Source organism: Mus caroli, unplaced genomic scaffold (genome assembly GCF_978045245.1).
Source record: "Mus caroli unplaced genomic scaffold, Mus_caroli_1 scaffold_10, whole genome shotgun sequence".
In the NCBI taxonomy this organism is placed as follows: domain Eukaryota; kingdom Metazoa; phylum Chordata; class Mammalia; order Rodentia; family Muridae; genus Mus; species Mus caroli.
The window spans coordinates 87,064,061-87,136,149 of record NW_028227265.1 but is presented as its reverse complement, the minus strand read 5'-3'; the positions used below and the strand labels follow the sequence as shown (position 1 = coordinate 87,136,149).

The 72,089-nt window shown below is 39.0% G+C and overlaps 1 pseudogene; it reads left to right on the top strand.

The window, feature by feature from the left end:
* The first annotated feature begins 61,100 nt into the window (after positions 1-61,100).
* Positions 61,101-63,206, top strand: LOC147002458 (heat shock cognate 71 kDa protein pseudogene; annotated as a pseudogene).
* Positions 63,207-72,089: the final 8,883 nt, after the last annotated feature.

Genomic DNA, 72,089 nt, shown 5'->3' with positions numbered 1-72,089 from the left:
CTAATCTTGTACAAAGAAGATGGGAAACAAATATTTCTATTATATTTCTATGAATTCAAACCCATTTCATATGCAATGGCCCTCCCTCTTCATCCATACAACTATGACACTGAAATCAGACCAAAGTCACTCATTCTTGTGTCCAAGGAGTAAGTTACACCATGCATACATGCGTAAGTATGGAGGAAAGAACCAATCAATGGATGATGAGAGCAAATTTGGGGGAGAAAATGGAACCAAAGAGCAAGTGTTCAGTTCTGGGAAATTTTTGTTCACCCAACTGATAACTTTAAAATAGAAAAGAAAAAGTGATTAAAAGCAACTCTCCTTTTTCCAAAAATAACAGCGAAAGCCACACGAATCTGAAAGGCAGTCTCTGAAACTCATCCTGGAAACTACATCCTTAAATCGGCACCATCTTCCTCTGCAGTCCTTGTAAACTAACATTTAAGATTAAATACTTCATCAGAAAGAATAGGACCTTGGTTTTGTGCCCCCCGCATTTCAATGGTTAACAGATCTAAACAGTATTTCATGTTTGTAATGGAAAACAAGAAGGGATTATTAATGCCTCCTGTAGAGCTTTTGTCTACAATGGTGGAACTTTTCTTTTGGCACCAAGTAGACATTTACCCACAATGTACAGACACTGTGATTGTCTGGCATGACATCCAGGGGATAATGGATTTAGAAATAAATTCTACTCACTTTTTCTGTGACTTAGAGAAACATAGAAATCTTATGTACCACATATGGATAATGTTCTTGGAAACAAGGGGGAAATATCTTGACTATTTGGCTCAGAAGATATTTTCAAATCACTTCAAAGTTTATATTATAAATATGGATTCATCCTTCTGAAAAGTTCTGAGAGCTCTGTCATATGCAAATGAATGAAATGTGGACCTTCAGAATTGTATTTAAGAATCTGGAGATGTCTTTTGGATGTATACATATAAGCCCCAGGAGGTACTCAACAATTTTAATATTCAAAAGCGTATGATATGGCTCTCTCTCTTGGCTGGAAAACCAAGCTGTTTATTACTTTGCTGACAAAGCCCTTACAGACCTATTCGTAGAAATCAAAACCAAGAAAAATTTAAAAGGTGGAAATTAAAAATATGCAGTAATTTCAGAAATAAATTCAGGAAGAGGAACTCCATTTGTGAGCCAAAAGAATCACACATGCTGAAAAAAGCCAAATCAAGAAATTGTAATTCAAGTTCTGGTTTGTTTTTGTTGTAGGTTTCTTTTTGTTTATTTGTTTTGTTTTTGTTTGATTTGTTGTTGTTTAAATAAACATATTAGCCTAAAAGAAGAAAAACACACTATGAGAGTGGGAGCAGACAGGTAACTGGGAAAAGCATCTGTTAGAAGCTAGGAGGCCTATGCTAGAGGTAGGTCAGTGGCTAAGAGCACACACCCCTTTACTAGAGGCCCAGAATTTGGATTCCAGCATCCACAACTAGATGGCTCACAAAAGCCTGTAACTCTAGTTCCAAGAGATCTGAATACCTGGGTGATGGTTTGAATACACTTGGCTGGTGGGAAGTAGCATTCTTATTAGAGGAGGTAGGGCCTTGTTAGAGGAAGTGTGTCACTGCATAGGTGGGCTTTGAGGGCTCCTGGTACTCAAGCTCTGCTCAGTGAGGAAGACAACCCCCTCCTAGCTGCCTACAGAAATGAACCACTCCTGGTTGCCTTTGGGTCAAGATGTAGAACTCTCAGCTCCTCCAGCACCATGTCTGCCTGTACACTGCCATGTTTCCTATCATGATGATAATGGACTGAAGTTCTGAACCTGTAAGCCAGCCCCAATCAAATGTTTTCCTTTATAAGAGTTGCCTTGGTCAAGGTGTCTCTTCACACCAATGAAACTTTAAGTCACCCTCTCCTGGCCTTCTTGCCTCCACCACTCCCCACCCCTGTGCCCCTCACACACACACAATGACTCTCATAGACTTGGGTATTTAAGCAGTTGTTTCCTGGTTGGTGGCACTCTTTGGGGAGGTATAGCTCTGCGGGAACATGTATGTCACTGAAGGTGAGCTTTGGAAGTTTATAATCTTGATCCACTTCTAGTTCTCTGCTTGTGCCTGTGGTTTAAAGATGCGAGCTCTTGTCTTTCTGTTCCCACATGCCTCCTTGCCATAAGGGGCTTTTATTCCTCCAGGACCTTAAGCCAAAATAAACTTTCCTATAAATTTCCTTTGTCATAATGTTAGATAACAGCATCAGAAAAATAGTTAATACACAAAGACAAACACACACACAAAGACAATATAATAAGACTTGAAAAAAAAAAAAACCCTTACTATTATATGGCAACTCCCTTCCCAGGTTTAGCATTTGTCCTAAAAATGGTATTTTTTTTAAATGAATAATCTCTACTAATGGTGATAGGTTAGGATGGTTTTTCTTTTTTTCACTTGTATTTCCAGCTTCTGCATCGGTCTCTAAGCTGAAAGATGCATGTAAGGACAAAAGAGATCAATGGTAGTTATACTTCTCCTCTTACTTCTCACTCTTTCCCATGTGTGCCATAAAAAAAAAATTCTATTTTCAGAAACTATAAAGTCACCAAATGATGAAGGAGGACAAATCCCCAAATAGATATCTTTTGCCACCAAGTGGTAATTCCAGTGCAAGGAATGGGTTACATCCAATTGAGTTGTTTACTTAGAGTCCCCATGGAAAAACACCAAACAGCTTAGGTTATTGTCAAGGTTACTGATCACATTCTACAGACTGATGGTAGAACCCCATTGCTGAAATCAACACCTACACAACTCATTGAACACAGAGCAATTGAACATAGATTGGTGCCTCCCTAGAACCTTCATCCCTATGGACTAATGTTCACCATACTGGAAGGCAATCTGCAAGCTATCAAAGGAGAAAGGTAAATGCTGAACCCTTGCAGCCTTTCTTCCTACCTCATTCCCATTCCTTTGTGTAACCTGAGACCTGCAGAAGCACTCTACCACTGACCCATAGCCACCACACTTGGCTACGATTCAGAGGAGGCAACTATTACCAAAGAATGGAACAACCATATAACAAAGACAACACCTGATAGCAACATCAGGAAATACCTCAAAAATAAAAAAAAAATCTAGCTCAAAATCACAAATACGAAGAGCCATAACAGTATGCATCCTCTAGGAACCAGTAATAGTATTACAGTGGGCCCTGAGAAATGCAATTTAACTGAAGCACAAGATAAGAATTTCAACATAGCAATTGTTAATATGTTCTGTGACGTTAAAAGTGATATGAATTAATGAAGACAGGAAAAACACAAAAAGTTGAATGAAATAATGAAAACATTTCAAGACATAAGTGTAGAAATAAAATAACCAGAGAAACCCAAAGTGGGAATAAAACTGAAAGTGAAAAATTCTAGGGGTAAACAAAAACTCTAGGGGTAAAAGCCTCACCAGTAGATTATAAGCCATGAAAAAGAGCATTTCAAATCCTGAAGAGAAGGTGGAAGAAATAGATAGCTCAGTTAAAGAAATAGTAAATTAATAGGGAAAATCCAGGCACAAAACATCCAGAAAAACTGGGACACTATAAAAAAAATCAAACCTACTAATAATGAGGAATGAGATGAAATACAGGTCAAAGTCACAGAAATATATTTTAAACAAAGTGATAAAAGAAAATTTCCCCATTCTAAAGGATGTCCCTGTCAATGTAGAAGAAACATACAGAATAGCAAATAGAATCAAAAAAGAAATTCTCTATTACACATAGTAATCTGAACACTAAGTATACAGAACAACGAAAGAATATTAAAAGTTGCATGGTAAAATGACAAAGTACCATATGAAGGTAGGCCCACTGAAATAAATTGACTGGAAATTCTGAAGGCCAAAATGTCCTAGACCACAGATGCCATCCATATAACTATACACAAAAAACTATCACTCACAATCAATGAAGAAAAAATAATTCCATATAAAAACAAATTTAGGGGTCTATACAAAGAATCAACATAACCAGGAGCTAGTTCTTTGAGAAAATTAACGAGATAGATAAACCCTTAGCCAGACTAACCAGAGGGCACACATGAAGTATCCAAATTAACAAAATGAGAAATGAAAAGGGAGACATAACAACAGAAAGTGAAGAAATTAAAAAAAAATTCAGCAGGTACTAATACAAAAGCTTATACAAAACCAAATTGGAAAATCTGGATGAAATGGACAATTTTCTAGACAGATACCAGGTGCCAAAGTTAAATCAGGATCAGATAAACCATTTTAACAGTTCCACAACTTCTAACAAAATAGAAGCAGTAATTAAGAGTTTCCCAACCACCTCATAAAGTTGCAAAGCTTCTGCAAGGCAAAAGACACCATCAATAAGACAAAAAGACCACCAACAGATTGGGAAAGGATCTTTACCTATCCTAAATCAGATAGGGGACTAATATCCAATATATATATATATAAAGGACTAAAGAAGATGGACTCCAGAAAATCAAATAACCCCATTAAAAATTGGGGCTCAAAACTGAACAAAGAATTCTCACCTGAGGAATACCGAATGGCAGAGAAGCACCTGAAATAATGTTCAACATCCTTAATCATCAGGGAAATGCAACTCAAAACAACCCTGAGATTCCACCTCACACCAGTCAGAATGGCTAAGATCAAAAATTCAGGTGACAGCAGATGCTGGTGAGGATGTGGAGAAAGAGGAACACTCCTCCATTGTTGGTGGGATTGCAAGCTTGTATAGCCACTCTGAAAATCAGTCTGGTGGTTCCTCAGAAAATTGGACATAGTACTACAGGAGGATCCTGCAATACCTCTCCTGGGCATATACCCAGAAGATGTCCCAACCGGTAAGAAGGACACATGCTCCACTATGTTCATAGCAGCCTTATTTATAATAGCCAGAAGCTGGAAAGAACCCAGATGCCCCTCAACAGAGGAATGGATACAGAAAATGTGGTACATTTACACAATGGAGTACTACTCAGCTATTAAAAAGAATGAATTTATGAAATTCCTAGGCAAATGGATGGACCTGGAGGGCATCATCCTGAGTGAGGTAACACAATCACAAAGGAACTCACACAATATGTACTCACTGATAAGTGGATATTAGCCCAGAAACTCAGGATTCCCAAGATATAAGATACAATTTGCAAAACACATGAAACTCAAGGAGAACGGAGACCAAAGTGTGGATACTTTGCCCCTTCTTAGAATTGGGAACAAAACACCCATGGAAGGAGTTATAGAGGCAAAGTTTGGAGCTGTGACAAAAGGATGGACCGTCTAGTGACTGCCATATCTAGAGATCCATCTCATAATCAGCTTCCAAACGCTGACACCATTGCATACACTAGCAAGATTTTGCTAAAAGGACCCAGATAGAGCTGTCTCTTGTGAGACTATGCCGGGGCCTAGCAAACACAGAAGTGGATGCTCACAGTCAGCTATTGGATGGATCACAGGGCTCCCAATGGAGGAGCTAGAGAAAGTACCCAAGGAGTTAATGGGATCTGCAACCCTATAGGTGGAACAACATTATGAACTAACCAGTACCCTGGAGCTCTTGACTCTAGCTACATATGTATCAAAAGATGGCCTAGTAGGCCATCACTGGAAAGAGAGGCCCTTTGGACTTGCAAACTTTATATGCCCCAGTACAGGGGAACGCCAGGGCCAAAAAGTGGGAGTGAGTGGGTAGGGGAGTGGGGGGGAGGGTATGGGGGACTTTTGGGATAGCATTGGAAATGTAAATGAGGAAAATACCTAATAAAAATATTAAAAAAAAAGAGTTTCCCAACCAATAAAAGCCCAGGACCAGATGGTTTTAGTGCAGAATTCTATCAGACCTTCAAAGAAGACCCAATACTAATACTCTTCAAACAATTCCACAAAATAAAAACAGAAGGAACACTGTTCAATTCGTTCTATAAAGCTACATTTATACCTAAACCACACAAAGACCAAACAATGGAAGAGAGCTTCAGATCAACTTCCCTTATGAACATAGATGCAAAAATACTCAATAAAACTCTTGCCAGCTAAATCCAAGAACACATCAAAATGATCATCCATCATGATCAAGTAGGCTTCAACCCAGGGATGCAGGATGGTTCAATATACAGAAATCTATCAATAAAATCCACTACATAAACAAACTCAAAGAAAAAATTCATGATCATTTAATTAGATGCTGAAAACCCATTTGAAAAAATCCAACACCCATTCATGATAAAAGTCTTGAAAAGATCAGGATTTCAAGGCCCATACCTAAACATACTAAAAGCAGTATACAGCAAACCAGTAGCCATCATCAAACTAAATGGAGAGAAACTTGAAGCAAGCCCACTAAAATCAGGGATGAGACAGGGGTGCCCCCATCTCCCTATCTATGCAATATAGTACTTAAAGTTTTAGCTAGAGCAATTAGACAACAAAAGGAGGTCAAAAGGATACAAATTGGAAAGGAAGAAGTCAAAATATCACTATTTGCAGATGATATGATAGTATACTTAAGTGACCCCAAAAATACCACCAGAGAACTTCTAAACCTGATAAACAATTTCAGCAAAGTAACTGGATATAAAATTAACTCAAACAAATCAGTAGTCTCCCTATTCTCAAAGGATAAACAGACTGAGAAAGGAATTTAGGGAAATGACACCCTTCACAAGAGTCACAAATAATATAACATAGCTCAGTGTGACTCTAACCAAGCAAGTGAAATATCTATATGACAAGAACTTCAAGTCTCTGAGGAAAGAAATCAAGAAAGATCTCAGAGAATAGAAATATCTCCCATGCTCAATGGTTGGCAAGATTAATATAGTTAAAATGGCCATCTTGCTGAAATTAATCTACAGATTCAATGCAATCCCCATCAAAATTCCAACTCAGTTCTTTATAGAGTTAGAAAGAACAATTCTCAAATTTATTTGGAATAACAAAAAATCCAGGATAGTGAAAACTAATTTCTATAATAAAAGAATTTCTGGGGGAAGCAGCATCCCAGATTTCAAGCTGTATTACAGAACAATAGTGACATGGTATTGGTACAGTGATAGACAGGTAGGTCAATGGAATGGAAATAAAGACCCAGAAATTAACCCACACACTTACAATCACTTGATCACAAAGGAGCTAAAACTATCCAGTGCGGAAAAGACAGCATTTTCAATGGACTGTGCTGGTTAAACTGGAGGTCAACATGTAGAAGAATGCAAATTGATTTGCTCTTATCTCCTTGTACAAAGCTCAATTCCAAGTGGATCAAGGACTTCCACATAAAACCAGATACACTGAAACTAATAGAAGAGAAAGTGGACAAGAGCCTCAAGCACATGGGCACAGGGGAATTTTCCTGAACAGAAGATCCAATGGCTTATGGTCTAAGATCAAGAATCAACAAATTGAATCTCATAAAATTGCAAAGCTTCTAGAAGGCAAAGAATACTGTCAATAGGACAAAATGGAAACCAAGAGATTGTGAAAAGATATTTACCAACCCTACATCCTATAGAGGGCTAATATCAAATATATACAAAAAAAAAACCTCAAGAAGTTAGACTCTAGAGAATCAAATAAATCTGTTAAAAAGTGGGGTACAGAACTAAACAAAGAATTCTCAACTGAGGAATACCAAATGGTTGAGAAGCACCTGAAAAAATGTTCAACATCCTTAATTATCAGGGAAATGCAAATCAAAACAACCTTGAGATTCTACCTCACACCAGTCAGAATGGGTAAGATCAAAATTGCGGGTGACAGCAGATGCTGGCGAGGATGTGGAGAAAGAGGAACACTCCTCCATTACTGGTGGGATTGCGAGCTAGTACAACCACTCTGGAAATCAGTCTAGTGGTTCCTCAGAAAACTGGACATAGTACTACGAGAAGATCCAGCAATTCTTCTCCTGGGCATATACCCAGAAGTTTATCCAACTGATAATAAGCACATCTGCTCCACTATGTTCACATTGCTTTATTTATAATAGCCAGAAGCTGGAAAGAACCCAGATGTCCCTCAACAGAAGAATGGATACAGAAAATGTCGTACATTTACACAACAAAGTACTATAAGAACAATGGATTCATGAACTTATTAGGCAAATGGATGGAACTAGAAAATTTCATCCTGAGTGTGAAATATAAAAATAGAACACACATGCTATGCACTCATGAATAAGTGGATATTATTCCCAAAGCTCAGAATACCCAAGATACAATTCACAGACCACATGAAGATCAATATGAAGGAAAACCAAAGTGAGGGTGCTTTGGTCCTTCTCAGAAAGGGGAACAAAATACTCACAGGAGCAAATACAGAAAAAAAAGTATGGATCTGAGACTGAAGGAAAAGCCATCCAGAGAAAGCCCCACCTGGGGACTCATCCCATATACAGTCATCAAACCTAGACACTATTGTGAATGCCAAGAAGTGCTTGCTGACAGGAGCCTGATATATCTGTCTCTGAGAGGCTCTGCCAGAGCCTGACAAATACAGAGGCAAATGCTGGCAGTTAACCATTGGACTGAGCATGGGGTCCCCAATGGAGGAGTCAGAAAAAGGATTGAAGCAACTGAAGGGGTTTGAAACCCCATAGGAAGAACAGCGATATCAACCAACCAGACCCTCCAGAGCTCTCAGAGACTAAACCAAGGAGGGACACGTGGATCCAGCTACATATGTAGCAAAGGATGACTTTGTCAGGCATCAATGGGAGGAGAGGCTATTGATCCTGTGAAGGCTCTATTCCCCAGTGTAGGGGAATTCAAGGGCAGGAAGGCAGAAGTAGGTAGGGGAACACCCTCATAGAAGCAGGGGGAGGAAAATGGAATAGGGGAATTCTGGGCAGGGGGTACAGGAAAGAGGTTAACATTTGAAATGTAAATAAAGAAAATACCTAATTAAAAAATTAAATAATTTCTATCCAACATTCCAGGTCTATAGATAACACTATAAAACAAAACAAAACAAAACAAAACAAAACAAAACAAAACAAAACAAAACAAAACAAAAAACCCTTGTATATGAAGAAGTTAATTACACCCAAGAAAACAGAAATAAATAATCCCAAAACAGTACATCCAAAGAGGTGAGAAATCCACACAATAACAACAAAATAACAGCAAACAATAAATACTGCTCATTGAAAATTCTCAGTATCAATAATCTTAATACTCTAAGAAAAATGCACAGACTAACAGATTATACTGAAAAACAGGATCCTGCCCTCTGTTGTAACCAAGAAACATACCTTACCACCATGGATAGACATCATTGCAGGATAGAAGGTTTAAAAAGATATTCTAAGCAAATGGACTTAGAAACAAGCAGGTAAAGTCATTTAATGTCTGCCAAAATAGACTTCAAGCCGCAACTGATCAGGAAAGATAAGAAAGAACATTATACACTCATTAAAGGAAAAAAATCCACCCTGAAGATTTTGCAATTCTTAATATCTATGCATCAAACACAAGGATACACAGGTTCATATAAGAAAAACTACTGCAGCTAAAAACACCTACTGAACCTTGCAAAGTGATAGTGGATGACTTCAAAGCCACATTCTCACCAATAGACATGTCATACAGACAAAAGCTAAACAGAGATATACCAGAGTTAAATAAAATTATAAATCAAACAGACCTAGCTGACATCTACAGAAAATTTCACCCAAGTATAAAATAATATACCTTTTTCTCAGCACCTCATGGAACAATCTCCAAAACTGACCACATACTTGGACACAAAGCAAGTCTCAACAGATATAAAAAAAAATTGAAATAACACCTTGCATCCAATCTGAGCATCATGCATGAAAGCTGAATATCTGCAGCAAGAAAAATAACAGAAAGCCTACAAACTCATGGAGATTGAACAACTCAATTTTGAATGAAAAAGGTGTCAGCACAGAAATCAAGATAGAAATTAAAAACTTTAGAATTGAATGAAAATGAAAATACAACATATCCAAGCCTATGGGACACAATGGAACCCATTTAGAGGCAAGTGAATAGCACTACATGCCTATATCAAAAACAACCTGAAAAGTAATCATATCAGAAAATGAGAAACACACCTGAAAGTGTTTGAACAAAATGAATGAATAATAACCAAAAAGAGTATTTTACAAAATATAATCATACTCTGGACAGAAATCAATGAGAGAAACAAACAATAGCAACAATAAAAATACAAAGAATCAAAGAAATGAAGAATTTACTCTTGGAAGATATGAATAAGACTGACAAACCATTAGCCAAATGAACTAAACTATGGAGCGAAAAATTTCACATTAGTAAAATTAGATATGAAAGGGACACATTAAAAATAAACAGGGAAATTCAGAGAATCATAATGATATATTTCAAACATCTGTGTTCCATCAAATGGGAAAGCCTAAAGGGAATGGATGAAATTCTTGATAAATATAATTCACCAAAGGTAAAACAAGATAGGATAAGCAATTTAAATAGGCCCATAACCCCCCAGTGAAACAGTAGCAGTAATTAAAAGTCTCCCAACCAGAAAAGCTCGGGGCCAGATGGATCCAGTGCAGAATTCTTCCAGATTGCCAAAGAAGAAATAAAAATAGAAACAGAACGATCATTTTTAAAAATCTTTTTATGAAGCCACTACTAGCCTGATATCAAAACCAAGAACCAACAAAAAGAATATTATCTTCCAAACAAAGTAAGAGAATTGTAGGCACCCTCCCTTATGAACATAGATGCAAAGATTCTCAAGAAACTTGCAAACCAAATCCAAGAACACATCTAAAGTATTATTCACCACAATCAAGTAAGCATTTTTCTAGATGCAGGGACATTACAACATATGTAAATCAATAAATGTAATCTACCATATGAGTAAACTGAAATGCAAAAACACATGATCATTTCACTAGATGCAGAGAAGGTCCTTGATAAAAACCCAACACCCCTTCATGATAAAAGCTCTGGAGATAGTAAACAGGGATACACGGGACATACCGGTAGAGGGAAGTTCAGCTAAGCCACTTTGGCTCCTGGTAGGTCGCATGCAGGCACCAACCCAGGAGCTGTCTAGATTCCAGAAGGAAAAACCCATATACACACGTGTGCGTGCACACACACACACACACACACACACACACACACACACACACCACGTGTCAGTTAATTTTTGACATGCCTTGACTAGCTCAAAGATTGGGCACTCCTAAACCTTCTCCTGCTGGCAAACTCTCCCCTCCAGTTTCTCAACCTTTCCCTGCTACCCCAGAACCAATCAGGTGGCCACTTACCTGAATTCTTACATGGCTGATTGGCTTTCTCTTCTGCAGCTCTTATATCCCATCCTTCTCCACAGAGTCATAGCGATTCTTTGTCTTCCTTCCTCCCAGTTCCCAGCTTGCTAATATCTAAATGTCCCTCCTCATTCTACCTGCACAGTCATTGGTCATTGGCTCTTTAGTGATCTAACAAAAACCAATTGGGGACAAGGACTTTCAGCGTTTGTACATGCAGATTCCCAGTATAGGGGGGCCAGATTAATTCAAAGCATTGGAACCAATCTCCAACACATACCTTGACATAATAAGGTCCATAGCCAACATAACTTAAATGAAGCAGCTCAAACTAATTTCACTAAATCAGAAACATGACAACATTGCCCACTCTCTTCATACCTATTCAATATAGTTCTTGAAGTCTTAGCAAGAGCAATAAGACAACTAAACTGAGGAGAACCAAGGGGATACAAGTTAGAAAAGAAGAATTCAAAGTATCTTTATTTGAAGATATGATTGCATACATAAATGACCCTAATAACGCCACCAGGGAACTCCTATAGCTGTAAATACTTTCAGCAAAGCAGCAAGATACAAAATTGATTCACAAAAATCAGTAGCTTTCCTAGATACAAATGACAAATATTGAGAAAGAAATGAGGGGAACAGAATCTTTCACAAGAGCCTCAAAAAATATCTTGAGATGTCTTTAATCAAGCAACTAAAAGACCTGTATAATAAAAACTACAAGACATTGAAGACAGAAATTAAAGAATACATCAGAAGATGTGAAGATCTCCATGCTCATGGATGAGTAGAATTAATATTGCAAAAATGGTCATCCTACAGAAAGAAATATACAGATTCAATGTAATCCCCATCAAAATACCAACACAATTCTTCACTAAAATTGAAAAAGTTCAACATCATTAGCCATTAGGAAATTGCAAATCAAAACTGCTCTGAAATTTCATCATACACAAGTCAGAATGGCCAAGATCAATGAAAAAAAATGACACTACATGCTGGTGAGGAGGAAGAAAAACAGTAAAAATATACTGTATGAAAACCATTTCCCAATAGAAACCATAGGCAGTAGATAAAAGACAGGTTATTCTGCAAATGGTTTCGTAAGACTGAAAATCTGCCAGCAGAAGAATGAAATTAGATCCATATCGCTCTCTCTCTCTCTCTGGACAAATAAAGAAATTTGAAATGGATTAAAGATGCTAATTTAAAAAATGTTAGAAGGTGAAATTCCCAGAAGAAACCACAGATAAAACAGTCCAAGATAAAAGCATATACAAGAGCTGGGCATGGTGGCACATGTCTTCAGTCCCAGCCAGCACTTGGGAGGTGGAGGCAGGTGGATTTCTAAGTTCGAGGCCAGCCTGGTCTACAGAGTGAGTTCCAGGACAGCCAGGGCTACACAGAAAAACCCTGTCTCGAAAAACCAAAAAAAAAAAAAAAAAAAAAAAAAAAAAAGCATGCATAAGAACTTTCTGGATAGTGTACGTAATACTCTTGAGACTTGATCAGTGGGGTTGCATGAAATTAGAAGACATCTTACAGAAATTTTTGACAGCCATATTTCAGACAGAGAGCTAATACCTAAAGAGACTTGCAGAAAAACTCAACCTACCAATAAATAACAGTTTTTACAAGAACCACAGCTGAGGTGAAGTGTCTCAGCTTGCCATAAAGCTTCATATCTTGAGTTTGAATCTTGGGACCCACATGGTGAAGGAGAGAATTGGTTACAAGTTCTCTGACTTCTACACATGGGCCATGGCATGTATACCCATGCATGCTTATTCACGCATACATGTAGAAATAAATAAGTAAATGAAATAAAAATAATTTAAAGAACTATAAATGGTCAATAAATGTTTCAAAATATGGTCAAAATCATGAGTTATCTAAGAAATGAAAATTAAAACTTCTTTGAGATTCCATTTCATCCCAGTCAGAATGACAGAGAGAGAGAGAGAGAAAGAGAGAGAGAGAGAGAGAGAGAGAGAGAGAGAGAGAATGCCAACAAGCAAGTAGCAAGGATGTGGGGAAAGAGAAACCCTTTCTAACTTTAAGATACATAGAAATGATACTATATCTAACAAGCCCATGTTTATTGCTATTCTAGTAATGATACCAAGAAATGAAATCAGTCTAAATGTTTATCAACACATGAATAAATAATGAAAATTTAGTACAGATGCACAACATTTCTATTCAGCCGCAAAAAAATTAAATTTACAGGAAAATAAAAGAAATTATATCAAAGTAATATATAAACACTTTCCATTTTTACCTTATATATGTATTGTCTTAGTTAGCATTTTATTGCTGTGAAGAAATACCATGGCTAAAGCAACTCTTATAAAGGCAAATATTTAGTTGGGGCTGGCTTATAGTTTCATCATTACCATCATGGTGTGAAGCATGGCATCATGCAGGCATAATTAGTGCATGAGAAGCAGAGAGTTCTACATCTTGATCCAAAGGCAGCAGACGAATACTGTCAGATAGATAGATAGATAGATAGATAGATAGATAGATAGATAGATAGATAGATAGATAGATAGATATGACTTCAGGAGAAGCAGAGAGTTCTACATCTTGACCCAAAGGCAGCAGACAAATACTGTCAAATAGATAGATAGATAGATAGATAGATAGATAGATAGATAGATAGATAGATAGATAGATAGACAGACAGATAGAGATATGTGACTTCAAAACCAGTTCTCCACAGTGACACACTTCCTCTAACAAGGCTTTACTTCTTCCAATATGGCTACACCTCCTCTAATCCTAAGAGTGCCAAGCATAATTAAACCACCATGTGTGTACATATATATGTGTATATGTGTATATACACATACTACATATACACATATAGGTGTGTATTTATTGGCCATTTACGGCCCTTTAAAATATCTGTGTAATGGGATGGACATATGTTCTCAGCACTTATGTTATAGCTGTCTAGCTCGATCTTCATGTGGGACTCCTAACAGTGGAAACAGGAGCTGTATCTGACTCGGATCTCTGTCATTGGATCCCTTTCTCCTAACTGGGCTGACTTGCCTAGCCACAATAGGAAAAGATGGACCTAGTCTTACTGCAGCTTGATACACCAATGAGAGTTGATATCCATGGGAATCCTCCCCTTCTCTGAGGAGTAAGGGGGCACCTAGGAGGATAGAAGGGAGGGAAGATGAGATGGAAGGTTTGGGAGGAGAGGAAGGAGGGGAAGATGCAGTTAGGATGTAAAGTAAATAGCATAAAATAAAATAATATTTGTGTATATACTTGTTATGAGTGTAGAGGTAGATCATGAAACAAGAAAGGAATCATAAGAGACATAGAAGAGATTTTGAGAAAGGAAGGAGTTACTGAACATATGTAAATGATAGTAAAAGGAGGACTATGAGGGTCCAGGAGCACAAAGGAGTATGGCTAGAAAGGCAGAGAGGCAACTAGGAAGGCTGGACACATTAAGAGCATTTCTTGTTCTTGTTCTTGCAGAGAACTGGACTATGGATGTCAGTATAAGGTGGTGCCTGTAACTTCTACTACAAATTCTACTATGAGAGATCAGATGTCCTCTTCTGGCTTTCAAGGGCAGATCCACACAGATACACATTCTTAAGTGAATCCACACATAAATAAAAAAATGTAAAAAGGAAAAAATAGGACTAAGAAAACGGGAGAAAGCATGGACAGGAGGATCAATAAAAACCAATTATGTATGAAAATGGAATGACAAACATTACTTTGTAAGCTCATTTTGAAAATAAATAAAAGAAAAATGTGAAAATAACCTCTCTTGGTTTGAGCTCCATGTGTTTTGGGTTGTTCCCTCCCAGTTTAATGCCTTTATTCATATCTTTTCATTTCTTCACTGATTAATTAAATAAGACAGTACCAACTTCACAGGAATGGGTTAGAAGACCAATGAGTTAACTTGAGTAAACCATTAACAACTCTACTTAGAGCAAGTACTCCTATGGGGTTTTACATGTTACTGTCTATGAAGTACTTAATACATGTCCAACATCCCACATTACCTGAAGATAAAACCCTTCTATTCTAAATCATTCAAAATCTTACTTCTCACAGTTAGATTTGTTTGTGAGGCCTAAAAAAAGAGAAAACTAATTCAAAAGTTTCAGGAGAACCAACAGAAAAGCTTACTTTAGAAATTTATCTGTGTTAAACACAACTAACTGGTCTGCATTTTTATTGTATTGCTATATAGTTTCTAAGAAGCAACCACTGGTGATCATGTGGAACCTTTACCCAGGGAGAAGTAGAGAGGCAGAACCAACCTAAATACAGAAGATAATAGCTTCCATTTATTAAGTCTTGACTTGGTGCCAGGCACTGTTCTAAGCACTTTATGAACCTAAATCCATTCTCCGGACTCCAAAAGGTCCTCTTCAGGTTGGGCTAGAATCCAGATGGAAACCGGTGTCTTTGGCTTCAGTTGCTTCAACAGTCCACCGGGCAAACTGAATGTGGAGCAAAGAGCTGGAAGCAGATTCTGCTTCCAAAAATACCGCTGCTTTTATTACTTTTCTCCAAGTAGCTCAACAGCCACAGGGCAAGAGGGTGCCAGGGCAGCAGGGAAGTGGAGGGAAAATGGTAGAAGATAAAATTAATCAAAGAAAAGAAAATCTTTCATGAGGACAAAAACTACCTTATAAAACATAAGGGGAGGTGCTAATGAAATCTGTTCTTTGACAATTTCATACAGGTATTCAGCATATTCTGATTGCTGTTACTTCCTCTTTTCTCTTATGCCCCTTCTTCTTCTGTCTACCACCCTCTTCCCTACTGATATCTTCTCCACATTTGTATCTTTGTGTTTTCTTTGTGTCTTTACAAAACAAAGCAAAACAACAACAAACCATCTAGTTTGCTTACTGTTACTATGATAAATACAATAGCCAAAAGCAACTTGGGCAATGAAAACATTTGTTTGGCTTATACTTCCATATCACAGTTCATCTCTGAGAGAAGTCAGGGCAGGAGCTGAAGTAAGAGCTTGAGTCAAAAACTGAAGCAGAGACCCTGGAGAAAGACTGATTGCAGTTTTCCTTTCTTCATAAAAAAAGCTAAGCTTGCTATTTTTATACATCCAATGCCCCAATATGGCTACATATTAGAATCTGAACTCTGCTATATCAATCATTATTCAAGAAAATAGACTACAGACATGCCAATCTGATGGAAGGAATTCCTCAGTGGGGTTCTCGCTTCCCCATAAAGGTGACTTTATGTCAAGATGACAAAAACTAACCAGCAGACTGGATTTGACCAAGGCAATCTATGACCATGTGATTGGAACTAGCCATTAGAGCTGAAGATATCTGCTGCCCCTCTACCAGAGTCTAATCATAGCAATAGGTCCACTATAAATGGTAGAGTCCAGGAGCCCCTCCTCTGTCCATGAGTGACTGTTGAGCAGGTTTGTCTTGTGCAGGATCAATACCTGTAATTATCGTTGCTGTGAGTTCATGATTGCATTAGCTATGTTGTATCTAGAGGACAGGGTTGCCCTTCGGGTCCTCTGCTCTTACACTCTTTCCTTCACCCTCTCAGTGAACCTCACAGAAGTTAGTATAAGTAACTTGTTCAGAGATCTCATCAATTACATATTTGTATTTCTCTTTTTAAAGGCAGGATCGATCTAGCTATATAGCCCCGGGTTGGCCTTGAACTTGGGATCTTCCTTCCCAACCCTCCCAGTTCTGAGATTATGGGTATATACTATTATGTTTGGCTCACAACTTTTGAGTTTTATTTAGTCTTCTGCATTCACCACTGTTCAGTATAAAGTTAGGTTTCTCTAATTAGGAATGAAAGTATCCTTTTTCTGAATGGCTATAAACACAGCTATTTAGAAAACAGTTTGATGTTGCATCTATTTAGCATTACATGAGCAGTAAATTCCCTATAGAGCCTACGACTGCTTGAGGTACATATTTTTTTTTTATCTAGTTTTACAGTATGAGGCATGCGTTCCCTTCTGTGAAGAGCATTTTGTTACCTCCATAGCAGACATCCACTATTGCACATATGGGCACCTCTTGCCTGGCAGGTTAGTGTTGTAGTTCATAAAGTTCACTGCTGGATAAAACTGGCAATGTCTTCTCTCCCCAAAGCTGCCTGTATAGCACCTTCTAGCAGTTTGAAAATTAGCCAGCAGTGAATTGGCTTCCATATCAATTCCAGTAGGATTTTGCTATATGTTGCAACTGTGGTCTGTGGTATCTTCAGCAATAGGGTCTTCTCACCTAGTTCTGCTATACAATGAGGCAGAAAGGGAAAGTTTGTAATATTTTGGAGGGGCTCTCTACAGCTTCCCTTGATGAACAACTTCTATCTCTGAGAATTTTTCTTTTTTTATTATCTTTAATTATTTGTTTTTACAGTCCAATCATTATCCCCCTCTCAGTTTGCCCTCTGACAGTTCCTCATCCCATTACTCCTCCCCTGTCTCCAAGAGAATGTCCCTACCCACACCTTCCCCACCCCAACAGACCTGCCCACTCCCTGGGGTCTCAAGTCTCTCAAGTGTCTTCTCTTGTTTTGTTTATCATCTTTCTGCTTCTAGGATCAAACCTATCTAACTTTGCAGACTATCTCCCTTCAAATTATTTTTTACACTTTTATTGGGTTAGAAGATAGTAGGTGTTTTGGTGTAGCTTTTTAAACTTCCTTCATCATGATTAACCCTTCTCCTCCCACACCCTCATCTCCCCTACTCACAGATTTTTCCATTCTGTTAAAATAAAAGAATTCATCTGGGACACAAGGGCACATGGTAGAAATATAAAGGTCGAAAGCAACATGACTTTGTATATGAGAGGAACTGCCTGGTGGCCATTTACACCAGCCTGGTAAACAATGGATCCAGATGGACTCATAAGGATCTGTCCAGACTGGGTCTTTTCATTACTAGGGCTAAGACAATTATGCAGGACATTAACTACCCTGTATATACCATGCTGTGATTCCTGGTCTCTTCACTTTGACACCCAAGAGACCCTCTGCACCTCGAATGGCCCATATAAGAAGCAGTAGTTTAGGTGGAAAGAGCTGAGTGCTATCATCTCCTTTCAAAGAAAACAATATATTTTTATTACAGGTGGTTATAATATAATCAAAGCAAATGATAATCACATGAGAACAAATAAGTAAAACTAAAAAGTTGTGAGTCAAACATAGTCGTATATACCCATAACCTCAGAACTGGGAGGGTTGGAAGATACTAAGTTCAAGGCCAACCTGGGGCTATATAACTAGATTGATCCTACCTTTAAAAAGTAAAATACAAAGCTGGGCAGTGGTAGCACATGCCTTTAATCCCAGCACTTGGGAGGCAGAGGCAGGCAGATTTCTGAGTTCAAGGCCAACCTGGTCTACAGAGTGAGTTCCAGGACAGCCAGGGCTACACAGAGAAACCCTGTCTCCAGAAAAAAAAAAAAAAAAAAAAAGTAAAATACAAGCATCTTAACACTAGCAAACTACAATTGTGTCACAACTATTGGGTCTTTTGAAGACTTTTGGGTGATTTTCAATTTTTCTAGCTATTGTAGAGACTAAAAATTTCCCATGAATTATGAGTTTAATTACAATATAGTACATGGATGTATTTAGTCAAATAAAATGTAAGTCGTATTGAATATGTTTTCTAAAATCTGCATTGCATTGCATAATGTGCTGACAAATTTTCTGTCAACTTGACACAAGCTGGAATCATGTGAGAGAAGAGAGCCTCCGTCTAAGAGGAATATGCCTCCACAAAATCTGGCTGCAGACAAACCTAGAGAGCATTTTCTTGATTAGTGATTGATATGGGAGGGCCCAATCCATTGTGGGTGGAACCGCTCACAGGCTGGTGGTACTGAGTTCTATAAAAAACCAGGCTGAGAACATCATGGTGAGCAAGCCATTAAGCAGCACTCCTCAATAGCCTCTGCTTCAGCTCCTGCTTAAAGAGGCCTGCCTGCCCCATTTGCATTACTGTCCTAACTTCCTTAGAGAATGACCACTGACATGGAAGTGTAAGGCAAATAAACCCATTCTTCCCCAAATTGTTTTTGATGACAGTGTTTGATGATAGCAATAGTAACCCTGAGTAAAATACATAATTAACACCTAACATTGCTCTTAATTGTTTTAATTATGTGTGTATATGTGCATGTCTATACATAGGTATGTGCGTGTGAATTCAAGTGCCATCAGAAACCAGAAGAAGGTCCCAGATCTTCTGGAGCTATAGTTACAAGAGTCTGTAAGCAGTCAGGTGGATGTTGGAAACCAAACTTTAGTCCTCTGCAACAGTATCAAGTGCTCTTAACCTCTGAGCCTTCTGTCCCATCCCTTCCCTTATTGTTTGATCAATGAAAAAATTATACTGGAAGGAAATAAACAATAAGATATGCTTTACTAATAACATATTAAAACCAGATAAAATGATGTATATTATGCCAAATGAATGTGTAAAGTTGTCAAGACAGAAAATATAGCTCAAAAAATAGAAAGTGAAACACATAAACACATTTATAAAACATGAAAGCAAATGCAAATTAAAGTACATTCCCCTTTCAAATCTCTTCAATTAGGAAAAGATATTTTAAACGATAATATCTCTTGCTGGCAAGGGAATAAAGAAATGGTACTCTCACACATCTCTGATTGCATTTTTAAATGCTCCAACACTTTAGGAAAGCGATTTGGCATTATATTAAGAGTCATAAAAATATTTCATACTTTCTGTGCCAGATCCCCATTTATGTAAATCTGCCTTAAGGGAATACTCCAAAACAAGGAAAATGTTATAAATTCAACTCAGTATTATTTATTATGGCTTCAAATAGAAAAAAATTAAATTCCCAATGATAAAACAACTGAAGTTTCAGCACATTTAATCATTAGGATATCGTGCATACCAATAGAATTAGTCCTTGTAAACACTATGTAGCAATATCCAAAGTACTAATAGCATCAATGATAAATGGATAAGTCCTTATACTCTTGGAGCAATTATAAGAATAAATTAAGACAAAACATGTGACTATTTTAAAAACCCATATTATTTGTGCAGTTCTACAAAAGTAAGTATGTATGTGGGCAAAGATGAATATGTTTACCAAATGGCCTTAAATAAATACTTAAGCATGATGGAGTTTGGTTTTTATCTTTCTGCACAATATTTATAGGCATGTAGCACTTTATAAATTCTAAATATAACTTGTAGAATGTCTTAATTATTTGTAGGAGCTTAAGCAAAGATCGAGTACAATATACTGGGAAATTTCTAAGTACTTTTACTTTTCTCTGAAGTAACTTGGTCAAGAGAAAATTGAATCAATAACGTACTGCTTAGGAACTAAAAACAAAACACTTCATAGCTGTTCCTGGGGGAGCTAATCAAAGAAATGCTTAAACTTATAGCCCTAAATTTAAATGTGTTTACTTTAAACATATGAGCAAACTATTAACCAAAGAATGCTTTGAACACATACACTAAGTAGAATGACTTGAGGAAGGAAAAGATGAAAAAGAGACAGGAGGTAATAATGGAGGGTGGAAAGGACAGAAGTGAGAGGGAGCAGGGCAGAGGCATATAAGGAGGAAGGGAAGGAGGGGGGAGGAAGGAAGGGAGGGCAGGGAAGTCGAGCCAATACTGTAGTAAGTAATATCTAAATCTAGGAGCACATAAAAAGAAAAATTGAAATATATACATATAAAGTATAAACCCACAGTTATTTCATCTAGTAGACATTATTAAATCATTTTTTAAATCTTTCCTCTACTGGAGTTGGCACACACTTTCCCCTTTCTAAATCCATCTTCAATAATGAGCTGTTATGAAAGGACGAAATCCTCATCGGACCTGCACTGGCTAGTTTTGCATCAACTTGAAGCAAGAGGGAGTCTCGATTGAAAAAATACTTCCATAGAATCAGGCTGTCCACAAGCCTATGGGGTGTTTTCTTCATTGGTGACTGATGGGGGAAGACCCAGCCTATTGTGAGTGGGGCCATCCCTAGGCAAGTGGTCCTGGGTTCTGTAGAAGCAGACTGCACAAGTCTTGAGGAGTAAACCAGTAGCAGCACTTGCCAGGGCCTTTGCATGAGGGTGGCCTCCAGGTTCCTTCCCTGTGTGAGTTCCTGTCCTGACTTCCTTCAATGATGAACTGTGATGTGGAAGCATAATCCAAATAAACCCTCTCCTCTCCAAGTTGGTTTGTTTGGTCATGGTGCTTCATCAGAGCAATATTAACCCAACTCAGACAAGACCCAATCAATATGCAAAAAAAAAGTCTGCCATGCCTTCACTTTGGGATTTGAAAACAGTGTAAACTAGCATACTACATGGCTTGATATCCTAGCCCTGAGCAATTTCAAATGTAATCACTCTTCATTCATAAAGAAAGTATTATATTGAATTTTATTAAGTATTGCTATTTCATCATGTTTGACCTATTAAAATAGCGATTTCTAAGATTTAGCCTTATGACTGTGTTTCTACAAAGCCATGGCAAATATATTAGTAAATAACTTTGTACTGCATATTATTTGTGGCAAAATGAAGCCACTTCCAATGAGCACTGAGATGTGATAGACTGTTCTTATTGGGGGGATTCTGTGAGGCACCCTGAAAATATCAAAATCTGCAGGTTCTTCAGTTGCCTGCATATCACATTGAATTTGCACCTAAAAAAGCCATGTCCCTAACCTGTCCTGTCTTCACTTTAAATCATCCCCAGACCACTTATACACCTTGTGAAAACTGTATAAATAGTTTTGGACCATATTTAGGGGAAAACAATGACCATAAATTCTACACTCCATGTAGACACATTTTTTTTTAATGTCTTAGCATCCATGTTTTGTCAAATACGCCAGTGAAGCACTCACATACATAAAGAGTTAACTGTATTTCTCCCTTTCTTTTTGGAAAACAAATCTTCTGACTTCTTATTTGTGTTAAGTGATGCAGGCATCCTTTTACTTCAGTAAATCAGTGGCTGATAGAGGTCTCACCAGTTGTATTACCCATATATCTCAAAGGCATACTAAAGGCTGTTGTCTCCATATATATATCCAGAAGGACTTAGGTGTGGAGAGAAAATGGGAAAATAGGAAATGCAAGAGCAGGGCAAAGGTCTTATTTCCAATGAGCCAATGACTGAAGCGAGGAGTAAGATCCAAGGAATGTCAGGCTGAGAAGATGGCTTAGCAGTTAAGAACTCTTATTGTCCCTGTAGAGGGACAAGCTTTGTTTCACAGTAGCATGTGGCAGCTCACCACCAGTTTCAGGCAATCCAACACTCTCTTCTGGCCACTGCAGGTTCCAGCAGGCTCATGCACATACACATAAATTAATAAGTTAATCTTTCTTTTATAAGATCCAAAAAGTAAAATACAAAAATTGATACAGCAACACACAGCTAAGAATAATGAGAAATGATGTCATGGTGATATTACAAATGTGACTGAAGTCAAATTAGTAAGCAACAAGGATACCTAAAACTTCTTTGAGAATTATTTTTCATACAATTAATATCTTTTCTAGTAGCTGCCAGATAAAAAAATCTTCACCTTTTTCACTGGACTGAACTTGTGTTATTACCTCTAGATTTTCTTTTTCCAAAGCCACAGGGTTCATGTCAGTCTCAAGGCTGTGAACCTAACCTCCTATTTGTACATGGTTGCAATGCCCTGCTGTAATATTCTTTCTTCTCTTAAAGTATATTTTTTTTCTCATATGCTTCTTCTAATCTTAGACTTCTTTCTTTTCTGGCTACATATTCTTCATATAAAATAGTATATTTAATCATGGTATTCACACATAGAAACATTTCAAGAGGGTTTTCTTTTTCTTTTTTTTTTTTTTGATTTTTATTTTTATTACATATTTTCCTCAATTACATTTCCAATGTTATCCCAAAAGTCCCCCATAGCACCCCCCACTTCCCTACCCACCCATTCCCATTCTTTTGGCCCTGGAATTCCCCTATATTGGGGCATATAAAGTTTGCAAGTCCAATGGGCCTCTCTTTCCATTGATGGCCGACTAGGCCATCTTTCGATACATATGCAGCTAGAGACAAGAGCTCCGGGGTTCTGGTTAGTACATCATGTTGTTCCAACAATAGGGTTGCAGATCCCTTTAGCTCCTTGGTTACTTTCTCTAGCTTCTCCATTGGGAGCCCTGTGATACATCCAATAGCTGACTGTGAACATCCACTCCTGTGTTTGCTAGGCCCCGGCATCGTCTCACAAGAGACAGCTATATTTGGGTCCTTTCAGCAAAATCTTGCTAGTGTATGCAATGGTGTCAGCGTTTAGAAGCTGATTATGGGATGGATCCCTGGATACGGCGGTCTCTAAATGGTCCATCCTTTCATCACAGCTACGAACTTTGTCTCTGTAACTCCTTCCCTGGGTGTTTTGTTCCCAATTCTAAGAAGGTGCACAGTGTCCACACTTTGGTCTTCATTCTTCTTGAGTTTCATGCGTTTATCAAGTTGTATCTTATATCTTGGGTATCCTAAGTTTTGGGCTAATATCCACTTATCAATGAATACATATTGTGTGAGTTCTTTTGTGATTGTGTTACTTCACTCAAGATGATGCCCTCCAGGTCCATCCATTTGGCTAGGAATTTCATAAATTCATTCTTTTTAATAGCTGAGTAGTACTCCATTGTGTAAATGTACCATAATTTCTGTATCCATTCCTCTGTTGAGGGACATCTGGGTTCTTTCCAGCTTCTGGCTATTTTAAATAGGGCTGCTATGAACATAGTGGAGCATGTGTCCTTTTTACCGGTTGGGACATCTTCTGGATATATGCCCAGGAGAGGTATTGCTGGATCCTCCGGTAGTACTATGTCCAATTTTCTGAGGAACCGCCAGACTGATTTCCAGAGTGGTTGTACAAGCTTGCAATCCCACCAACAATGGAGGAGTGTTCCTCTTTCTCCACATCCTCCCCAGCATCTGCTGTCACCTGAATTTGTGATCTTAGCCATTCTGACTGGTGTGAGGTGGAATCTCAGGGTTGTTTTGATTTGCATTTCCCTGATGATTAAGGATGTTGAACATTTTTTCAGGTGTTTCTCTGCCATTCGGTATTCCTCAGGTGAGAATTCTTTGTTCAGTTCTGAGCCCCATTTTTTAATGGGGTTATTTGACTTTCTGGAGTCCACCTTCTTGAGTTCTTTATATATATTGGATATTAGTCCCTTATCTGATTTAGGATAGGTGAAGATCCTTTCCCAATCTGTTGGTGGTTTTTTTGTCTTATTGATGGTGTCTTTAGCCTTGCAGAAGCTTTGTAGTTTCATGAGGTCCCACTTGTCAATTCTCGATCTTACAGCACAAGCCATTACTGTTCTATTCAGGAATTTTTCCCCTGTGCCCATATCTTCAAGGCTTTCCCCCACTTTCTCCTCTATAAGTTTCAGTGTCTCTGGTTTTATGTGAAGTTCCTTGATCCACTTAGACTTGACCTTAGTACAAGGAGATAGGAATGGATCGATTCGCATTCTTCTACATGTTAACAACCAGTTGTGCCACCACCATTTGTTGAAAATGCTGTCTTTCTTCCACTGGATGGTTTTAGCTCCCTTGTCGAAGATCAAGTGACCATAGGTGTGTGGGTTCATTTCTGGGTCTTCAATTCTATTCCATTGGTCTATTTGTCTGTCACTATACCAGTACCATGCAGTTTTTATCACAATTGCTCTGTAGTAGAGCTTTAGGTCAGGCATGGTGATTCCACCAGAGGTTCTTTTATCCTTGAGAAGAGTTTTTGCTATCCTAGGTTTTTTGTTATTCCAGATGAATTTGCAGATTGCACTTTCTAATTCGTTGAAGAATTGATTTGGAATTTTGATGGGGATTGCATTGAATCTGTAGATTGCTTTTGGCAAGATAGCCATTTTTACAATGTTGATCCTGCCAATCCATGAGCATGGGAGATCTTTCCATCTTCTGAGATCTTCTATAATTTCTTTCTTCAGAGACTTGAAGTTTTTATTATACAGATCTTTCACTTCCTTAGTTAGAGTCACGCCAAGATATTTTATATTCTTTGTGACTATTGAGAAGGGTGTTGTTTCCCTAATTTCTTTCTCAGCCTGTTTATTCTTTGTGTAGAGAAAGGCCATTGATTTGTTTGAGTTAATTTTATATCCAGCTACTTCACCGAAGCTGTTTATCAGGCTTAGGAGTTCTCTGGTGGAATTTTTAGGGTCACTTATATATACTATCATATCATCTGCAAAAAGTGATATTTTGACTTCATCTTTTCCAATTTGTATCCCTTTGATCTCCTTTTGTTGTCGAATTGCTCTGGCTAGGACTTCAAGTACAATGTTGAATAGGTATGGAGAAAGTGGACAGCCTTGTCTAGTCCCTGATTTTAGAGGGATTGCTTCAAGCTTCTGACCATTTACTTTGATGTTGGCTACTGGTTTGCTGTAGATTGCTTTTATCATGTTTAGGTATGGGCCTTGAATTCCTGATCTTTCCAAGACTTTTATCATGAATGGGTGTTGGATCTTGTCAAATGCTTTTTCCGCATCTAACGAGATGACCATGTGGTTTTTGTCTTTGAGTTTGTTTATATACTGGATTACGTTGATGGATTTCCGTATATTGAACCATCCCTGCATCCCTGGGATGAAACCTACTTGGTCAGGATGGATGATTGTTTTGATGTGTTCTTGGATTCGGTTAGCAAGAACTTTATTGAGGATTTTTGCATCAATATTCATAAGGGATATTGGTCTGAAGTTTTCTATCTTTGTTGGGTCTTTTTGTGGTTTAGGTATCAGAGTAATTGTGGCTTCATAGAATGAGTTGGGTAGAGTACCTTCTGTTTCTATTTTGTGGAATAGTTTGTGAAGAACTGGGATTAGATCTTCTTTGAAGGTCTGATAGAACTCTGCACTAAACCCATCTGGTCCTGGGCTTTTTTTAGTTGGGAGACTATTAATGACTGCTTCTATTTCTTTGGGGGATATAGGGCTGTTTAGATCATTAACCTGATCTTGATTCAACTTTGGTACTTGGTATCTGTCTAGGAACTTCTCCATTTCATCCAGGTTCTCCAGTTTTGTTGAGTATAGCCTTTGGTAGAAGGATCTGATGGTGTTTTGGATGTCTTCAGGATCTGTTGTTATGTCTCCTTTTTCATTTCTGATTTTGTTAATTAGGATGCTTTCCCTGTGCCCTCTAGTGAGTCTGGCTAAGGGTTTATCTATCTTTTTGATTTTCTCAAAGAACCAGCTCCTTGATTGGTTGATTCTTTGAATAGTTTTTCTTGTATCCACTTGGTTGATTTCACCCCTGAGTTTGATTATTTCCTGCCGTCTACTCCTCTTGGGTGAATTTGCTTCCTTTTGTTCTAGTGCTTTTAGGTGTGTTGTCAAGCTGCTAATGTGTGCTCTCTCTAGTTTCCTTTTGGAGGCACTCAGAGCTATGAGTTTTCCTCTTAGAAATGCTTTCATTGCGTCCCATAAGTTTGGGTATGTTGTGGCTTCATTTTCATTGAACTCTAAAAAGTCCTTAATTTCTTTCTTTATTCCTTCCTTGACCAAGGTATCATTGAGAAGAGTGTTGTTCAGTTTCCACGTGAAGGTTGGCTTTCTATTATTTATTTTGTTATTGAAGATCAGCCTTAGTCCATGGTGATCTGATAGGATGCATGGGACAATTTCAATATTTTTGTATCTGTTGAGGCCTGCTTTGTGACCAATTATGTGGTCAATTTTGGAGAAGGTACCATGAGGTGCTGAGAAGAAGGTATATCCTTTTGTTTTAGGATAGAATGTTCTGTAGATATCTGCCAGATCCATTTGATTGATAATTTCTCTTAGTTTCACTGTGTCCCTGTTTAGTTTCTGTTTCCATGATCTGTCCATTGGTGAAAGTGGTGTGTTGAAGTCTCCCACTATTATTGTATGAGGTGCAATGTGTGCTTTGAGATTTACTAAAGTTTCTTTAATGAATGTGGCTGCCTTTGTATTTGGAGCATAGATATTCAGGATTGATAGTTCCTCTTGGAGGATTTTACCTTTGATGAGTATGAAGTGTCCCTCCCTGTCTTTTTTAATGACTTTGGGTTGGAAGTCAATCTTATCAGATATTAGAATGGCTACTCCAGCTTGTTTCTTCATGCCATTTGCTTGGAAAATTGTTTTCCAGCCTTTCATTCTGAGGTAGTGTCTATCCTTTTCTCTGAGATGAGTTTCCTGTAAGCAGCAAAATGTTGGGTCTTGTTTGTGTAGCCAGTTTGTTAGTCTATGTCTTTTTATCGGGGAGTTGAGTCCATTGATATTAAGAGATATTAAGGAAAAGTAATTGTTGTTTCCTGTTATTTTTGTTGTTAAAGTTGGCATTTTGTTCTTGTGGCTGTCTTCTTTTAGGTTTGTTGAGGGATTACCTTCTTGTTGTTTCTAGGGCGTGGTTCCTGTCCTTGTATTGGTTTTTTTCTGTTATTATCCTTTGAAGGGCTGGATTCGTGGAGAGATAATGTGTGAATTTGGTTTTGTCGTGGAATACTTTGGTTTCTCCATCTATGTTAATTGAGAGTTTGGCTGGGTATAGTAGCCTGGGCTGGAATTTGTGTTCTTTTAGTGTCTGTATAACATCCGTCCAGGATCTTCTGGCTTTCATAGTCTCTGGTGAAAAATCTGGTGTAATTCTGATAGGCTTGCCTTTATATGTTACTTGGCCTTTTTCTCTTACTGCTTTTAGTATTCTATCTTTATTTAGAGCATTTGTTGTTCTGATTATAATGTGTCGGGAAGTATTTCTTTTCTGGTCCAGTCTATTTGGAGTTCTCTAGGCTTCTTGTATGTTTATGGGCATCTCTTTCTTTAGATTTGGGAAGTTTTCTTCTATAATTTTGTTGAAGATGTTTGCTGGTCCTTTGAGTTGAAAATCTTCATTCTCATCCACTCCTATTATCCGTAGGTTTGGTCTTCTCATTGTGTCCTGTATTTCTTGGATGTTTTGAGTTAGGATCTTTTTGCATTTTACATTTTCCTTGATTGTTGTGCTGATGTTCTCTATGGAATCTTCTGCACCTGAGATTCTCTCTTCCATCTCTTGTATTCTGTTGCTGATGCTCGTATCTATGGTTCCAGATTTCTTTCCTAGGGTTTCTATCTCCAGTGTTGCCTCATTTTGGGTTTTCTTTATTGTGTCTACTTCCCTTTTTAGGTCTAGTATGGTTTTGTTCATTTCCATCATCTGTTTGGATGTGTTTTCCTGTTTTTCTGTAAGGACTTCTACCTGTTTGATTATGTTATCCTGTTTTTCTTTAAGGATTTGTAACTCTTTAGCAGTGTTCTCCTGCAATTCTTTAAGGGATTTTTGTGCTTCCTCTTTATTGTCTTCTGCCTGTTTAGCAGTGTTCTCCTGCATTTCTTTAAGTGTGTTATTAAAGTCCTTCTTGAAGTCCTCTATCATCATCAGGAGATATGCTTTTAAATCCGTGTCTAGCTTTTCCGGTGTGTTGGGGTGCCCTGGACTGGGCGAAGTGGGGGTGTTGGATTCTGATGATGGTGAGTGGTCTTGGTTTCTGTTAGTAAGATTATTACGTTTACCTTTCGCCATCTGGTAATCTCTGGGGTTAGTTGTTATCGTTGTCACTGTTTAAAGATTGGAGCAGAAGCTGTGTTCCACTCACCAGCAGTCCCAAAATCCTGCGGCGGGGGTCGTGGGTAGCTGGCGGGTGTCAGGCAACCCTGCTCTCCCGCTACCCCAGCGCTGATCCGGCTGGATGAGGTCTGTGGCCCTACTCAGGCCAGTTTCTGCTTCCCTAACTAATGCAGTCTCAGGTCCTGCGCAATTGGATTGGAGCAGAAGCTGTGCTCCACTCACCAGAAGTCTTAAGATCCTGTGGCGGGTGTTGTGGGTAGCTGGCGAGTGTCATTGGACCCTGCGCCCCAGCTGCCCCGGTGCTTTTCTGACCGGAAGAGGGTTGTGGCCCTATGTAGGCCGGATTTCTCTCTCCCCAGCCAGAGCAGTCTCAGGTCCCGCGTGATTGGACTGGAGCAGAAGCTGTGTTCCACTCACCAGCAGTCCCAAAATCCTGCGGCGGGGGTCGTGGGTAGCTGGCGGGTGTCAGGCAACCCTGCGCTCCCGCTACCCCGGCGCTGATCCGGCCGGATGAGGCCTGTGGCCCTACTCAGGCCAGTTTCTGCTTCCCTAACTAATGCAGTCTCAGGTCCCGCGCAATTGGATTGGAGCAGAAGCTGTGCTCCACTCACCAGAAGTCTTAAGATCCTGTGGCGGGTGTTGTGGGTAGCTGGCGAGTGTCAGTGGACCCTGCGCCCCAGCTGCCCTGGTGCTTTTCTGACCGGAAGAGGGTTGTGGCCCTATGTAGGCCGGATTTCTCTCTCCCCAACCAGAGCAGTCTCAGGTCCCGCGTGATTGGACTGGAGCAGAAGCTGTGTTCCACTCACCAGCAGTCCCAAAATCCTGCAGCGGGGGTCGTGGGTAGCTGGCGGGTGTCAGGCAACCCTGCGCTCCCGCTACCCAGGCGCTGATCCGGCCGGATGAGGCCTGTGGCCCTACTCAGGCCGGTTTCTGCTTCCCTAACTAATGCCTTTTCTTTTTTTCTTTTTTAATTTTTTATTGGATTATTTGGTGCAATCCTGTGTTAAATGAACAGCTGAAGAATAAACTTCAGATTTTCACTTCTCGTTTGCTTGTCTTATTTTCCCTTTCATGTATTTCTTAATATTGACATAATTTCTTCTTCTCTCTATGTCTACCATAGTGTGTTAACATATCCAATTTAATTGTTCTACCATCTAAACTTTAAACTCTACAACAACAAGAATAATGTCTAATTTGTTGTTGAATAACTAGTGCCTTTTCAATCCAGTGTTCAACAAATATTAAGTGCCTAACAAATGTTTATGCAGTACATGAACAGATAACAATCAATTCATTATAGGCCAAACTACAAACTTTAAAATAACAAACATTAGTTGAATCTTTTTAAATAATCTGAATTATTTTTGGAAAGAATATATACTTGTATAAAATATTTTTGAATAGAATCTAATTTATATATCACCAAACACAACCATTTAGTTAAAAAAATGCAGAGATATGTCTATATACCCAGTAAAATGTCTGTAATTAAGGCAACCAACCTACTAAATGCTACAGAGAATGTGGAGGAACTGAAATTACTATATACTGGGCGAGGGGGTGCAAACTTTATAGAAACTTTATAGAACAATTTTGTGTTTTCTTATAAAGATAAATATATATGGATTATATATCATATCCAGACTTTTTATATTTAAAAAGTAAAACTGTATATCCATATGAAAGTTACGTATACAAACCTTTTAATCAACTCTATTTGTAGAAGAGGAGATTTAAGTTAGCACAACTACTAATGATACTATGTTATGCTTGCAGACAGGAACCTAGCATAAATGTCCTCTGAGAGGCTCCACCCAGTAGCTGACTGAACCAGATGCAGATACCCATGGCCAAACATAGCACAGAGGTCCAAGACTCTTATGGAAGAGTTAGGGGAAGGATTGAAGGCCCTAAAAGGGATAGGAATTCCACAGGAAGATTCACAGAATCAGCTAACTTGGACCCTTGGCAACTCTCAGCGACTGAACAACGAACCAATGAGCAAGCATGGGTTGGACCTAGGTCCCCCAACACATAAGGCTGCCTGTCTGACCACAGTGCAGGAGGACACACCTAATCCTGCAAAGATATGATATACCAGGGCAGGGAGAGACCCATGAGGGCTCCGCCCTCTCAAAGGAGAAGGGGAAGGGGAAGAGACTCTGTGAGGGGGAGTCTGAGAGGGGGAACAACATTTGGAGAGTAAATTAATTAATTAAAAAATAAATATGAAAAAGTTGGTGCAATAATTTGCTATAGAAAACTTCATTGAAGATTTAACACAATTACAATAGAACATGTAGCTATATATTGCTCTGGAAATTAGGGAAGCCTTGTGGGCTTTATCCAAGATAGGTGCCTGACAAGAATAGGTCAATAAGACACAGGCATAGCTCCTCTGTGCCCTGAAGTGAGCTGTATGTTCCTGTAATTGGTTTTTCTCAGGAAACGTACTATAAGCAAAGATGGTTTTTGGAGGTGATATTCGTGAGTCTGGCTGAAAGCATGGAAGTATGGAGTATCTAAGAAGAAAACATCAATCTGAAATTAAATCTTCCTTGACACTGCCCTGAGTAACTTATTCTATCCTTTCAAGAGTCAGATGACTGATAGCAAACTGGCAAGTACATGGATTCTTAAATAAATCTGCTCCCATGGCTCCAATTTATGGCTCTCCGTGTATCCTTTCTGATATCCGCGGACACAAACCCATAGCTGATGATTCTCCAGCATCAGTCCACCAGAAATATAGTTCCCTTCATATTTCTGCATGACATTCAAACCTATTGATTGCCTATAATATTCCCAAAGTACACAGGTAAGGTACAGAATGTTGTAACAGTAAAGCCACTAAAATGTGATGCAAATGCCAACGATTGGAGCAGTGCTAAGATAAGCGAATGAAAGGCTTATGACTAACAAGTAAGGATAGTCTTGAAAGATTCTTCTCTAAACAGGTAACCCTTTGAATGCAAAGAACGACTGTCTTACTTAGGGTTTCTACAGCTGCTATGAAACACCATGACCAAAAAGCAAGTTGTAGAGGAAAATGTTTATTTGATTTATGCTTCCTCAACACTGCTTATCGCCAAAGGAAGTCAGGACAGGAATTTAAACTTGACAGGAGTTTAAGCAGGGCAGGAACCTTCGTGCCAAAGCTGGTGCAGAGACAATGGAGGGGTGCTCCTTACTGGTGTGCTTCACATGGTTTGCTCAGCCGGCTTTCTTATAGAACCCAGGACTATGGGCCTGAGTATGACACCACCCACAGTGGGCTGGGTCATCCCCCATTAATCACTACGAAAATGCCTTACAGTTGGATCTTATGGAGGCATTTTCTCAACTGAGGCTTCTCTCACATGATTCTAGCTTATCTCAAGTTGACATAAATCCAACCAGTACAACGAGTCATGAATGAATGAAGAATGAATGAATGGATGAATGAATGAATGTGAATCAATACATGAATATATGAATGAGCGAAAGCAGTGATTATCCCTTGCAGACACTTTTTAAGAAGAAAGAATGTGCACCACAAGTGTGAGGTGTAGGTAGTCACTTTCTTCCTAAGAGTATCATGGGGAATAACTTCATAATGGGCACAAAAACTGTAAAGCAAAGGTTTTCTCAGTTGATATTTATGACCATTTATGGATCTGAATGGGGAAATTTCTGCTTTCTTTTGTAATTCCATTGTGTTACATAATATTTTCTTGGAAACTATCTTGTGAGAGAGTATGTGATGTTTTGCTGAGGGAGTATGATGCGTACAAAGAATATAAATGGAATCTCACAAAAAGTGAGAGGATCCTCTTGTACTGTGATGCCATGCAACACATCACTGGTCCTCACTAGTCTTCACTGGTCTTCACTAGTCATCACTGGTTTTCACTTCATAGAAAGAAACACACCAAAGAACTTCTCCAGCTGATTGTGGCCTCTTCTGCTGACTCATCCTGATCTGTCGGAGCCTTGCTGTTTCTTCTGGATAGTGCTACCACTACTGATTCATGTTTGGTATGTGATACTAAAAAAGACTGCTGGTATCCTGACAATGAACAGTGGAATCACCCCCAAGGAACAACTTTTTTTTTTTTGGAAATATTTTTATTGGATATTTTATTTATTTACATTTCAATTGTTTTTCCCTTTTCCAGATCTCCCTTTTAGAAACTCCCCATCCTATTCCCACTCCCCCTGCCTCTATGAGGGTGCTCATCCACTCACCCACCCACTCTCCTCTTCTTGACCTGGTATTCCCCTCCACTGGGGTATCAAACACCCTCAGGCCTGACAGCCCCTCCTCCCACTGACATCCAACAGGGTCATCCTCTGCCACATATGTGGCCAGAGTCATGGGTCCCTCCATGTGTATTCATTCTTTGGTTGGTGGTGCAGTCCCCAGGAGCTCCAGGGGATTTGGCCTATTGACACTGTTGCCCCCTCCATGGAGCTACAAACCCCCTCAGCTACTTCAGTCCCTTCTCCAACTCCTCCATCAGGAACCCCTGTGCTCAGTCCAGTGGTTGACTGTGAGCATCTGCCTCTGTATTTGTCAGGCTCTGGTAGAGCAGCTTCTCAGGAAACAGCCACATCAGGCTTCCATCAGCCAGCACTTCCCAGCATCCACAATAGTGTCCAGGTTTGGTGTCTGTATATGGGATGGATTCCTAGGTGGGGCAGTCTCTGGATGGCCTTTCCTTCAGTCCCTGACCCACACTTTGTCTCCATATTTCCTCCTGTGAGTATTTTGCCAAGTAACCACTTTTAAACAAATCCACACCCTCTTTTTCTATTAACTTTTTCCTCCTACCTCTGTGGCTTAGTTAAGGTTTCCATTGCTGTGAAGAGACACCATGACCAATGCAACTCTTATTTTTTTTAATATTTTTTATTACGTATTTTCCTCAATTACATTTCCAATGCTATCCCAAAAGTCCCCCATACCCCTCCCCAATTCCCTCCCCACCCATTCCCATTCTTTTGGCCCTGGCATTCCCCTGTATTGGGGCATATAAAGTTTGCAAGTCCAATGGGCCTCTCTTTCCAGTGATGGCCGACTAGGCCATCTTTCGATACATATGCAGCTAGAGACAAGAGCTCCGGGGTACTGGTTAGTTCATCATGTTGTTCCAACTATAGGGTTGCAGATCCCTTTAGCTCCTTGGGTACTTTCTCTAGCTTCTCCATTGGGAGCCCTGTGATACATCCAATAGCTGACTGTGAGCATCCACTTCTGTGTTTGCTAGGCCCCGGCATAGTCTCACAAGAGACAGCTATATCTGAGTCTTTTCAGCAAAATCTTGCTAGTGTATGCAATGGTGTCAGCGTTTGGAAGCTGATTATGGGATGGATCCCTGGATATGGCAGTCTCTAGATGGTCCATCCTTTCATCACAACTCCAAATTTTGTCTCTGTAACTCCTTCCATGGGTGTTTTGTTCCCAATTCTAAGAAGGGGCATAGTGTCCACACTTTGGTCTTCATTCTTCCTGAGTTTCATGCGTTTAGCAAATTGTATCTTATATCTTGGGTATCCCAAGTTTTGGGCTAATATCCACTTATCAGTGAATACATATTGTGTGAGTTCCTTTGTGATTGTGTTACCTCACTCAAGATGATGCCCTCCAGGTCCATCCATTTGGCTAGGAATTTCATAAATTCATTCTTTTTAATAGCTGAGTAGTACTCCATTGTGTAAATGTACCATAATTTCTGTATCCATTCCTCTGTTGAGGGGCATCTGGATTCTTTCCAGCTTCTGGCTATTATAAATAAGGCTGCTATGAACATAGTGGAGCATGTGTCCTTCTTACCGGTTGGGACATCTTCTGGATATATGGCCAGGAGAGGTATTGCTGGATCCTCTGGTAGTACTATGTCCAATCTTCTGAGGAACCACCAGACTGATTTCCAGGCAACTCTTATTTTTAAAAATATTTTTTATTTAGGACTGTCTTACAGGTTCAGATGTTCAGTCCATTGTCATTGAGGTGGGGATCATGGCAGCATCCAGGCAGACATGGTGCTGGAGAAGGGGCTGAGAGTTCTACATTTTGAATCAACTTCACCATAAAAGACTGTCTCTTCTGCATTCGGTGGAGCTTCAAAATCCATCTCCACAGTGATTCACTTCTTCCAATACAGCCATACCTTCTATAGTGCCACTTCTCATGAGCCAAGCATATTCAAACCACCATATTTTTGGTCAAAAGGTTAGAAGGAAGGTTGAAGTATTTAAGAACCCAAAATAAAGGAGGTTTTGAAAACAATCTAAATCTACATGGATCTATTACTTTTGAGACTTTTAGTCAACATCCATGGTTTCTATAGAATTTTGCTTCAAGCAGTTAACCATTTTCTTTTAAATTGTGTTGTCTAAGTAATATAGTCTTGGAGTTTAAATATAGAAGGTATACACTTTGAGAAGTCTAACTCAGAAATTCAGCAAGGAGTTGTGCATCCTGCCAAATAGTTTATGTACTTCTGAGAAAAACACATATTATGAGGGTGATTTTCTTCTTCTACTTTTAGGGAAATGCCCATATATCATAAATGTTATTCTGAACTTCACCTTGTCTCTATTGATTTCTCTCAGAGGCTTGTCCTATGAGTGACTTAGATACATTTTATTTATGTAATAAAAGCACCAATATTCACTGAGTATGATGGAAGAAAAAGTTAAAACACCAACTGCTTTTGACCAATCAGGAAGCATAGTGCCCTAGAATGAACGGGTGAAGTATTATGTGCTTGCTTGGGCTAAATTATGATAGATGCATATACCTTTGAAGCAGAACAAAAAAGGAAAAAAAAAGAAAAGTTATTATTTGTTTCCTTATGTGTCCATTGAGAAATGTCTGATTGAGTAATCAGTTGATGCAAGTACTTTACATTACATTAATATCAACTTGTGAAATGAGTTACATAGTATTGACTTTAAGAAAGGGCCATTCTCACATGAAACTGTACAACAGAATAATTACAGGTAGATAGGCAGTATTTATACGTAAACATACACATACATAGATTGAGAATGCCACACGCAAATGCATATATTTTAATCATATTTACCCCTAACTCTCCCCAGATTCTCTCTTCCCTCCTTCATTTCCTGTTTTTCTCTTTTAAAAATATTTCACTGAATCCAATTTGTGTTACCATGCACTCATGAGTGTTAGGCCATCCACTGGAGCAGAGTTCACCCACCAAGGGCTACACTTAAGACAAGTAACTCTCTCTCCCAGAAACCATCAGCTGACTGTAGCTTGTCAGTTAGGAGTTGGAATCCATGATCCTATTTCCCTCCATATGAAAATGTTTATTTACTTGGTCATCAACAAAATCAGCTGGGAGTCATGAATACATCAGTCATTCTGTGTCCAGAAGACATTGTGTCACTCTGGTTTATCCTAACCTCTCACTCTTACAATCATCTACCCTTGTTTCTGAGTCTTGGAGAGAGGGATGTGCTATAGACATCCCATTTATGACTGAGCACTCCACAGATACTTTGACTGATTTTTATATGTTAATCACCATTCATTCAGGACAGAAACTGTCAAATTTAACATTTCCAACCATTATTGTGTTTCTTGCTTCAACAAAACAAGTTTGTTGAAGATGACCATTTGGAGCTAGGGGTGTAACTCAATAGAAGAATGCTTAGTTGGCATGCCAAAGGTCCCAACTTTGATTCCCAACATCAAAAATACTAAAAAGTTCATTTTACATAAAATTGGCATTTCTGTTCACTTACAACCTTCCCACAGGTCAAAAAAAAAAAATAGTAAAGTCAATTTCTAAGATTTATTTGATTTAAATGAATGAATAAATGAATCAAGAGATGATGAAGACCAGAAAAAAACATCAAGATATGAAAGTGACAGTAGTACAAAATTGCTAAGAAAACTTGTAGGCCAGGTCGTCCAAATTTCAATATAGAGTAGAGATAGTTGTTGATGGTACTGAATGTTGGATTTTTTTCATTTGCCTGAATAAAAATGTGCAATATCAAGTTGTTACAAAGATGAAATTCATATATGCAAACATCTGCACAAGTAGGTAGGTAATATATTCATATATATCAATTTTGTGTTATACTACACATAACCACATTGCTTATACATTATGTATACTCAGGCTTATCAAGAGATATTATTGTAAGTTTATTCATTAAATTATAGTGATGACTTTAATCATTCTACAATGAGGATAATTGAAGAATTACTTAATGGTATTCTGAAAATCAAGAAACAAGACTCTTAAAAAATGAAAAAAAAAAGAGGAAATGTAGCAAAATGAAACAAATATAACTAAAAGAGAAAGTGGATAAACTCACAGTTTTTAAAAGCACAAGAAATACTGGTTCACATTGTTTCTGAAAACGCTATAACCTAAGATTTCATCTAAAGGAAAATGACTAAGCAGAGTTGCATACAAACAAATAGACAATAACATATCACAGACAATTAAGCACAAGAATAAACAGGAGTTGAGACATTAATATCAGGCTACATTAGATTAAAGGCAAAATAAAAGAGGAAAATAGACAATTTGTAATTCTAAAGAGATTAATTCACAGTAGAGAAGAGAAGCCTAATGAATCTTTATATTTTAGTTCTATGCACTCAACAAAAACTGCAGAAATCAATAGAAATATAATCATAATAAAAGATAATAGATCAAAGATTCCAGAAATAATAGATAAAACTGACTGAATATCATTATGAAAACAATTTTGTTTATGTGTGTCAATTCTAGAAGGTGAAAGAAAATATCTACTTTAAAACATACTCATTACTACAAAATCAACATGTTTTCAGTAATTCCCTAAAGGAAAGAATACTACGTACTTTATTCACATAGAATTATTATTTCCATAAACTAAAATACAAATATCTTTAAATTTTACTCTTAAGAATGTTCTAAATGTTAGAGGAAATCAAAACTACACTTGAAAAATAACTAAGTATTTGTATTTCACAGTCATTCCTTTAACTAATAAAATGAGTTAAATACATAAGCTTAATTAGTTAATAACTACTTCTCTTTTGTAGATACTTCTTTTCTACATAAAGGTTTTTTTTTTTTTAATATTTGACATGAATTCTGTATTTGCATCATTTTCACCCCTTCCTTTTTCTGCTCCAAATCTTCCCATGTTCCTTCATAATCATACTCAAATCATTCATCTTTACCTTTGTGTCTTTACACACACACACACACACACACACACACACATCCTACTGAGTCCATTGTACAGTTTTAGGACTGACCACTTAGAACTGAATAACTGATCCAGAGGCTCATTCCTCAGGAACACGACTCCCCATCTTTCAGCAGCCTTTGGCATAGGACTTTATGAAACGTACCCCACCCACAGTGGCATGTCAGCTGGCATGGTAATTATGCTGGACTTGTTAGGCAACCATATTTATTGACCTTTTATGAGTACAGCTTCCCTGCCAAGTCTAGAAAAGAAAGACACTATCTCACAACAAATATCCTGTTCTTCAGGTTTTTCCAGGCTTCCTGTATCCTTTTCCATAATTTTTCCTGAGAGTTGAGTATAGGGGTTACCTTGAAAATGGGTGAATTGGGGTCAAGTACCCACAGTCATTTATTCTCTGCATTTTGACAAGCTATCTCTACCTGTAATAGTCTCCATCAGTTTCAGTAAGAAGTTTCTTTGATAAGAGGAGAAAACTATACCTATCTACAGGTAAGGATATGTACTTAGAATTAAACTGTAATATTTACCTTTTATGAAGAGTGTCTTGGTTGTTAAAAGACTTTGAATTATACAGAGATGTTGTTCTAATTTAGAATTTCTTTTCAATGTCATACATAAAAAAAATGCACATTGCATGAAACTTCTTTTCCTTAATGTAACTGAGTTCCCGTGAGGAAAAGGAAAAGAAAAATGAAAAGGAGGAGGAGAAATACAAGGAGCAGGATGGTAGAGACAGGGATGAGGAGAAGGGATGAGAGGGAAGAGGGAGAGGATAAGAGAAAGAAAAAAGGAAGGAGGGAAGAATATGCTGAAAGCATGTCCTTAACTCCTTAGCTCAAAATAAAGTCTTACAAAGCAGAGTTATTCATGAGATGATATGAAGCATCCAATCCCTTAGGACTGTGCTACAGGAATTAGGTTATTATCTTATCAAGTTGTACGATCTAAAATGAATTCTCTCCAAGTATTTGTTTTGATTTCTTTGCTTTATCTGTCGTCCAGCTGAGAACAAAGTAAACTGCATAACTTCTGTTCAGTTCTTTTTTGTTTTGTTTTGCTTTCCTTTGTTTGAGGTAAGATTTTGCTATACAGCTCAGGCTGACCTTGAACTCATGGCAATCCTCCTCCTTCAATCTTCCAAATGCTGAGTCTAACCACCATTCCAGGCTGAATCAAGAAAAATGTAATACCACTATTTACCTCAAGTAGAATAGAATAGCCAAGTTCTAATGAAGCTGGAATGAATGTGAAGGTAAAAGATACAATGCTTCATATTAGACTAGTGATTACCATGAGTGCATACATGTAAATGGCCAGCCCCTCTCAGAGTCAAAATTCAGCCCTGGTTATGATCTCATCCATATCTTGATTATCTTCTCCTCCTTTCTCTTTCTTTCACTTTTCTCTCTTCCCTCCTTCCCCTTTCTTCAATTCCTATGATTGAAGTATATTATATATACATATCAATACATCACAATAAGCTCCATTACTTTGTATAAATAATGGGTGCCATCTAAAGAATTAGTATGGGGCTAGAGATACTTACTGCTCAGTCATTAAGAACAATTACCACTCCTACAGAGGACCTGAGTTCAGTTCTCCATCAAAACAGCTATCAGTAGGAAAAGAAACAATAAAGTGCTAATATAGATGTATTAAAAATGAAGCCTTACACTACTGATGACACTGTAAATTAATGACGTCACTATAGAAATCAGAATAGAGATTCCTCAAACAACTTAAAATACAACTACTGTATGATCCAGCTACATCACTCCCAAGTACACACCTAAAGAATCAGAGATAACTGCACACCCATATTTATTGTGTGGCACTATTTACAATAGCCAAATGATGGATTCAACCTAGGTATTGATGAATGAATGAAGAAAACTAGGTATATGTGCCTATTAGAGTTGTTCAAACATAAAGAACAAAAGCTTATCTTTGGTAGGAGAATAGATTGAAATAAACAACATGAAAAGAAAGGAAAGCAAGGGCTGCAGAGATGGCTCAGTAGTTAAGAGCACCAACTGCTCTTCCAGAGATACTGAGTTCAATTCCCAGCAACCGCATGGTGGCTCACAACTATCTGTAATGGAGTCTGATGCCATCTTCTGATGTATCTGAAGAGAGCACTCATATACATGAAATAAATAAAAAAACTTTTTAAAAAAAGAAAGGAGAGGAAAATTATGTGTTAACAAGGTGACTTAGTGGGAAAGGGTGCTTGCTGCTGAGCCTGAGGACCTGACCTGAGTTTGATTCATGGAACCAACAAGGTAGAAGATGAGAGCTTGCACTTGAAAATTGTTCTCTGACCTCTGTGTGCATGCTGTTTGGCAAACATAAACACACTAAACTAAATAAAATGTCATTTTGAAACTCTAACAAAAGAAAAGAGGACAAAACGGAACTTCTTGCCGAGGCATGTTAATATATGACTATAATCGCAACAGTCAGGAAGCTAAGGCGAAGGATCTCAAGTTTGAGGACAACCTTAGCTACTTCTTGGAACCCTGTCTCAGAAGGAAGGAAGGAGGAAAGGAGGGATGCAAACAGAGTGATTGAGGAAGAGAGAGAGATTAAGGGAGGGAGGAAAATAATTAAGGGAGGAAGGGAAAGATAAAGGGAGAGAAATAAGGTGGGAGGGAGGAGGGAAGGGAGAGAAAGAAGGAAGAAAAGAAGGGAAAATAATATGGTGGGTGTACGGGGTAGTTTTGTGTCAACTTGACACAGCTGGAGTTATCACAGAGAAAGGAGCTTCAGTTGAGGAAATGCCTCCATGAGATCCAATTGTAAGGCATTTTCTCAATTATTGATCAAGGGGAAAGGCCCCTTGTGGGTGGTGCCATCTCTGGGCTGGTAGTCTTGGTTCTATAAGAGAGCAGGCTGAGCAAGCCAGGGGAAGCAAGCCAGTAAAGAGCATCTCTCTATGGCCTCTGCATCAGCTCCTGCTTCCTGACCTGCTTGAGTTCCAGTCCTGACTTCCTTGGGTGATGAACAGCAGTATGAAAGTGTAAGCTGAATAAACCCTTTCCTCCCCAACTTGCTTCTTGATCATGATGTTTATGCAGGAATAGAAACCCTGACTAAGACAGTGGGCATAATTTGTAAACTCCATGAATGCTAAGATCAGTGTAAGTGATGCTGCGATGGTGATGCTGGGAAGCAAGTGAGGCTGTTTTCCAAGCCTAGACTAACTAGGAGAAGAATAACAGGAGCATGTTGGTGATGGTGCTGAGCTAAGTTAGCCTCTCCTGGGTGGGAGGCCATCTTTCCAGGAACAAAGTTTCACATACAAATGTTAAGACCTATTAAAGTGGTGTACTGGCTATTTTTGTGTCAACTTGACACAGCTGGAGTTATCACAGAGAAAGGAGCTTCAGTTGAGGAAATGCCTCCATGAGATCCAACTGTAAGGCATTTTCTCAATTAGTGATCAAGGGGGAAAGGCCCCTTGTGGGTGCGACCATCCCTGGGCTGGTAGTCTTGGGTTCTATAAGAGAGTAGACTGAGCAAGCCAGGGGAGGCAAGCCAGTAAAGAACATCCCTCCATGGCCTCTGTATCAGCTCCTGCTCCCTGACCTGTCTGAGTTCCAGTCCTGACTTCCTTTGGTGATGAACAGCAGCATGGAAGTGTAAGCCGAATAAACCCTTTCCTCCCCAACTTGCTTCTTGGTCATGATGTTGTGCAGGAATAGAAACCCTGACTAAGACAAATTGGTACCAGCAGAGTGGGGTATTCCTGTGACAACCTGACCATGTTTGGGGGAGGACTGTGGAAGGACTTTGGAACTTTGGGCTTGAATATCCATTCGTTGCTAAGAGCTCTGTCAGATGTTGTGTAGGAGCTTGGAAGATAATGCTGAGAACAGTGCAGAAGATGGAGGCCTGGTTTGTGAAATTTCAGGGGGAAAATTAAAGACTCTCTTCAGGGCCATTGCTGTTTTTATTGTGAAGATTTTGTAGTTCTGGTTAGCTGGGGCTGAAGAATCAGCTGTGATTAACAAGATACCAGAACTACTAAAGCAAAAACTTTGCATTACTGGGACTATTGATGCTGGTTAGCTGGAGCTAAGAAATTAGCGGTGATTAAGAAGAGACCAGCATCGTTGAGGTGACATCTTCTGGTAAGTGTTTTCTGAAAGCACAAAGAGGCTGTGTTCCAGAGATAGGCAAGGTTGTACTCCTTCTGCAGTGGGACTTGGTAATGTGTAAGGGTCACCCAGGTGGTACTGGTTTTGAAGGCATGAAGGGGTCACACAGCAGCTCAGGCTCGGCACTGTGAGAGGCCATGGAAGGCCATTGGTGAAGGTGCAGCCCCAGTTGTAATTGAAGGCCCAGGACTGAAGGGGTCATGCAGTGTTTTGGAGATTCCAGTACCACGAGATGACCACCAAGAGCAGCAGCAGCAGTGGAGTACAGGCATCTGGAGCCCAGAGGACGACGTGTGTGCTACAAAGGGCATGGCTGGAGAAGTGACCCAAGCCCTTGGAGGAGCCCAGAAGATCGTGAGTTGGATCCCAGACGTTGGACGGTTGGAGATTGATTTTTGCTTTGATTGTGACTGTGCCCTGATATTTTCCCTCTTGAAGGAAGAAACTGTTTTAGTGGAGCCCACAGTTAAGAGACTTTGGATTTTAAAAGAGATGGATATTTTAAAGAGATTGAAATTTTAAGAATATGTAAAGACTGTGGGACTTTTAAAGTTATTTAGATCTTGGGGATGAATAAGAATGTAAGGGTTGAGGCTTACTAGTGATGTGTTTGTGTGTCAAGTTGACAAGGGGTCAATTGTACCGGCTATTTTTGTGTCAACTTGACACAGCTGGAGTTATCACAGAGAAAGGAGCTTCAGTTGAGGAAATGCCTCCATGAGATCCAACTGTAAGGCATTTTCTCAATTAGTGATCAAGGGGGAAAGGCCCCTTGTGGGTGCGACCATCCCTGGGCTGGCAGTCTTGGGTTCTATAAGAGAGTAGGCTGAGCAAGCCAGGGGAGACAAACCAGTAAAGAACATCCCTCCATGGCCTCTGTATCAGCTCCTGCTCCCTGACCTGTCTGAGTTCCAGTCCTGACTTCCTTTGGTGATGAACAGCAGCATGGAAGTGTAAGCCGAATAAACCCTTTCCTCCCCAACTTGCTTCTTGGTCATGATGTTGTGCAGGAATAGAAACCCTGACTAAGACAAGTGGTTACTTTAAAATTTTCAGTTTCAAGTAGATTACATTAGGCAACCTAAAGAATTTTAGACAAAATGCAGTACCAATTGAAAACCCAACTTTGATTGAATCCAAGAGATGGAAAAAAAAAATCTGACTCTGGGCTCATACTTACAAGTTCAAGAGGTACTGGGACACTGTGTCAGGGGAAATGAACAGAGTATGTGGAGATGAGAAGACAACAGGGACAGAAAAGTTTGAGTGCTTGCCTCCTGACAGGTGACAAAGAAAAGTAGGGATAGTCTAAATGGAAGTAGACAGAAGCTCAGTTGTTCACGTTGATCTTAGAGTTTGGATATAGAAAATCCCCAAAGGCTGAGTCTATACCTGGTGGTGTGGTAAGAAGTGATTACATCATAATGTTGCTAATGTTACCCAGGAATCCCACTGTTGCTTCTTTGCTGAACTGGCTCTGAAGACACATGGCTTCACTGGAAATATGGATCTAGTAGTTAACAGCACTCCCTGTTCTCTGGAGAACCTGTGTTCCGTTCCCAGTACCATCATGGTGGCTCACAAACCATCTGTAACACCACTTCTAGGAGACTTAATGCCTTCTTCTGGCCTCTGTGGACCTAAGACACACATGTGGTGCACATAAGGACATGTAGGATACTCACACGTAAATTAAAATAGAAAATAGATTACTAGAGAAATTCCTCAGAAGATAGTTCTTATAACCTGTCTGTATTTCCTGCTTTTCAACTTCTGCCCAAATATTCTCCCTTTTTGCCCAAAGCAATGGAGCCAACTGACTCTGGACCATGATGTCTGGAGATGTGAGCCAAAATACTACTTTCTTACTTGAAGTTGTTTTCATGAGTATTTTAACAGGAAGCTGCCTCACAAAACTGTCTGGTCCAAACATATTTTTAATGTGAATACACTCTAGTACACCACGACACAGACTTCTTTACCAGAATCATGGGTAGCTTTACTCTATCACATTTTTTTCATCTTTATACTATTAAACCACTGTAAGAGAACATGATAGACAAGAAAAGAAAGGTTATGTTCACAAACAAGCACAACATAGAGTCTACGATAATAACAGCAATGAAATGGAGTCAGACCAGCCTTTGGCACAGAGCGTCCCTGTAGAGGTACATAGAGTTTCTTAGTGATGTGATCTCTCCCATTTCACTCCCCTCAGGTTTTCCAGAGCCTCAGATTTTCCCCCTTCAGTCTGCATCCATCAGGAACTTAGCAGCAGCTGAACAGAGTAATTAAGACAGGGATCTTCTCTATACTTCGGGAGGGCAGTTATCTTTTCACAGTTTCTGATGTTTATCTGTACAACAGATTGTGAGGGTGAAAGTAAACAGATCCATAGCAGCTCCTGTGGAGTGAAATGAAGTGTGTGTTCGGTAAATGGTACCTGTAACTATTGTTTCAGAATAGCGTCCTGGCATCAACCATATGGAAAGTCTTCGGAAACTCTACTCTTCACCTCCAGTTGAAGGAACGGGTCTAATTTTAGAAAAGGTGTCTCGTGGACTTGATTTCATTTTCCTGGCGCCAAGCCAATCCCTTTTCTTTGCCTGATGTCTGCCTTTTTAAAACTGCAGTCCAGTGGTTTTTGGACTCAAACATAGGAAATTCTATTTCATTCCTGGGAGGGACCACACAGTACTACATTTAATTTTTTTTTTAAGTTATAGGAAAGCCTGGTACTTAGCCAAAGGTAGAGACCATTGCAAATGATCCACGACTCTACAATCCAGAATCTCCTTGACCACGCTCGTTAAGCTAAAACAGCATTTCTTGTGTGAAGACTAGATAGCAGCTCAGATACTTTAGCACTAAATAAGGAGAAGTCTTTGAATAGTCTCTAAAGGATTTGGCTGTTAGCAGTTGTTAGTGTCTGTGTGGAGTCCAGATCAGGCCTGTTCTGTGCTTTAGCTATAGATCATTGCACACAGTAAAGGTCTACATCCTTAAAACCATTTCCACTGTCATATTCACGCCTCAGTGCCTGAGCTGCTATTGCTTTGCTTTGCTTTCCCAAAATTAAAACAAACAAACAAAAAACCAAAAATCAAAAACAAAAACAAAATTCCTTTTAAAATAGACAATGGATGTACACAGAATTCAAAAATTCCAAAATGCACGTAAATTGACTTTCTCTTTCTGCATCTCAGCTTTCCAATTCCCCTGTGCAGACGCAAATCTGACTACTGGTTTCAAGAATATGTTTTCAGAAATATCCTTTGTATTTGTAGGCATATTTTTCCACAGTTTTGGAGTATGTTATGCTTCCTTATATGACAGTGTATGTTGCAGACCTTTCATTCCATTATATAAACATATGCTTCCTTCACTCTTTATGGTATCTACATATTCTCTACTATTTGAGACAACATTTATATAGTCAGTTTCCTTGTTTGTTTGTTTTAAATCACCATTTTTAAGTGAGATATAGTGATCTCTGTCTGCTTGGAGGGATGAAGCAGGGAGATTGCCATAAGTTCAAAGACAGCTTAAGCTATGTAGTTAGTTACAGGAAAGCCTGAAAAGATCAAGAGGCTTAATCAATCCATGTATCACCAATGCTAGAGAAAGTTTCAATGGTGTTTTCTCCTTTGTAGAGGACCTGGATTTGGTTCCCAGCACCTACACAAGGCAGCTCACCACCACCTGTAATATCAGTTCTAAAAGATTCTATGCTCATTTCTGCTCACATAGGGCACTGCATACACAGGGTACACATACAGACATGCTGCTAGCATATGCATGTTCACACACAAACACACACACACACAGACACACACACACCCCTAACTGAAGAGCTACTGTCAGTTGATGGCTGCCTACTAATAGCTACCCTTCCCCAAAGAAAAATGATATCTGTTCCTTACAGCACACACACATACAAACACATAAATATATGTTTAAAGCATTTATTAACATATAAAATCCACCCCAAGATTGAAATATTGGCATATGTAATATAATTCATGTAATTGTTATTCTGTCTACATGGAAGAAGTTCAAATAGCTAGATAAACTCTGGTTCTTGCTATTATGAGAAGGTTTTTACTTTCATGTTTTCAGTTTGTAAAATGTATTTTGTGTGAAACATCTTTTAGTCTGTATTGATCCTTCAGAATCTGGCTTTTAAGGGAATCTCTAGTTATGTAAGATAAATGATGAGACCCAATTTTCATCCTCATCAACAATGGAAGGAGGAGGAAACAAGTTGTAATTTGAATCTGAAGCATTCTATGTGGCTCATATTAACCCCAACAGACTCCCAACTGATACTGCTACTAAAGAGATGGTAGAAAATTTATATGCTACCTACCTGGAAGACTGGGGACAAATTCTTGAAGGTTGTGCCTTGTCCTTCCTTGTTTTTAATGTCTCCCTACTGCGTGACCACCTTGAAGTAAAGAATCTTCTCCATCATCATTCTGTCATCATCATGTTCTACACAAGTAAGTTTGTGGGACCTGAACCATCTGATGCCATGAAACAAACAAAAACAACAATAACAACAAAAAAAATCCTCCTCCCTTAAGATTTTTATACCAGGCCCTGTACAAGAATGTTGGGAGAAGTGGGTGTAAGACAGAAGAAAGTACATGAAATGTCATAACTGAATTCTGAAACCTCTACAAAGAACTATGAAGAACCATGAAATATTTTGTTAGTTTGTTTTCAGAGTGGATATGGTGACTCACATCATGAATGACCTAACATTCATGAAAGTGAGGGAAATTTCCAGGAATTCAAGATACAAGGCCATTCTGAGGTACAAAGCAAGTACAAGAATAGAAATGGAGGGGGGCATGGAGGATGTAGTGGAGAAAGAGAAAGAGATGAAAAAGGAGAATTAAAGAAGAGAGGGAGAAATGAAAAAGAAAGAGAATGAACACACAATATTAAAACACTAAATATGCAATAGCCCTGCATATGCTGTGGTGAGGATGCATAATATAGAAATGAAGTAAAAAGTCATGTATTGGAAGAACAACCACAGTTGAGAAATCCTAAGATGAAAGTTCAGAAATGGCAAATCAGTGATTCAGAGAAGCTGATCTGATGACTATGTTTTCTCCATGTCAGCCCCTCTGCTAATGAACCAGGACTAAAACAGGTTCTTGTCTTCCTATCTTCACAATACAAAAGTATTAAAAAAAAATAAACCAGAAAATCTCTTGAAAACAAAGCCCCAAAATCCTGAAAGCAGAAAAGGAAATGGTATATAATTACACAAACCACCCAAAAAAGACAAATACTAAAATTGAGGTAGAGGAGGACAAAAACATGCTAATTTGCAGTGCAGGAATCCAAAGTCTTGGTCTTTCAATGGAAAAACTGAGACTTCAGTCTTTTCAATCCACTGAGGCATGGATAACCTACCAACCCCCATCCACAGAAAAATGGCTCTGCCTCCCTCAGCAGCCATCAACTGCCAATAGCTCCTCAGTCTAGGTTGAAGCATGAGGATACCATCCACCAACAATGTTGCTAGAAAAGATGTGCTGAGGGGAAATTGGAAGAAGTAGAACATAAATATGATCAAGATACATTGTATGCATGCATGAAATTTTCAAAGCTTAAAATAATGATGTTTTCTTTATTTAAAAGGGGGTAGTGTTTTTAGGAAGCTAAAGCTCTGACTAGGCAATAACTTCATTTTCAAAAGAAACCCAAAGAGCTCTTTGATATAGAATGTAAACTAGAAGATCAATAATAATATACAGGATGCTAAACCAGATCATGGTAAAGATCCTGCACAGAGAATCTCCCATGGCAAGTCTTCTTCCAACATTTATATGCAGAATGGCAATCTTGTATCCAGAATTTTGTCTTGTTAGCAGATACTGTCTATTTTTATAAGAACCTGAACTCAAATAAGAAAGAAAATTTAGGACTTACTCAAGTGATGCTCTGTCAAATCAGCCCAACTAAATCACCACGCTAAAGTCTGACATTCAGCTAGGTCAATCATCTTTTCACATCCTAAGCTCAAACATAAACACACAACCTTTCATCTTCAGACCAATGGAGAGCAGCTAATCTAAAGAACAACAAAAAGAAATCCAATAAATAACTTGGAGTACATTGGGATTATGCAAAATGATAAAACTCTTTAAAGCTATCATTAGACACTGAGAAATAAGAGTATATGTTATATCCATGACAAAAGAAAAGAAAGGAAATTGTGACCCAAGGGAGCAGAGAAGAGAAGGAAGGAAGAGTGTTGTTTTGTTATTTCTAATGCAGTCTCATTTACACTTGCTTTAAAAATTAAATACCTCATAAATGGAAGAAAATAAGTAGAATAATTGTAGGTGAATGTAATAGAATGTTCATGAAAGAGCTTCTATGTATCTAGAGAATATGTCATTTCATAGATTATAAACTTCAATATATCACATCATTCAAAGTTGGTGTCCATATTTTATAAAGTTACTATCAAAATCATAGCAGGAATTACTTGTTTTATAGTTATAGGCAAGATTATGTATTGAATTACATAGAAAACCAAAGATCCTTAGCAACTATAACAATTTAAAAGAAGAAAGAAGGAAGATATAATGTACATGATTTCAAAACTTAATAAGCTATCTACAATAATAAAATCATGTGAAATTAGCAAATGGGAAGTTGCATCAATCAATAGAACAGGAGAGAGACACCCACCACAGGCCTATATATAAATATTCCATGTTGATGTGGGGGAATGGAAAATCAATCAAGTGAAGGGAGCAATTTATTCCAGGAGAAAAGTGAGACTTTTCAACACTGATATTAAAGCAATTGAACATCCATGAACATAAATGGCTAACTGAATGAATAAAATTGCATGCTCAAACCTCACGTTTGTATAAAATCCCCAAAACTGATTAGAGAAATATACTATAATCTAAAGTTATATTCAGAAAAAAAATGTAAGAATAAGTCTTAACTATCCATCATTAGGCAAGAAATTCTTTCTTAAGAAAATATTATGTTTAGCTGGATAAATAAAGACCAAATAGCAAGAACTGAAAATTTAAAGAGAGAATTAATGGAAAATTAAATTTAGATTTCTGAATAGCTGTACAAGAATATAAATATACTATAAGAGAAAGTTTGAAAACATGGAAACTCAACTGAGAAAAATGTAGAGAGAATATTTTGTGTCTATATGGATGTGACACCTGTCAATCATAAATCTGATGGCCTATGGCTCAGGCAGGAAATAGGTGGAACATCCGAGAGGCAGGAAGAATACCTGGAATAGAACCAGATACAGGAAGAGTCACCCAGGAAAATGTGAGGAGACAGATGCATAACTTGAGCACAGGTAACCATCCACATGGCAGAATGTAGATAAAATATATGGGCTATCTTAACTTATGATTCTATTCAGAGAAGACCCTAGCTATATGGCCAAGGTATTTGTAAATACATTTTGAATCTGAGTCTTATTTCTGGGAATATGGAACTGGGAGGAAGAACGGGGCTTAACATCTACAAAAGAATTGCTTCAGAGTCCAAAATTAAATAAAATTGAGGAATATAGATAATAATTTTTAAAAGTCCTTCAAGAAAAAGTATGTACAAATTTGGCCTGGATGGTCCAGGATAAACCTGAGCTGTGAAGTCAGCCATCCCCACTGGTGACTAGTTTTTGCTTTCGCCAGCAATGTCAGCATCTCTAACTATGCTGCTGTACTGGATTGTTGCACAGCTCACATAGCATACAAGTTTGCACAGCTTGAAGAAAAGATTCATTGCCACTCTGGTAAGAAGCTGGAAAATGGCGCAAAAGTCTTGAAGTCTAGTGATGCAGCCATTGTTGGTGTGGTCCATGTATACTGAGAGGATCTCAGTCTTCCAATGGGTCGTTTTGCTATTCATGACATGAGGCAGACAGTTGCTGTGTCATTAAAGCTATGGACAAGAAGACTCCTGGAACTGGCTGTCAACAAGTTTACTCAGAAATCTCAGGAGGATATATGAATGTAATCCCTGATACCTGACACCCCAGTCTTAATTAGTGGTAGAAGAAGGTCTCAGAACTGTTTGTCTGTCTCAATTGGCCAATCAAGTTTAATAGTAAAAGACTAGTTAATTATAACAATATATATCATAAAACCTTCAGAAGGAAGGACGAATGCTTGTGTTCTCTCTCTCTCTCTCTCTCTCTCTCTCTCTCTCTCTCTCTCTCTCTCTCTCTCTCTCTCTCTGTGTGTGTGTGTGTGTGTGTGTGTGTGTGTGTGTGTGCATGCATGTGTGTGTGTGTTTGTGTGTGTGTAAGAGAGTTTTAAGTTTTCAAACTCAGTAATTTTTAATGAAACAACTTCACCAAAAGTCTGTCACAGAATTTTGAAACCCATTAAAACAAGTTTAAGGAGAGAAAAAGAAAAAGAAAAGGCATGTAATTGAAGACCATGAGCTCGCTGTCAAAGTGATGGCTAGAAAGAAGATGCATATGTCCTGCTATTACAGAGGACCCAGGTTACAAGAGATCCAAAACTCTCCACTGATTTCTGTGGGTATCAGCTACAGACGTTTTTACACATACATGCAGGCTAAACTACAATAGCATGAGATAAAAATAAATATTTTTGAAAGTGTACACTGGTGCCCAGCCCAATGAAAAATATAGATTCATGCCAAAAGCATTATCATATTTTTTAAATTTCTATACACAAAAAGCAGATTCTATATTTTTCACGAGAGACATCACATAAATTTTATATTATGTGAATGCCAAATGAATCATTTATTTAAATGCTGCACACCAAATAAGTACACTTTCTGTAAGCTCTCCTACTGCCTTTTAGCATTGGTACTCCCAAGTTCTTTCTAAATACAGAGGGAAGTACAGAATTTTGTTTTTATAAAGCAAAATTAAAGTATAATCTTTGTAGTCTTAGCAATTACATTTAGATTTATAGTTACTTAATAAAGATTTAAATAAATAAGATAATTCTCTTAATGAAGTTTTAGAGTTTTCTGTGTACAATTTTGCATATTAATGGTTAAAGTTATCCCATCATGGGACTGGAGAGATAGGTCAGTGTTTAATAGCATTTACTGCTCTTGTAAAGGACTCAGATTTGGGTCCCAGCACCACACCAAGCAGCTTACCCATTGCCTTTAACTCCAGTTCCTGGGAATCTGTCACCTTCTCTTTGCCTCTAGTGACACTGCATGCCAATATTGCACATACAGATAATCAGGGACACATATATACACAAATAATTTTTTAAAGACACCAAAAGATATTGCAATATGAACTCAAAGTTTGTATATGTTTTGTTAAATATAAAGGTTGAATATCTGAAAAGATATCTAAGAATACCATATGTACAAAAACTGCTTATCTGAAGAAACCATTCTACAAAATAAATAATAACCACAAACTTAGAATGATTTCCAAATATACATGTCAAAGCATGTGTATCCAGAGTTTAAAAAAAAAAATAATAATAATAGACTATTTAGATGAACACTTCCCCAAAGAAAATCAATGGGCATTAGAAAAATAAAAATTGGTCTGGAGAGATGGTTCAGTGGTTAAGAGCACTGACTGACTGCTCTTCTGAAGGTCCTGAGTTCAAATCCCAGCAACCACATGGTGGCTCATAACCATCTCTAATGAGATCTGATGCCCTCTTATGGGGTGTCTGAAGACAGCTACATATAATACTTACATATAATAAATAAATAAATATTTTTTTAAATTACCACAATAATGAAATGCCACTATAAACCCATAGAAGTACTGAAATTAAATATATTGAATACACCAAGTATTGACTAAGATGTAAAAGAAATGTTAAAAGGAACTAATATATATCTAAATAAGCTAAAATATCTAATATGTAATATATATATAATATATAATATATGCTATGATATGATACTATATATATGCATATGTGTGTGTGTTTTAGCAGCTTTGTGAAGTCTAACTGACTCTGAACAATGTAGTGTGTCTGTATTTCCCATACAACAATCTTCACAGACCATTATTCACAATCTAATTTTCCTTTGATGGCTTTTTTTACTACCTCCGTTGGGATTTTACAGCTTTTACTAGATTTATTTCCTGTCTGGGTGGGAAGTAAATACAATCACGTATATGCAAGTGCTGTTCTTATAACTTTATTTTTTTCAAATTGTATTTTCCAAAATCTTCCTTGCAGAGAGGCAGATTTTTGATATTAATACCCAGAAACTGTTCTCAATGAATCCTTCTAACAATTGTTGTACTTTTTTATTTCTATATTGGGCATGGTAGAGATTTCTACACTGACAATTGTACATTTTATGAATACTAACAAAGTGTACTTCCTCCTCTAATATCTTGTTTCCTGTCAGGTTTGAGCTGCCTTCATAACAAAGGTTAGAAGTCACGCTAGCAGGAAGCCTTGTTTTGCTGTGACATCACACACAGTAAACCTGTAGCATCTCCAGACTCAAGGTAACATTTGCTTTAGGTTTTAGATAGGTGAATTTTATGAACGTAGAGAACTTCTCTCCTGCTTCTCATACTCTAAGCATTTCAACAAGAATAAGGATTAATTTTCTTGAATGCTTTTATAGTTTCTATTGAGATGATCATAGGTTTTGCTTATTTAAACTTTTAGTGTGATGAATTTCACTAATCAAATTTTATAACATTAAAACATCATTATGCTAGTAAAACAACCCTAGAATGGTCATGATGGACTGTTGTATTCTACTGTACTTATAGCCTATAATGTGAATAAAATATTTTTACTTATGCTCCTGAACTAAATTGATCTTCTTAGAGTTTGTTATTAAGTATTTATTCTGAACAAGTATGGTGGTACACATCTTTAATCTCAGCATTTGGAAGACAGAGAAAGGCAAGTTTCTGTGAATTCAAGACCAGTATGGTCTATGTATAGCAAGCTCCAGGCCCATCCAAGGCTACATAGTAAAACAAGTTTGCTCTGGAACATTGTTTCTTTCTAGTCTGTGGATGATTTCATATAAGACAAACATTTTTCTTGTATTCTCTTCTTAGAAGCATGGTCCTTTATTAATCTAATGATTATAAGACCATTTGAGTTGCTTATTCTTGTCATTTTATAAGATGTATTTTAATCAGTCTAGTTCAAGTTTTGAAATTTGTTAGTCTAAAGTTGTCGTTTTTCTCTTTTGAATACTGTGTTCAGTCAATATTTTGGCTAAGGTAAGAGGAGAAGCTGACTCTCTGGGACAACACTAAGAAGCACCAGTAGAAGGAAGAATAACTCAAAGGCTAATAAAAGAAAGTAGAAAGAATAAGCTAAACTGGGTATGATAACATGTGTCTGTAACCCCAACATGATGAAAGCTGAGACAGGAGAATTGTCACAAGCTCAAGGCTACCTTCCTCTAAAACTTGTGTTCCAGACCATCTAGTGCCACCCTGCTTCAAAAGAACAAGATGATGATAATCATGGTGATGGTGATGGCCATGGTCATAGTCATGGTCATGATGGCGATGATGGTGATAATGGTGATGGTGGTGGTGGTGGTGGTGGTGGTGATGATGATGATGATGAATAAACTACTCTCAAGAGAGAAAGGAGTTTGGAAACAGAGGATAAAAGTTTGGAAAAGGGAAGAAAGTTTGGAAAAGGAGGAGTAGGATGGCTGAAAAGTGATGAAAAAACAGATAACACACAGAGAGGCACCCAAGCAGAGTACAGCTTCTGTCTCATGGGGTCCTACAGAATAGAAAGAAGCAGGTCAATTGTATGAAAGGTAAATCAATTGATCCTATCTTCAACACTATTTCCCAGCTATGTGAGTCAATTTATTAATTGTTTCCTATACCTAACCTTCTTTTTAAACCTCTCTGTTCATTTTCCTTTTACTTTGCCACTTATATTCCTAGTACTAGGGCTGGAGAAACAGACAGCTCAGTATGTAAGATCACTGGGTGCTCTTTCAGAGGTTGCTGACTGGTTCCCCAGCACCCATATGGAGACTCACAACTGTCTGAAATTCCAGTTCCAGGCGATAGGACACCCACTTCTGGTTTCTTTGAGTAATAGACAGAGACATGATACATAAATACGTATGCAGAAAAAAGACCCCTACACATAAAAAAATGACTTAATTTTTAAAAAGCACATTTTGTTCCTGTAAAGGGCCTGAGTTTGGTCTTTACCACCAACATGGAATGGCCCTGAGTATTTTCTCTAAACCTGTTTGCCAGCTACTTCATCCTTGTTCACATTTTCATGTCTTCTGTTACACCTTTAAATATACTAAACATGCCTATTTTAATAAAATCTGTATTTGGTAATTCTAACATCTAATTGGGGACAGGTTTGTTTCTGTTGGCAATGGCCCATGACAACTTCTATGTTTATAACCTATTTTTATTAGATCATAGTTGCCACTGCTTTCTCTGTAAGGTGACTCTTAGGCCTTGTTTCAGAATTTATTTTTCTAAAAAGTACTGCTATTTGTCTCTCTTAGATACCGTAGGGCACTATAGACACCACATGCTAAATTTAAAGTTGCTGCTTACAGATTTTCAAGCATAAAAACAGTAGAAATTTAGACTCCAGTCCAGGTGGGAGCTGGCAAGAGGATACTAGTTAAACTTCACTGAAGCCAGTGTTGATGGAAAGTGCTCTTTTCTGCTTTCCTCAGGCTACAGGAAAATGATTTCCAATCTAACGTCACACCTTAAGGAGCAGAGCCTTCCCACTCAGCCTTCTACAAGTCAAACATGAGTCCCATGATGCCAGGAACCTCTCTTTCGGCTCTGCCCTGGACTCACACTGACTTGGTTGCTGGCTCATTTGATTTCTCTGCTTTGAAGCTGAGGGCTTTAGCATCACTACTTCATCCCAGTGGCACAAAAAGGAGCCTGGATTGTTTAGTTTTTGTTGTATCCAATTGTAAGGAAATCTTGAACCCGAATCATCTGAACTATTTTTCTGAACTACACACTGCATTTAAACAGAATTGAAATATCTGTTCTGGAGGGCCTGTTGATTTTAGATTTAGTGCTGTTGATTCTGAGGCAGATTTACCATGTTATATTGCTTTTGTCTTCATCTTGATCTCATGAGTTAAATGCAAATAGCTTTTACTGTAATATTTATAGAACATGTTTTCAAATATATGTGTGTGTGTATACACAAATGTATATACACTGTCCCACAAAAAAAAAGAAAAAGAGAAAGAAAAAGAAAAAGAAAAAGTTCTATACAATTTATCTAAAGATGATGATTTTTTTATATATTTAATTTTTCTTACTTATTCTCTTTACATCCCACTCACTCCTCCCCTGTCACCCCCTCCCACAATTTATCCCCCATCCCCCACCCCCCATCCCCATCACCCATTCCCTTATTCTCTGAGCAGGTGAGGCCCCACCTAGGTATCCTCCACCAACAAGATGATTCTTATACGTTGTATTTTTCTAAAGAGAATGGAGTAAGGTTTCATACTATATCCTACTATATTTAATAAACAGAACCTAGAGGTTATTCGTGTTGACAAAGGATTTCTAGAGAATAAGTTAAGTCATCCTTAAACTTTACTGTAGATGATAACAGAGTTTAGCAACATCATTGAGTAATATATATATATATATATATATATATATATATATATATGCATAAACCTACATCTATATCTATAGATAGATCGATAGATCAATAGATAGATAGATAGATAGATAGATAGATAGATAGATAGATAGATAGATGATAGATAGATAGATAGATAGATAGATAGATAGATAGATGATAGATAGATAGATAGATAGATAGATAGATAGATAGATAGACTGATAGATTATAGAGATATGGAGATATAAAGATACCTCTCTATGATACAATTTTTTTTCTCCAAAAATGTGGCTCATGAGATGTTGTCAATTCTTTATGGATCCTGGTTGTGTGTGGTGCTTGCTACTCTCTTCCCTTAACACTTGCCTGTCATACCTACCTACCATTGAGGAGCAATTCCTAATCCCTGCACATTTTAAAATTTGCTTACATGTTGCTCCATGATTGTTATGGTCATGATAACATGAAGTGATTTTTATGGGTAGTTGTGTTTCCTTCCAGTGTGCTATGTACCTCTAGAAACAGGATTACAGCCCCTGTTTGTCTTTCAGCTGAACCCTCTAGTCTATGGGAAGACTGGTACTTTCATCTCTGTTGGGCTCCTTGTTATTGGTACTACTTGTCAATTTTGAGTGAGGGTGAGAGGTCAAGAAGGAGACACATTTAAAAACCCCTTTGACTGAAAAATAATTTCTTACATGGAATTTCAGTTCCCATTGCAGACTACCTTTGGGTCAGCAATGGAATACTACTGACCACCTGTTCTCCCCTTCTCCACAGGACATATCTCAAAAATCTACTCTCAGTCTAATTTGGAAGTGGCCAAGTTAAGGTAGCAAAAATACTTAAGATGGTTAGATAACTCTCTCTACTACTAATGCATGATTCTTAAGTAACAATTTCTGTATTTCACAGTTCTCCATCACAAAATCAGACTGTATTGGAAAGCAAGAGAGGACACAGGCTCAAGCACAGAACACGGTGAAAACTCCACATCTCGGTCTTGACTGCCATTAGTTATTTATTTATATTGAAGTTTACTTTCACTTGACTTTTGTTTAAACTGAAGGGAGTGTTTCTTCCTGTACATGAAATCCTCATCCCCATCTCTAACCATAGCAAAAGAGCTCTAGCATTGCTGAGCATACTTGATTTCATAAAGAATCTTTTTGTGTTTGGAAAGTGGCATTTGGATGTGGTCTAATCCTATGTCCAAGCAGGAGTACCCCTGGGTGTGCAGGTCCCTTCAGTAGCTGACTGAGGAATAAATGGTCAAGTGGGGACAGCTGACTTGAAGATGAGAAGTCATTGCAGAGCAGTTCCTGGCCATTTGTGGGAGAGATTTAAGAGAAGACTATGGATCTAAGTATCTCCTTTATTGGCAATTTAACAAAAAAAAAATCTATGTTCAAAACTTCAAGAGAAATGCATCAGAAAAGTACTCATTATAGATCTGGCAAATTTCCAAAAGGATTTGTACAAATCATGAGTTCTTTCTGTGTAACAGACCAATTCTTGTTTGGAACATTCTATAAGGCACCCTATAGAGTTAGAGGTTATTTCTGTGGACGTTTTCTGTAATCTCCCCTGTTTAAACCGCCCCCCCCTCCATCTCTAACTCACTTTTCTACAAGCAGACTTTCCCTTTGTGTGTTGCAAATGGTACACCTTAGGTCTATTCTAAGGTCAATGACTAACGGCTCTCTCTGGTGAGTCTGCCACCAATCATCTCTATTGGACCACCATGAGGAGTGGGTTCACATGATTATGGGTGAAAGAGGCAAAAAGAGAAAGATAGCCTTTGGTGGCTGACCACACCTAGCTAACCTGTCAGTTACAGGTTCTGCTGACCATCCACAGTCTCGTGATATACCAACATAAAACAAAGCCAACCCATGACTGTGGTAGAGGAAGCAGAGAACAAGATGGCCCCACGAACACACAAGAGCACATATGCAAAAGAACGTTGGTTAAAAAAAAAAAAAAACAGAGAATATCAGTCAAGCCTTCACCCAGCCAGCATGAGCCATGGCTTCTTGGTGAAGTCTGACCTAAGATCTGTTCTACTCCACCTGGCTACCATTTATCACTATGTTTATTTATTTGTAATTTTTTTCTCTAATTCTAACTCTATCTCTATCTGTGTGTATGTGTGTGTGTCGGGAGGGGGGGTGTTATATGTGTCGCAGGTACATGAGTGATTGATATGTCCTCAAGAAGACCAGAGGAGATCATCCAGTGATGACTCTTTTTCTCTTGGTCTTAGTCCCTTCAAATAGGGTCTGAAATTAAACCTGTAGCTCCACTGGCATCTGGTGGGACCAGCAATCTTCCTGACTCTATTCCCACAACTCTGGAGTTAAGAATACATGCAAAAATGTGTGACATTTTGTACGTAGCCATTGCAGACTTGAACTCAAATCCTCATGTTTGCATAGCAAGTACACTTAACCACAGAACCATCTCTAGTTCCCTTATTTAGGTTTTGTTTGTTTTTTTTTATTATTAATTTAGGTATTTTCTTCATTTACATTTCCAATGCTACCCTGAAAGTCCCCCAAACCCTCCACCCCCACTCCTCTCCCCCCCCCACTCCCACTTCTTGGCCCTGGCATTCCCCTGTACTGAGGCATATTAAGTTTGCAAGACCAATGGGTCTCTCTTTCCACTGATGGCCAACTAGGCCATCTTCTGATACATATGCAGCTAGACACAAGCTCTGGGGGTTCTGGTTAGTTCATATTGTTGTTCCACCTATAGGGTTGCAGACCACTTTAGCTCCTTTCATACTTCCTCTAGATCCTCCATTGGGGGCCCTGTAATCCATCCAATGGCTGACAGTGAGCATCCACTTCTGTGTTTGCCTGGCTCCAGCATAGCCTCACAAGAGACAGCTATATCAGGGTCCTTTCAGCAAAATCTTGCTAGTGTGTGCAATGGTGTCAGCATTTGGGTGCTGATTATGGGATGGATCCTTGGGTATGGCAGTCTCTAGATGGTCCATACTTTCATCTCAGCTCCAATCTTTGTCTCTGGAACTCTTTCCATGGGTGTTTTGTTCCCATATCTAAGAAGGAGCAAAGTCTCCACATTTTAGTCTTCGTTTTTCTTGAGTTTCATGTATTTTGCAAATTCTATCTTGTATCTTGGGTATTCTAAGTTTCTGGGGTAATATCTACTTATCAGTGAGTAGATATCATGTGAGTTCTTTTGTGATTGGGTTACTTCACTCAGGATGATGCCCTCCAGGTCCATCCATTTGCCTAGGAATTTCATAAGTTCATTCTTTTTAATAGCTGAGTAGTACTGTCCAGGAGAGGTATTGCAGGATTCAGCGGTAGTACTGTGTCCAATTTTCTAAGGAACCGCAAGACTGATTTCCAGAGTGGTTGTACAAGCTTGCAATTCCACCCAAAATGGAGGAGTGTTCCTCTTTCTCCACATCTTCGCCAGGATCTGCTGTCACCTGAAATTTTTATATTAGCCATTCTGGCTGGTGTTGAGGTGGAATATCAGGGTTGTTTTGACTTGCATTTCCCTGATGATTAAGGATGTTGAACATTATTTCAGGTGCATCTCAACATTCAATATTCCTCAGGTGAGAATTCCTAGTTTTGCTCTGAGCCGCATTTTTTAATGGGGCTATTTGTTTTCTGGATTCCACCTTCTTGAGTTCTTTATATATATATTGGATATTAGTCCCCTATCTGATTTGGGATAGGCAAAGATCCTTTCCCAATCTGTTGGTGACCTTTTTGTCTTATTGATGGTATCTTTAGCCTTACAGAAGCTTTGCAATTTTATGAGGCCCCATTTGTCGATTCTTGATCTTTTTCTTTATTATTACTTATTTTCCTCAATTACATTTCCAATTCTATCCCAAAAGTCCCCCATACCCTCCCCCCCCATTCCCCTACCCACCCATTCCCACTTTTTGGCCCTGGTGTTCCCCTGTACTGGGGCATATAAAGTTTGTGTGTCCAATGGGCCTCTCTTTCCAGTGATGACCGACTAGGCCATCTTTTGATACAGATGCAGCTAGAGTCAAGAGCTCCGGGGTACTGGTTAGTTCATAATGTTGTTCCACCTACAGGGTTGCAGATCTCCTTAGCTCCTTGGATACTTTCTCTAGCTCCTCCATTGGGGGCCCTGTGATCCATCCAATAGCTGACTGTGCGCATCCCAAGCCATTGCTGTTCTATTCAGGAATTTTTCCCCTGTGCCCATATCTTTGAGGCTTTTCCCCACTTTCTCCTCTGTAAGTTTAAATGTCTCTGGTTTTATGTGGAGTTCCTTGATCCACTTAGATTTGACCTTAGTACAAGGAGATAGGAATGGATCAATTCACATTCTTCTACATGATAACCACCAGTTATGTCAGCACCATTTGTTGAAAATGCTGTCTTTTTTCCACTGGTTTGTTTTAGCTCCCTTGTCAAACATCAAGTGACCATAGGTGTGTGGGTTCATTTCTGGGTCTTCAATTCTATTCCATTGGTCTATTTGTCTGTCGCTATACCAGTACCATGCAGTTTTTATCACTATTGCTCTGTAGTACAGCTTAAGGTCAGGCATGGTGATTCCACCAGAGGTTCTTTTATCCTTGAGAAGAGTTTTTGCTATCCTGGGTTTTTCGTTATTCCAGATGAATTTGCAGATTGCCCTTTCTAATTTGTAAAATAATTGAGTTGAAATTTTGATGAGGATTACATTGAATCTGTAGATTGCTTTGGGCAAGATAGCCATTTTTACAATTTTGATCGTGCCAATCCATGAGCATGGGAGATCTTTCCATCTTCTGAGATCTTCTTTAATTTCTTTCTTCAGAGACTTGAAGTTTTTATCATACAGATATTTCATTTCCTTAGTTAGAGTCACACCAAGGTATTGTATATTATTTGTGTCTATTAAGAAGAAGTGTGCCGGGCGTGGTGGCGCACGCCTTTAATCCCAGCACTCGGGAGGCAGAGGCAGGCGGATTTCTGAGTTCGAGGCCAGCCTGGTCTACAAAGTGAGTGCCAGGACAGCCAGGGCTACACAGAGAAACCCTGTCTCGAAAAACCAAAAAAAAAAAAAAAAAAAAAAAGAAGTGTGTTGTTGCTCATTGAACGCGGAGGCAGCTGCCGGGCATTTGTGTGGTCTCGTCGTCAGCGCAGCCGGGCCTACACGCAAGCAACCATGTCTAAGGGACCTGCAGTTGGCATTGATCTTGGCACCACCTACTCCTGTGTGGGTGTCTTCCAGCATGGAAAGGTGGAAATTATTGCCAATGACCAGGGTAACCGCACCACGCCGAGCTATGTTGCTTTCACGGACACAGAGAGATTAATTGGGGATGCGGCCAAGAATCAGGTTGCAATGAACCCCACCAACACAGTTTTTGATGCCAAACGTCTGATCGGGCGTAGGTTTGATGATGCTGTTGTTCAGTCTGATATGAAGCACTGGCCCTTCATGGTGGTGAATGATGCAGGCAGGCCCAAGGTCCAAGTGGAATACAAAGGGGAGCAAAAAAGTTTCTACCCAGAGGAAGTGTCCTCCATGGTTCTGACAAAGATGAAGGAAATTGCAGAAGCATACCTCGGAAAGACTGTTACCAATGCTGTGGTCACAGTGCCTGCTTACTTCAATGACTCTCAGCGACAGGCAACAAAAGATGCTGGAACTATTGCTGGCCTCAATGTACTTCGAATCATCAATGAACCAACTGCTGCTGCTATTGCTTATGGCTTAGATAAGAAGGTCGGAGCTGAAAGGAATGTGCTCATTTTTGACTTGGGAGGTGGCACTTTTGATGTGTCAATCCTCACTATTGAGGATGGAATTTTTGAAGTCAAATCAACAGCTGGAGACACCCACTTAGGTGGAGAAGATTTTGACAACCGAATGGTCAATCATTTCATTGCTGAGTTTAAGTGAAAGCACAAGAAAGACATCAGCGAGAACAAGAGAGCTGTCCGCCGTCTCCGCACTGCCTGCGAGCGGGCCAAGCGCACCCTCTCCTCCAGCACCCAGGCCAGTATTGAGATTGATTCTATGAGGGAATTGACTTCTATACCTCCATTACCCGGGCTCGATTTGAGGAGTTGAATGCCGACCTGTTCCGTGGCACACTGGACCCTGTAGAGAAGGCCCTTCGAGATGCCAAACTGGACAAGTCACAGATCCATGATATTGTCTTGGTGGGTGGTTCTACCAGAATCCCCAAGATTCAGAAACTTCTGCAAGGCTTCTTCAATGGAAAAGAACTGAACAAGAGCATTAACCCCGATGAAGCTGTTGCCTATGGTGCAGCTGTCCAGGCAGCCATTCTATCTGGAGACAAGTCTGAGAACGTTCAGGATTTGCTGCTCTTGGATGTCACTTCTCTTTCCCTTGGTATTGAAACTGCTGGTGGAGTCATGACTGTCCTCATCAAGCGCAATACCACCATCCCCACCAAGCAGATGCAGACCTTCACCACCTACTCTGACAACCAGCCTGGTGTACTCATTCAGGTGTATGAAGGTGAAAGGGCCATGACCAAGGACAACAACCTGCTTGGAAAGTTCGAGCTCACGGGCATCCCTCCAGCACCCCGTGGGGTTCCTCAGATTGAGGTTACTTTTGACATTGATGCCAATGGCATCCTCAATGTTTCTGCTGTAGATAAGAGCACAGGAAAGGAGAACAAGATCACCATCACCAATGACAAGGGCCGCTTGAGTAAGGGAGATATTGAGCGCATGGTCCAAGAAGCTGAGAAGTACAAAGCTGAGGATGAGAAGCAGAGAGATAAGGTTTCCTCCAAGAATTCACTGGAGTCCTATGCCTTCAACATGAAAGCAACTGTGGAAGATGAGAAACTTCAAGGCAAGATCAATGATGAGGACAAACAGAAGATTCTTGACAAGTGCAATGAAATCATCAGCTGGCTGGATAAGAACCAGACTGCAGAGAAGGAAGAATTTGAGCATCAGCAGAAAGAACTGGAGAAAGTCTGCAACCCCATCATTACCAAGCTGTACCAGAGTGCGGGTGGCATGCCTGGAGGAATGCCTGGTGGCTTCCCAGGTGGAGGAGCTCCCCCATCTGGTGGTGCTTCTTCAGGCCCCACCATTGAAGAGGTGGATTAAGTCAGTCCAAGAAGAGGGTGTAGCTTTTTTCCACAGGGACCCAAAACAAGTAACATGGAATAATAAAACTATTTAAATTGGCAAAAAAAAAAAAGAAGTGTGTTGTTTCCCTAATTTCTCTCTCAGCATGTTTATCCTTCCTGTAGAGAAAGGCTATTGACTTTTTTGAGTTAATTTTATATCCAGCTACTTCACTGAAGCTGTTTATCAGGTTTAGGAGTTCTCTGGTGGAATTTTTAGTGTCATTTATATATACTATCATATCATCTGAAAAAAGTGATATTTTGACTTCTTCCTTTCCAATTTGTATCCCCCTTTGTCTCCTTTTGTTGTCGAATTGCTCTGGCTAGGACTTCAAGTACAATGTTGAATAGGTAGGGAGAAAGTGGACAGCCTTGTCTAGTCCCTGATTTTAGTGGGATTGCTTCCAGCTTCTCACCATTTACTTTGATGTTGGCTACTGATTTGCCGTAGATTGCTTTTATCATGGTTAGGTATGGGCCTTGAATTCCTGATCTTTCCAAGACTTTTTTCATGAATGGGTGTTGGATTTTCTCAAATGCTTTCTCCACATCTAAGGAGATGATCATGTGGTTTTTGTCTTTGAGTTTGTTTATATACTAGATTACGTTGATGGATTTCCGCATATTAAACCATCCCTGCATCCCTGGAATGAAACCTACTTGGTCAGGATGGATGATTGTTTTGATGTGTTCTTGGATTCGGTTAGCGAGAATTTTATTGAGTATTTTTGCATCGATATTCATACAGGAAATTGGTCTGAAGTTATCTTTGTTGGGTCTTTCTGTGGTTTAGGTATCAGAGTAATTGTGGCTTCATAGAATGAATTGAGTAGGGTACCTTCTGCTTCTATTTTGTGGAATAGTTTGTGAAGAAGTGAAATTAGATCTTCTTTGAAGGTCTGATAGAACTCTGCACTAAACCCATGTGGTCCTGGGCTTTTTTTGGTTGGGAGACTATTAATGACTGCTATTTCTTTAGGGGATATAGACTGTTTTCATCATTAACCTGATCCTGATTTAACTTTGGTACCTTGTATCTGTCTAGAAATTTGTCCGTTTCATCCAGGTTTTCCAGTTTTGTTGAGCATAGCCTTTTGTAGAAGGATCTGATGGTGTTCTGGATTTCTTCAGGATCTGCTGTTATGTCTCCCTTTTTAGTCCTGATTTTGTTAATTAGGATGCTTTCCCTGTGCCCTCTAGTGAGTCTGACTAAGGGTGTATCTATCTTGTTGATTTTCTCAAAGAACCAGTTCCTCCTTTGGTTGATTCTTTGAATAGTTCTTGTTTCCACCTGAGTTTGATTATTTCCTGCCATCTACTCCTCTTGGGTGAATTTGCTTCCTTTTGTTCTAAACCTTTTAGGTGTGTTGTCAAGCTGCAAGTGTGTGCTCTCTCTAGTTTCTTTTTGGAATCACTCAGAGCTATGAGTTTTCCTATTAAAAATGCTTTCATTGTGTCCCATAAGTTTGGGTATATTGTGGCTTCATTTTTATCAAACTCTACAAAGTCTTTAATTTCTTTCTTTATTCCTTCCTTGACCAATGTATCATTGAGAAGAGTGTTGTTCAGTTTCCATGTGAATGTTGGCTTTCTATTATTTATGTTGTTATTGAAGATCAGCCTTAGTCCATGGTGATCTGATAGGATACATGGGACAATTTCAATATTTTTATATCTGCTGAGGCCTGTTTTGTGACCAATTATATGTTCAGTTTCAGAGAAGGTACCGTGAGGTGCTGAGAGGAAGGTATATTCTTTTGTTTTAGGATAAAATGTTCTGTAGATATCTGATAAATCTATTTGTTTCATAACTTCTGTTAGTTTCATTGTGTCCCTGTTTAGTTTCTCTTTCCACGATCTGTCCATTGATGAGAGTGGTGTGTTGAAGTCTCCCACTATTATTGTGTGAGGTCCATTGTGTGGTTTGAGCTTTTCTAAAGTCTCTTTAATGAATGTGGCTGCCCTTGCATTTGGAGCATAGATATTCAGAATTTCGAGTTCCTCTTGGAAGATTTTACCTTTGATAAGTATGAAGTTCCCTCCTTGTCTTTTTTGATAACTTTGGGTTGGAAGTCGAATTTATTCGATATTAGAATGGCTACTCCAGCTTGTTTCTTCAGACCATTTGTTTGGAAAATTGTTTTCCTGCCTTTCACTCTGAGGTAGTGTCTATCTTTTTCCCTGAAATGGGTTTCCTGTAAGCAGCAAAATGTTGGGTCCTGTTTGTATAGCCAGTCTGTTAGTCTATGTCTTTTTATTGGGGAGTTGAGTCCATTGATATTAAGAGATATTAAGGAAAAATAATTGTTGCTTCCTTTTATTTTTGTTGTTAGAGTTGGCATTCTGTTTTTGTGGCTGTCTTCTTTTAGGTTTGTTGAAGGATTACTTTCTTGCTTTTCCTAGGATGTGGTTTCTGTCCTTGTATTTGTTTTTTTCTGTTATTATCCTTTGAAGGACTGGATTTGTGGAAAGATAATGTGTGAATTTGGTTTTGTCATGGAATACGTTGGTTTCTCCATTTATGGTATTTGAAAGTTTGGCTGGGTATAGTAGCCTGGGCTGGCATTTGTGTTCTCTTAGTGTCTGTATAACATCTGTCCAGGATCTTCTGGCTTTCATAGTCTCTGGTGAAAAGTCTGGTGTAATTCTGATAGTCCTGCCTTTGTATGTTACTTGACATTTTCCCTTACTGACTTTAATATTCTATGTTTATTTAATGCATTTGTTGTTCTGATTATTATGTGTTGGGAGATATTTCTTTTCTGGTCCAGTTTATTTGGAGTTCTGTAGGCTTCTTGTATGTTCATGGGCATCTCTTTCTTTAGGTTTGGGAAGTTTTCTTCTATAATTTTGTTGAAGATATTTGCTGGCCCTTTATGTTGAAAATCTTCATTCTCATCTACTCCTATTATCCGTAGGTTTGGTCTTCTCATTGTGTCCTGTATTTCCTAGATGTTTTGAGTTAGGATCTTTTTGCATTTTGCATTTTCTTTGATTGTTGTACCGATGTTCTGTATGGAATCTTCTGCACTTGAAATTCTCTCTTCCATCACTTGTATTCTGTTGCTGATGTTCACATATATGGTTCCAGATTTCTTTCCTAGGGTTTCTATCTCCAGCGTTGCCTCACCTTGGGTTTTCTTTATTGTGTCTACTTCCCTTTTTAGGTCTAGTATGGTTTTGTTCATTTCCATCACCTGTTTGGATATGTTTTCCTCTTTTTCTTTAAGGACTTGTAACTCTTTAGCAGTGTTCTCCTGTATTTCTTTAAGTTAGTTATTAATGTCCTTCTTGATGTCCTCTACCATCATCATGAGATATGCTTTTAAATCCGGGTCTAGCTTTTTGGGTGTGTTGGGGTATCCAGGTCTGGCTGAGGTGGGAGTGCTGGGTTCTGGTGATGGTGAGTGGTCTTGGTTTCTGTTAGTAAGATTCTTACATTTGCCTTTTGCCATATGGTAATCTCTGGAGTCAGTTGTTATAGTTGCCTATGGTTAGAGCTTGTTCCTTTTGTGATTCTGTTAGCCTCTATCAGCAAACCTGGAAGACTAACTCTCTCCTGAGTTTCAGTGGTTAGAGCACTCTCTGCAGGCAAGCTCTCCTCTTGCAGGGAAGGTGGACAGATATCTGGTGTTTGGACCTGCCTCCTGGCAGAAGATGAAGGCCCGAAACTGGGCTTGTCCCAGAATCTGTGTAGCTTCTGTACTCCACACTCTCACCTGCTCAGAGTAGTCTTGGTGGGTTCTGGGAACCAAGATGGCTCCCTCAGATGCTGTGGAAAAGACCTCTTGGGTGTGGTGGACACCTCTCCTCTGGCAGGGAAGGGGCCCGGTTGTCTGGAGCCCGAAACACAGTCTGCCCCAGAAGCTCTGTGGTTTCCCACCTGTCCCAGAAGCTGTTAACCTCTGCAGTCCACACTCTCACCTGTGCAGACCAGTCTTGGCGGAATCCAGGTTTTGTTAAAAACATATTAGGCCAGCCTGGTGGTGCATGCCTTTAATCCTAGCACTCAGGAGGCAGAGGCAGGCAGATTTCTGAGTTCCAGGACAGCCAGAGCTACACAGAGAAACCCTGTCTTGAAAAACCAAAGGAGAGAAAAGCACCGGGGCAGCTAGGGCGCAGGGTCGGCTGACACTCGCCAGCTACCCACAACACCTGCCACAGGATCTTAAGACTTCTGGTGAGTGGAACACAGCTTCTGCTCCAATCCAATTGCGCGCGGGACCTGAGACTACATTAGTTAGGGAAGCAGAAACCGGCCTGAGTAGGGCCACAGGCCTCATCCGGCCGGATCAGCACCAGGGTAGCTAGAGCGCAGGGCCGCCTGACACCCGCTAGCTACCCACGACCCCCGCCACAGGATTTTGAGACTGCTGGTGAGTGGAACACAGATTCTGCTCCAGTCCAATCCCGCGGGAACTGAGACTGCTTTGGTTGGGGAGGCAGAAATCCGGCCTACATAGGGCCACAAAGCCTCTTCCCGTCAGAAAAGCACCGGGGTAGCTAGGGCGCAGGGTCAGCTGACACTCGCCAGCTACCCACAACACCCGCCACAGGATCTTAAGACTTCTGGAGAGTGGAACACAGCTTCTGCTCCAATCCAATTGCGCGCGGGACCAGAGACTGCATTAGTTAGAGAAGCAGAAAACCGGCCTGGGTAGGACCACAGGCCTCTTCCGGCTGGACCAGCACCGGGGTACCGCCAGCTACCCACGACCCCCGCCACAGGATTTTGAGACTGCTGGTGAGTGGAACACAGCTTCTGCTCCAATCTTTAAACAGTGACAACGACAACAACTAACCCCAGAGATTACCAGATGGTGAAAGGTAAACGTAATAATCTTACTAACAGAAACCAAGACCACTCACCATCATCAGAACCCAGCACTCCCACTTCGCACAGTCCAGGGCACCCCAACACACCGGAAAAGCTAGACACGGATCTAAAAGCATATCTCCTGATGATGGTAGAGGACTTCAAGAAGGACTTTAATAACACACTTAAAGAAATACAAAGGAACACTGCTAAACAGGTAGAAGACATTAAAGAGGAAGCACAAAAATCCCTTAAAGAATTGCAGGAGAACACTGCTAAAGAGTTACAAATCCTTAAAGAAAAACACGATAACATAATCAAACAGGTAGAAGTCCTTACAGAAAAACAGGAAAACACATCCAAACAGATGATGGAAATGAACAAAACCATACTAGACCTAAAAAGGGAAGTAGACACAATAAAGAAAACCCAAAATGAGGCAACACTGGAGATAGAAACCCTAGGAAAGAAATCTGGAACCATAGATACGAGCATCAGCAACAGAATACAAGAGATGGAAGAGAGAATCTCAGGTGCCGAAGATTCCATAGAGAACATCGGCACAACAATCAAGGAAAATGTAAAATGCAAAAAGATCCTAACTCAAAACATCCAAGAAATACAGGACACAATGAGAAGACCAAACCTACAGATAATAGGAGTGGATGAGAATGAAGATTTTCAACTCAAAGGACCAGTAAACATCTTCAACAAAATTATAGAAGAAAACTTCCCAAATCTAAAGAAAGAGATGCCCATGAACATACAAGAAGCCTACAGAACTCCAAATAGACTGGAACAGAAAAGAAATACCTCCCGACACATAATAATCAGAACAACAAATGCTCTAAATAAAGATAGAATACTAAAAGCAGTAAGAGAAAAAGGCCAAGTAACATATAAAGGCAAGCCTATCAGAATTACACCAGATTTTTCACCAGAGACTGTGAAAGCCAGAAGATCCTGGACGGATGTTATACAGACACTAAAAGAACACAAATTTCAGCCCAGGCTACTATACCCAGCCAAACTCTCAATTAACAAAAATGGAGAAACCAAAGTATTCCACGACAAAACCAAATTCACACATTATCTCTCCACGAATCCAGCCCTTCAAAGGATAATAACAGAAAAAAACCAATACAAGGACAGGAACCACGCCCTAGAAACAACAAGAAGGTAATCCCTCAACGAACCTAAAAGAAGACAGCCACAAGAACAGAATGCCAACTTTAACAACAAAAATAACAGGAAACAACAATTACTTTTCCTTAATATCTCTTAATATCAATGGACTCAACTCCCCGATAAAAAGACATAGACTAACAAACTGGCTACACAAACAAGACCCAACATTTTGCTGCTTACAGGAAACTCATCTCAGAGAAAAAGATAGACACTACCTCAGAATGAAAGGCTGGAAAACAATTTTCCAAGCAAATGGTATGAAGAAACAAGCTGGAGTAGCCATTCTAATATCTGATAAGATTGACTTCCAACCCAAAGTCATTAAAAAAGACAGGGAGGGACACTTCATACTCATCAAAGGTAAAATCCTCCAAGAGGAACTATCAATCCTGAATATCTATGCTCCAAATACAAAGGCAGCCACATTCATTAAAGAAACTTTAGTAAATCTCAAAGCACACATTGCACCTCATACAATAATAGTGGGAGACTTCAACACACCACTTTCACCAATGGACAGATCATGGAAACAGAAACTAAACAGGGACACAGAGAAACTAAGAGAAATTATGAATCAAATGGATCTGGCAGATATCTACAGAACATTCTATCCTAAAACAAAAGGATATACCTTCTTCTCAACACCTCATGGTACCTTCTCCAAAATTGACCACATAATTGGTCACAAAACAGGCCTCAACAGATACAAAAATATTGAAATTGTCCCATGCATCCTATCAGATCACCATGGACTAAAACTGATCTTCAATAACAAAATAAATAATAGAAAGCCAACCTTCACGTGGAAACTGAACAACACTCTTCTCAATGATACCTTGGTCAAGGAAGAAATAAAGAAAGAAATTAAAGACTTTTTAGAGTTCAATGAAAATGAAGCCACAACATACCCAAACTTATGGGACGCAGTGAAAGCATTTCTAAGAGGAAAACTCATAGCTCTGAGTGCCTCCAAAAGGAAACTAGAGAGAGCACACATTAGCAGCCTGACAACATACCTAAAAGCACTAGAACAAAAGGAAGCAAATTCACCCAAGAGGAGTAGACGGCAGGAAATAATCAAACTCAGGGGTGAAATCAACCAAGTGGAAACAAGAAAAACTATTCAAAGAATCAACCAATCAAGGAGCTGGTTCTTTGAGAAAATCAACAAGATAGATAAACCCTTAGCCAGACTCACTAGAGGGCACAGGGAAAGCATCCTAATTAACAAAATCAGAAATGAAAAAGGAGACATAACAACAGATCCTGAAGACATCCAAAACACCATCAGATCCTTCTACCAAAGGCTATACTCAACAAAACTGGAGAACCTGGATGAAATGGAGAAGTTCCTAGACAGATACCAGGTACCAAAGTTGAATCAAGATCAGGTTAATGATCTAAACAGCCCTATATCCCCCAAAGAAATAGAAGCAGTCATTAATAGTCTCCCAACTAATAAAAGCCCAGGACCAGATGGGTTTAGTGCAGAGTTCTATCAGACCTTCAAAGAAGATCTAATCCCAATTCTTCACAAACTATTCCACAAAATAGAAACAGAAGGTACTCTACCCAACTCATTCTATGAAGCCACAATTACTCTGATACCTAAACCACAAAAAGACCCAACAAAGATAGAAAACTTCAGACCAATATCCCTTATGAATATTGATGCAAAAATCCTCAATAAAGTTCTTGCTAACCGAATCCAAGAACACATCAAAACAATCATCCATCCTGACCAAGTAGGTTTCATCCCAGGGATGCAGGGATGGTTCAATATACGGAAATCCATCAACGTAATTCTACTACAGAGCAGTTGTGATAAAAACTGCATGGTACTGGTATAGTGACAGACAAATAGACCAATGGAATAGAATTGAAGACCCAGAAATGAACCCACACACCTACGGTCACTTGATCTTCAACAAGGGAGCTAAAAACATCCAGTGGAAGAAAGACAGCATTTTCAACAAATGGTGCTGGCACAACTGGTTGTTAACATGTAGAAGAATGCGAATCGATCCATTCCTATCTCCTTGTACTAAGGTCAAGTCTAAGTGGATCAAGGAACTTAACATAAAACCAGAGACACTGAAACTTATAGAGGAGAAAGTGGGGAAAAGCCTTGAAGATATGGGCACAGGGGAAAAATTCCTGAATAGAACAGTAATGGCTTGTGCTGTAAGATCGAGAATTGACAAGTGGGACCTCATGAAACTACAAAGATTCTGCAAGGCTAAAGACACCATCAATAAGACAAAAAAAACCACCAACAGATTGGGAAAGGATCTTCACCTATCCTAAATCAGATAAGGGACTAATATCCAATATATATAAAGAACTCAAGAAGGTGGACTCCAGAAAGTCAAATAACCCCATTAAAAAATGGAGCTCAGAACTGAACAAAGAATTCTCACCTGAGGAATACCGAATGGCAGAGAAACACCTGAAAAAATGTTCAACATCCTTAATCATCAGGGAAATGCAAATCAAAACAACCCTGAGATTCCACCTCACACCAGTCAGAATGGCTAAGATCAAAAATTCAGGTGACAGCAGATGCTGGCGAGGATGTGGAGAAAGAGGAACACTCCTCCATTGTTGGTGGGATTACAAGCTTGTACAACCACTCTGGAAATCAGTCTGGCGGTTCCTCAGAAAATTGGACATAGTACTACCGGAGGATCCAGCAATACCTCTCCTGGGCATATATCCAGAAGATGTCCCAACCGGTAAGAAGGACACATGCTCCACTATGTTCATAGCAGCCCTATTTATAATAGCCAGAAGCTGGAAAGAACCCAGATGTCCCTCAACAGAGGAATGGATACAGAAATTATGGTACATTTACACAATGGAGTACTACTCAGCTATTAAAAAGAATGAATTTATGAAATTCCTAGCCAAATGGATGGACCTGGAGGGCATCATCTTGAGTGAAGTAACACAA